The following is a 72,089-nucleotide window of genomic DNA, read 5'->3' as shown; positions in this document are numbered from 1 at the left end:
ATATAAAATATAATAAAAAAATATCAATAATTTTTTTTATTCTAAATTTATTAATTAATAATTTTATTAAATTTATTTTTTAGTATTTTTAATTAAGATATAATAAATATAAGAATTTCCTATTTATTTCTATTAACAATAATAACATTTAAATTTCCTCTGTGATATGTAAACACAAAAACCAAAAAATCATACGATTCAACCTAGCTTCATAAAGTGTGTGTTGTTGTACACACATTTTATACAACCAGCCAAACTAGCCAGTCGTACTATTCAGTCGAGCTAGCAGTTTTTGTTACGCTGCGTAGTACGAAAAACAAAACTCGAAACTGACAATGCGTAAGCAGCACACACAGAAATGTTTTTGCTGCTGAAGTCGTGTAATCAGTTCGGTAGAGTTGAAAACTGAAACATGGCGGCTGCTGATTCGTTTGGCTGCTGAAAAAAAACAAAATCTATTGCTGCTTGCTGTTGTAATGTGTGTGCACAGTCAACTGTTTTCAGTAACCATGTGATCAAAAACTGAAACTAGTTACTTTTTTTTAAGCATGAGACTGTAAAAAGTCAACTATTCAGTAAAATGCGACTGCTTTTAGTAGTTCTTCGAAACCCTGGTTTTGTGTCTGTACATGGACGTATGATTGATATTAATTAGATTTATATGCAACAATATTACGTATACGTTTTTTTTTCCAAAAATTTTGTATTTCTGATTAGATGTGTGTGCCTAGTTCATGAATAATATAATAAAATTAAATGTTATAAAGAAATTCATGTTATTTTGCCACTCAATAAAGGTATAATTCTTGTAACTATTTTTTCAACATTTTTATTTTATTGACTCCTTTTTTTTGACTACAAATTTTTTAGCATTCATTTGATTTAAATGTTTATGTCATTTTACAATCTTTTGGTTTGAGTATTTATTTTTTCCATTACTTATTTATTTCTTTTTCATTTGCATATTTAAATCATCTACAAACTGCTCACAAATATAAAGAAGCTAAACATTATTAATTTATTTGTTTATGGTCATTCTAGCATTAAATAATTAATTGCAACATTAAGAATTTTTTCAATATTTTGAATTTTCTGTACAAAATTTATCGAATTTTTTAAATATTTTGAATCAATATTAAAGTTTTCTATAGAAAATAAATCGGTATTTTAAATTTTCTATAGAAAGGTTATCGATATTTTAAATTTTCTATTGAAAATTTATCGATATTTCGAATTTTCTATAAAAAGTTTATCGATTTTTTGAATTTTTTATAAATTTCCTTTCAATATTTAGAGTTTTCTAAGAAAATTTTTTTATGTTTTAATTTTTTTTTTTTAAAATTAATCGATATTTGAAATTTTCTATAGAAAATTTATGAATATTTGGATTTTTCTATTGAAATTTTTTTTAGATATTTTGAATTTTCTATAGAAAATTTACCGATGTTTCAAATTTTTTACAAAAAATTTATCGGTAAATATTTTGAAATATAAATTTTTTCACAATTTTTTGTAGAAAATTCATCTATATTTAGAATTTTCTATTTTTTTTCGATATTTTAAATTTTTTTAAAAAAAATTATCGATATTCTGAAATTTATATTGATTTTTTTGTAAATTTTCTGTAAAAATTGTTTCGATATTTAATTTTCTATAGATTTATCCACATTTTGAATTTTCTATTGAATTTTTTTCGAAATTTTAAATTTTTTAAAAAAAATTTATTTTATATTTTTTTTTCGATATTTTGAAATTTCTGTAAAAATTGTTTAGATATTTTGAATTTTCTATAGAAATTATTTGGATTTTTTGATTTTGCTATATAAAATTTATCGGTATTTTGAATTTTGTATAGAAAAATTATCGATGTTCTAAATTTTTTATAAAAAATTTATTGATATTTAGAATTTTCTATAAAAAATTTTCGATAAAAAATGTTTGAAATATACATTTTTTCAAAATTTTTTATAGAAAATTCATCTATATTTAGAATTTTCTATTTTTTTCGATATTTAAAATTTGTTTAAAAAAACTTATCGATATTCTGAATTTTATATTAAATTTTTTGTAAATTTTCTGCAAAAATTGTTTCGATATTTAATTTTCTATAGATTTATACATATTTAGAATTTTCTAAAATTTCGAAATTTAAAATTTTTTTTTCGATATTTTTAAATTTCTATAAAAATTGTTTCGATATTTTGAATTTTCTATAGAAATTATTTCGATTTTTTGATTTTTCTATAGAAAATTTATCGATATTTTGAATTTTCTATAGAAAAATTATCGATGTTCTAAATTTTTTATAAAAAATTTATTGATAATTAGAATTTTCTATAAAAAATTTTCGAAATTATGAATTTCTATCGGTACATATTTTGAAATATAAGTTTTTTCAAAATTTTTTTGTAGAAAATTCATCTATGTATACTTAGCATTTTCTATTTTTTTTTCGATATTTTAAATTTTTTAAAAAAAAATTATCGATATTATGAATTTTATATTAAATTTGTTGTAAATTTTCTGTAAAGATTATTTCGATATTTAATTTTCTATAGATTTATCGATATTTTGAATTTTCTATTGAAATTTTTTCGAAATTTAAAATTTTTTTTAAAAAAAAATATTAATTTTTTTTTCGATATTTTAAAATTCCTTTGAAAATTGTTTCGATATTTCGAATTTTCTATAGAAATTATTTCGATTTTTTGAATTTTCTATAGAAATTATTTCGATTTTTTGATTTTTCTATAGAAAATTTATCGATATTTTGAATTTTCTATAGAAAAGTTATCGATGTTCTAAATTTTTTATAAAAAATTTATTGATATTTTGAATTTTCTATAGAAACTTTTCGATATTTTGAATTTTATATATTGCATTTTTCGTATAAAAATCATAGATATTTTGAATTTTCTATTGAAATATTTTTTAAAAAATTTATCGATACATATTTAGAATTTTCTATTTTTTTCCGAATTTTAAATTTGTTTAAAAAAAATTATCGATATTCTGAATTTTATATTAAATTTTTTGTAAATTTTCTGAAAAAATTATTTCGATATTTAATTTTCTATAGATTTATTGATATTTTGAATTTTCTATTGAAATTTTTTTGAAATTATAAAATTTTTTAAAAAAAAAAATATTAATTTTTTTTTCGATATTTTGAAATTTCTGTAAAAATTGTTTCGATATTTTGAATTTTCTATAGAAATTATTTAGATTTTTTTGATTTTTCTATAGAAAATTTATCGATATTTTGAATTTTGTATAGAATAATTATCGATGTTCTAAATTTTTTATAAAAAAATTATTGATATTTAGAATTTTCTATAAAAAGTTTTCGATATTTTGAATTTTTTGTAGGAAATTCATCGATATTTTTAATTTTCTGTATAAAAATCATCGATATTTTGAATTTTCTATAGAAATATTTTTTAAAAAATTTATCGATATTTTCAATTTTATATTAAATTTTTTTCGATATTTTGAATTTTATGTAAAAATTGTTTAGATATTTGAAATTTTCTATAGAAATTATTTCGATATTTTGATTTTTCTATAGAAAATTTATGGATATTTGGAAATTTTTATAAAAAATTTATCGATATTTTGAATTTTCTGTAGAAATTGTTTAATATTTTGAAATTTCTATCGAAATTTTATCAATATTTTAAATTTTCAACAAAAAGTTTTGCATTTTCTATAGCAAATTTATCGATATTTTGAATTTTCTATATGATGCGGTTAGTCTCCACCAGCTTTCATGGTTTTCTTTTATTTTGTCCTCCTTTTTAATGAGACCTTTAAATGATTATGCTTTAATAATGACCCAATAATTTACACTGGTGCATGACAATAATTGTGTAATTACTTGTTAATCGATCGTCTATAATTACCTTAACAAAATGAGATTTTATGGCATAAAATTACGGGAGAAACCCAAGACAAAAATGCAAAAAGTAATAAATTAGACAAAGCAATAAAAAATTAACAAATATTAACACTTGTGTGTACAACACCAAGAAATATTTAAACAACTTTTAACACACCCTTAAATGTGAGGTCAAAGATAAAGAGAAAATATAAACAAGAAAATAAGTTCTTGAAGAAATTTTACTTTATAAATTTAGGGAAATATTTATGAGGTTATTGCTCATCATTAAGGGAAATATATAGTTTAAGGTGGAAGTTTATGACTCATTAGTTATTATTCTTTCCTTTATGAATTACAGATTTATATAATATTTAAATTATTACATTTCTTGTCTTTATTCTCTTTTTTATTTTGTTAAAAAATCTCAGTTAGAACCAGAGTTATATGGATTTTGCTGAGACAACCTCTAAATTAATAACACTCATACGCCACGTGTGATAAATTATTAAAACTTGAATAAAACCGGTAACTTTTGAAATATATCAATGCAATTTTGGCATTATTTTGCTATTAATAAGATTAATTGAAAGTATATGGTTATGAGTATGTAGATATTTAACAAATATGTCAAAATTGCTAAAATTTAAAAGAGATAATTTATTTTTTTAATTAAATTTTTTGAGGTTTTAATAAAATTTTGGATGTTCTTTTAGTTATTTATGAAATATGCATTAAATTTTGTTATATAAAGTTTTATATTAGCTGTTGATTTGTTTAACAGCTTGAAAAACTTTTTTTATTTTCCATTTATTGGAATTTTAAGAACTTATTTTCTTACTAATTTAAATTTTTATTGCTATTTGTTTCTTAAATTTAGTTCTAATTCAAGTTATTTTTGTGTTTTACAAAAATATTCCCAATCAATCAAATTTTCTTAATTAATGTAATAAAAATTCAGTTTCAATCCCTTTTTATTCTAGAAAAGTTTTATTTTTATCTGCTACATAATTGGAAATTCTTTGTAGAATAAAATTTATTTGTTTTCTAGGACGTAAGAATTTTCGTCTGCAGATTGTTTTATTATATTGATAAAATATCACAAAAAGTCAAGTTTATTTAAATTCAGAGAAAAATAATTTTATCTCTATTGATTTTTCAATCGTTTCAATCTATGTTTCAAACAAAATATTTAAGGCTATGATATGATTTTTGCACAAATATATGAACTTGAAGGCAAGAGAAAATAAATATAAAAAAGACAAACTAAAAACTTTTTTTATCAACCAAAAATTCTTTTTCTTTTATGATATTAAGTTTTAAAAGAATTTTCCTAAATTCTACTTACTTTTACTCATATGTATGTTAGAAGCTGTAAATAGTCTGTGTTACCAAATAAATAAGGTTTTATGGTTACAAGTTTTTGAGCACATGACTTCTTGTTAATAGTAGATAAAGTTATCAATACCAATTACCAGAGTTACAGCAATTTATTTAAAACAACACAAAACTTTACATATAAATCGATTGGTTATTTTCAATCTAAGTTATCAAGTTGTGTGTTTGTAAGTCTATGCCCTTAAAATAAATTGTAAAGTAAACTTCTATATTATTTGTAATACATATCAAAGAATTAGTTACAAGACTAAATAAATAATTTACACATTTGTAAAAAAAAAAAAAAAAATTGGAAATGAATTCAAAATTTCTACTTTAAATATTTTAAAGTAACTAAAAATTAAGAGGCCAATGTGACGCCTTAATTGTTCTTATTAAACCTCTTTTTGATTTGTTTAAAAATCTCCAACACGTCCCGAGTTATAAAGCATTTTTCAAATTATCACAAAATTAATATTACTCATACGTACAGTTGGACAAAAAAGTTAAAATTTAAATAACTTTAAAACTGTTAAACGAAATGTTATAAAATTTTAGAATTGAAAAGAAGTGAAACCAAGGTTCTATTTGTAATATTAAAACATACATATTACAATATCTAAACGCTTTCAAATAAATATTAAAAAATATTTTTAAAAAATTTTAATTTTCAAATTTTCAAAAAGCTAACTGAAATACTTTAAAATGTTTATTACTTTTATTTCACTCCGGTTTAATTACTTTTCTTTATTTTGGCAACAAATTTATTGCATCTTTGATTAATTTGTTGAATAAAACTTTCATTTATTTGTTAAGTTCTTCAAATAGTTTAACTTTACTTTGTTAAATTCATTTCAGTTTTCTTTATCTTGATTAGAAATATATCAAAGTTTAAAACTGGCACAATGTTTGAGAAAACATGAAAACGAACCTTAAATTTTGCTGGTAACTTTTTGACTTAAACAAATGTTTACTGTCAAAATGTCAAGTCAAACAGAAAGGTCAAAATTTAAAAGAAATAAAAACCCAGGGAAATTCATTAATTTGCTAAAATGTCAAATATGCAAGAACAGTTAAGATTGGTAACAAAAATGTTTAGTTTCATGAACAAATAAATGAACTGCAAATAAATGAAGTGAAAAGAAACAATCAATGCAAGTGGAAGATTCAAAATTTTACAAGAAACAAAAATAAAAATATGCAAAATTTGCAATTACTTTGCTTTCATCAAAGTTAAAGCAATGAGTTTACCAAATGAAATGTTTAAATATCAAACACTTGAGAGGAAAGAAAATAATTAAAACTCAAAATACAGAGACCCCTGACAGAAGAACAATTTATTAATATTAAATTTTAACCCGGTAAATGTGCAAAATTCTGGCTATTTTTGGGATTTATAATATTGATTGTCTACACATCCTTGATTGTCTCTTCTTCGCAATATTTGTTCCCAACATTAATTGACAATTAAAAAAAGAACCATTGCTGTAATTATATTTCCTTCTTGGTCCCCCTTAAGCACTTGAAAATCACCCAAGTCTAATAAGCTAAAAAAGAAATACAAACCAGAAAATCTCTTAAAATCCCCAAATAAAAACAAGAAATATTCACCAACATTCAAAAGCCAATTAAAACAGCAGAAAACAAGGATTTCAAAAACCCAACAAAACAGAGACCAAACAAAACACCAAAATATAATTGTCTAAAACCTCGTATTTAGCTCATAAAAACAGCTTAACAATGCAACAAATACCACTTGTGAAAAAAACCTTTTTTTGTGGAAAAAGGAACCAATAATATTAAAGAAATATAAAGCAAAAAAAGACAAAAAAGCAACCAAAAACAAATATATACAAAAACTAGTAAGAGAGCTATATTCGGCTGTGCCGAATCTTATATACCCTTTACCAAATTATACTTCAAAATAAAAATATTAAATTAAAAAAAAAAAATTAAATTTTTAAAAAAAAAAAATTTTTTTCAAAATAGTTTTTCCAAATTTTTTCAAATTTCTTTTTTTGGAAAATTATTTGAGAAAAAATTTTATGACAAACAAATTTTTTTGGTGAAAAAAATAATTCAGGTTAAAATTTTTTTTTTTTCAAAATTGTTTTTCCAAATTTTTTATAATTTCTTTTTTTGGAAAATTATTTGAGAAAAAATTTTATTGGAAAAAAATTTTTTTATGAAAAAATTTAAAAAAATTTTTTTTTCAAAATTTCTTTTTTTTTGAAAATTATTTGTGAAAAAATAATTCAGGTTAACAATTTTTTTCCCGATTTTGAGCCATTGTGGGTCCATACTATACTTCAAGGTACCAAATTATACTTCAAAATACAAATTTTAAATAAAATTTCCAAAATTTTTCAAAATTGTTTTTCCAAATTTTTTAAAATTTCTTTTTTTGGAAAATTATTTGAGAAAAAATTTTATGACAAAAAAATTTTTTTGGTCAAAAAATAATTCAGGTTAAAAAATATTTTTCCCGATTTTGACCCATTGTAGGTCCATACTATGGCCTTAAATTCGCCGATGCAAATCTTTGCAATATCTATCATTAGATATCCATATTATCTATATTAATGACTTTATAATCCAGATATACTTTAAAATACAAATTTTAAATAAAAAAAAAACTCAATTTTTTTTCAAAATTGTTTTTCAAAATTTTTAAATTTATTTGAGAAAAAAAAAATTTTAAAAAAAAAATTTTTAAAAAAAAAATTTTTAAAAAAAAAATTTTTGGTGAAAAAAAATCCGGATTAAAAAATATTTTTCCCGATTTTGTCCGACTTATATTCGCCGTTGCAAAGGTCTTTGAAATATCTATCATTAGATATCCATATTGTCTATATTAATGACTTTATAATCCAAATATACTTTAAAATACAAATTTTAAATTGAAAAAATAAAAAATTCAAATTTTTTCAAAATTGTTTTTCAAAATTTTTAAATTTATTTGAGAAAAAAATTTTATAACAAAAAAATTTTTTGGTGAAAAAAAATCCGAATTAAAAAATATTTTTTCCCGATTTTGACCCATTATAGGTCCGACTTACTATGGCCTTATATTCACCGTTGCAAAGGTATTTGAAATATCTATCATGAGATATCCATATTGTCTATATTAATGACTTTAAAATACAAATTAGAAATTAAAAAAAAAATTCAAATTTTTTAAAAAAAAAAAAATTCAAAATTTTTAAATTTATTTGAGAAAAAAAATTATATGAAAAAAAATTTTTTTTGGTGAAAAAAAAACTTCCATATTGTCTATATTAATGACTTTAAAATCCAGATCCAAATCAAAACTATGTAAAAAATCGAGGTTGTCCTGGTTTTTTCCTTATATCTCAGCCATTTGTGGGCCGATTTTCACGATTCTAAATAGCAACCCAACCAGCTCTATGGCGGTTATATCGATGTATGAATCATGTCTGTAAGTTATTTGAAGGCTACGGAAAGGTGATTTCAACATACAGACGGACATCGCTATCTATGACAATCCAGAATATATATATTTTGTGGGGTCGCAAATGAAAAACGTAGAAATTACAAACGGAATGACAAATGAAGGTTATAAAAATGGATTAAAAAAATGTTTTAATAAAAATACATACTTAAAAATTCTATAGATTTCCTGCATAAATTCCGTCTTTCTTTAAAAATTATTATCCTCTCCACCATATTCACCTTCAAATCTAGGTCAGTACTAGCAAAACCAGGAAGTAATTTACTATATTTTCTAAACAGTTTAAACATCATCTTCACCAGCATTGAATTTTTGTATGAAAATAACAAGTGTTATATATTAAAAACCTCACAGTTTTTCATTAAAGAATTCTATTCAATAGAAACTTTAACTAAATGAACACAGCATCAATAGAAATATTACAGCCATGACATTATAAAATATAAAATTGTCAACAACGTTTTATATAAAGCTTTGTTGGCTGGCTGGACATCGTTATGTTGTATGGCACACATCTACATTAAATTTCAGTGCCAAAGGGCAAAATAGAATTTCTATTCATACGGTTTTTTTTAAGTTTAGAAAGTGACAAATTTAATAAAGGGTAAGTAGCTAACACAGAAAACTATACAAACCAGGAAGTAAATAGTAATTATTTGAAGCTATACTAAAAAAGGATAAAAAAACGAATTAATAAAACTTAAAAAACAAAATACGAAAAGGCAATGTGCTAAACTGAAATTACTTTTATTATATCAATACATTTTGTATAGAAAAAAACTAACTGTTATGCTAATTTAAAAATATTTCATAAATGAATTTTATTAAATTACTATCAAAACAATGGTTTGGATAACCATTTTATAGAAAAACTGAATTTTTAATTTTTTTACTCTAGAGCGTATGATTAATATTAATTTATATATAATTTTACTAAAAATTAAATAATTACTATTAGACAACAGCTTTTTAAATTTTGCTTTATAAATTTAATAAACAACACCTTTTATTATATTTTTAAAGAAGTTGGCAATCTAATAATGTATTCCAAAAGAAAATATTATAAAATATGTGGGTAAATTTTTTAATTTTTTTTTTAAAAAAATTTCTAAATTTAGTTATAATATCTATAAAATAAGGTTGTGATTCAGAAACACGAAAGGAAATCTATTTTAAAATTTTTGTATGAAAAACACTTAAAAAAATTTGAAAAACTAAAAGATTTTCATACAAAATTTTTTTATCTTTCGTGTTTCTAATAAGTAATACTCAAAAAATATAAGTCAGAATAACATTTTGAAAAATTTTTAACAAATTCTGGAATTTTTTTTATTCTATTTGGATCAAATATGTAAACCTGTTTAAAATGCTATACTTAAGAATAGATTTAACATTTACTTCCATTTTTATTTTTTATAAACAAAAAAATCAAATTTTTTTTTCATGAAATAAATAAAATCTAAATAATTTTTGCACTTTTCCTGTTAAACATACCAATAAGATTTATAGTATTTTAAATACATGTAATAATAATCTATCGCTTCTATAGTTTAGTTCTGCTTAAATCTTACTATTTCGTAAGAAAATCAAAATTTTTATTTTTTTTCCACCACAACGTATGATTAATATTAATTTGTATATAATTTTACTAAAAATTAAATAATTAATTATAGACCACAGATTTTTATATTATGTCACCTTAATTAAATAAACAACATATTCTACTATATTTCTGAATAATTTGCCAAGCTAATACTGCGATTCACAGACAAATATTTTCATTTAAATAGTGGTATGTCAAAGTAATATTTTCATATTTCTTATAAAATTTCCCAAAAATTTATTTTTTTTTTATTTAAATTGTTATTAAAAGGGATTTAAATAACAATTTAAATAAAAGGAAAGGAATAAATTTTAAATATTTATAAAAAGAATTTATTTTTTGTTTGTAACAATAAAGGCAAACTTTAAAACAATGTATCGTATTTGCTTATATTTAATTGTTCTTATTTGGGCCACAATATTTCTCAAACTAGCTTAATAATCATAATCTTAATTATATTTTTACAAGGACAAGACATAAGAAAAACCCTTAATAAACTTTTAATACAAAACACTTTATTATCAGTTTATGCAAAACTATTTAAATAAGAAAATATGTAGACTGTCCTAGTATGTAGTCTATGGAAGCTATACAAAGCCTACCAGTATTTAATAGTCTATGATGATCTATTTAAAAAGTATTTTTGTGTTAAAATGGATTACTTTGATATTTTTGTTTTGTTATATTCTAAGACTTTGTTCTCATTTAAACGCGTTTTATTCAAGTAACTTTCAACTTAGTTACAAAAAAAGAATTATCACAATTTAATGCAGATTTACCTTGAAAAACAAGCTATAAAATATATTTAGTACAAAGGGGTTCTAACAAGAAAATGTTACAGTTATTAAAAACCCAAAGAAAACAGGTCAAGACATAACAACATTCAAGCAAATTAAGATAATAACTTTAATAAAATTAACATAAAAAGAAAAGCCAAAGATAATTAATTGTAATATAGAACAGTATTTAAATATAAACTCATGTTATTGGAAATATATTCATATAATTAAGTTGATTTAAAGGCAATTTCTTTTTATTTCCCTCAACATTTAAAACATTATCCAGCATTTCACCTATTTTACCAAGGAGGCGTATGATTAATATTGAATTAGAGTAGATTTTAAATCAACTTTACAATTATTTTCAGTTTAAAGCAATTGAATTAATGTAAATGGCCTTTTGTTTACTGGACTTTTAGCTATAGTTTTGTATATTTTTTGAATTTAATATGATGTTGAAAACCTATGAAAACTTAAAGCATTTGGAGCTATGGAATTTTAGTTTTTAACAAATTAATGAATTAACCATTTTAAATGATATATATATTAATAAATATTTAACAAATGATTTCGTCTTTCTCCTTGAGAAAACAACATTTAATAATATTTTATGTTTTCCTTGAAATTCAAAAGATTTTCTAAAATCTTGTTTTTAGCCCAGGGTGCGTATGATTAATATTAATTAGATTGAATTTTAAATAAACTTTAATAACTTTTTTCCCATACAAGCTAGTGAAATAATGTTAACAGTTCTAGATTAACAAGATGTTGGGCTATGATTTTAAATTTATATTATGTTTACATTTATTTTTAAAATTATATATAAGCCTTATGTTTTTGTATATTTTTTTATTTTTAAATATTTATATTTGAAAGCCAGATTATAATTTCAATGTTAATATCCTTAGGAATTTTTATCACTTTTACTACTTGACTCTTTACTCATGCTTAACAATTTGTATATATTTGTTTAATATTATAAAAATTCTTAGAAAAACTAACTATCATGACAGTACGGCATGGGAAGGAATTTTCTTTATTACTTTGAAAAAACATTTACAAATTTTAAATGAAAAATGCAGAAAAAAAGGAAAACAAATAAAAAGTTCACAAAACTAAAAACTCCAAACACTCCCCCTCTTCATACTAAACATCCTCTAAAGCCATACTTAAATAAATTTTTGTTTCCTCACACATGATATTTGCTGAAACAATTTTCATATTTTTTCAATATTTACTTTTTATTAAAAAAAAAAAAATGTTTGCAAAAAAAATTACCAAAGAATTTCAGTAAAAAATTTTATTTCTCAAAAATATTTTTATATATTTTTAGATATATTTGTTATTATTGTTACAGTATGATTTGTTAAAATATAAATATATAAAAATATCCATATTTGCATACTTACAGGTTGATGAACAATAAAAATAGTTACAGATAATACAGTACATATCAAATATTGTGAATATAAAAAAAAAATAAATGTATTCCTAGAAGCTGCTGCTTTTTATCTGCGATAACTTTTAGTTATCATAGGTAAATAAAAGTGCATGCGTTTTTTAATAATTTTAAGTTTTTAAAATTTCGTAACAGGTGGCGTATGATTATTTTTAATTGAGGTTACTTGAGATAAACTGTTGTAGCTTCTTTAAAAAGAAAAGGATTTCAATTCTGTAAATGCAGATCTAAAGCCAATAATTAGGACTTTGTTTCAGAAGTAACAATAAGGGCTAAGAATTAAATAAAATACATAATTTTAACTTTCTAAAATTTTGTACCAGGTGACGTATGATTATTTTTTACTGTAAATACTTGAGATAAATTGTTGTAGCTTCTTTAAAAATGGAGGTATTTTAATACTGTAAATACAGATTGAAAGTCAATAATTCAGAAGTAAACATTAGTGGCTTAAATATTAAATAAAATAAGTTAGTTTACATTTTAAAAATTTTGTAACAGGTGGCGTATGATTATTTTTTAATTGAGGCTACTGGAGATAAACTGTTGTAAAATCTTCAAAAACAAAGGTATTTCAATTCTGTAAATGCAGATCTAAAGCCAATAATTAGGACTTTGATTCTGAAGTAACAGTAAGGGCTTAACAATTTAAAAAAATACATAATTTTAAGTTTCTAAAATTTTGTACCAGGTGGCGTATGATTATTTTTTAATTGAGATTACTTGAGATAAATTGTTGTAGCTTCTTTAAAAATGGAGGTATTTTAATACTGTAAATGCAGTTCAAATGCCAATAATTCGCACTTTAATTGATAAATAATTATTAGGGGCTTAAAAATTAAATAAAACAAGACGTAGTCAAAAAATCCTGTATTTTACTTAATAAAGTTATAACATAATTTCTTTTATTTCTCGCACTGTAAGGGAGTGCAAATATTTGCATACACTGCCATATTATTCTACAATTGAAAATATTTATTTGAAATATTTTGCAGTATTCTAAGCTTTTATTTACTCTTTCCTTCATACAAATAAATATTTCAAAAATGTTTTTTCTATTATTTAGAAAATTCTTCATTTTTTTGTAGCTGGCATTGTTACTCCAACTTAAATATAAACTTAAACTACACAATGATATGCAGCATGAAACTTTGAATCTAGCATATGTTGTACACAAAAATATTTAAAATAATGTAAATGATAGTTTGTTATTTATTTAACGAAACTTTTTTCATAATAAAGGAATAGATTACGTGCCTTAAATAATATTGTTCTTGGTAAATGCAAAAAAGCAAACAAATATTTTCCATAAAATAATAACTAAAGCTGGTAGTTTTTGTACAATGATATAGTTTTACAAAGCAATTACTTAAAAATATGGAAACAAAATATAAAATAATTATACAAAAAAAATAGTTCAAATGTTAAAATAAAATCATGTAAATTTAATAAGTTGCTTTATATTTGAACTAAGGGAAACATTAGTTAACAATATTTTCCATTTTCTTTTTAATATAAGAGATATTCTCAATTTTGTATTTTTAGCTAAGGGTGCGTATGATTAATATTTAATTCATTAATTTTTATATAAACCTTAATAATTTGTTTCACATAAATGCAATTTAAACAATATAAAATGCCTTTGATTGCTTGGACTTACAGCTATAGTTCTGCCTATTGGTTTAATTTAAAATGACCTTGGAAACCTGCTGAAACTTAAGCCTTTTGGAATTTTAGTTTATAAAAAAATTTTGAGTTGAAATAACAAAATGTTTATTAAAGTAATTTAAATACAATAAAAACTTTTATAACTGCCTTTACATTCAAATCAGTTCAAATCTATTATATCTTATATATATTTTTCTTATATGTTATTTTCATTTCAAAAGCTTTGCCTAATTTTCCTACAAAATTTTTCTAGAGTTAGAAAATTAATGTCTTAAGCTTTTTTATATTATTACAGACATGTTTATGCTAAAGTGTCCTACTTCAGGGCCATCAACTTAAAGCAGATAATATACATAATTTTAGTAACAAAAAACTTAAACAAATCTCATTTCTTGTACATGTTAAAATATGCAAATTAACAAATAATATATAACTAAAAGTCTAGACTGGTCAGAAAAATAATCTGTTGTTAATTTTATAAAACTGAATTTTATTATAATTTACAATTCGTTTGTAAATATGATAAGCTACAAAAAAATACAAAATTTAAATGATTTTCATGGTTTTTTCAACATTTTAAAATTGTGTGCATGGTGGCGTATGATTATTTTTAATTTAAGAGAAATTTACTAAAATTTATATGGTTTGCAAACGAAATAAAATATTTTAGTTTTGTAAATGCTATTTTGAAGCCAAGAGATTAGAGCACAAGTTTAATATAAAACATATAGATAAAATTAAAAACAAATACAATAAAATATTTACTTTAAGTCACAAATAATAAAGATAATAAATTATAAGATAAAATTATAAGTTAGTACGTCCTTCCAAATAAATTGTATTTGTTGTGTAAATACGATAGGCCAGAAAAATATTGAATTTTTCAGTTATTCCTTGATTTTCCAGCATTTAAAAAATTTATTTACGGTGGCGTATGATTATTATTTATTTCGTTTAAATTTACTTAAAGTGTAATAATTTTTAAACGAAATAAAATATTTTTGTTCTGCAAAAGCTGATTTAAAGCAAAAATATTACACTATTTACTACATAATCGAACGAAGAAATTTTAGCAAATATATCTAATTTATAGTTAAATTTCAATTATTTTTTTTTAGAAAATTTTTTTTTAATCCAAATAAAATTGAATAGCTAAATTACTCAGGCATGTTTATTGAAACACTCACACTTATAGCTATTTATTTTTAATTATATCACTCACTTTCTTTATGTATTATGTAAAAATCCCTCCATCTGTCTCATTTTTTTCATTTAAGTTATAAAGAATGTTCTTTTTTAATATTATTTTTTTTAATAAATTATAACTGTTCATCACAATTTTATTTTAATATATTTTAAATCTGTCCTTAAAGGCTGCTTGTATATTAAATCCTTTTCTTTTAACTTTTTTTATTATTTCCTTTTTTCCCTCTAGTAAAGACAAACTTTTTTAAATAAGTTTTATTATTTGTTTTGTAATGAAGACATTTCTTCAAAAAGATTTTTATCATATAACAGCAGCCTGGTTTTGGGGTTAAATATTTAATTAATATTATTTGCATAATAACAATTTTGACTCAGCTACAATAAGGCAAATAAAGATAATTGTTTAACGGAAATGACCGCAGATTGTGGTGAATTAAAGGAAACTGCTCTTCTTATAATTGGGTTAAACTAAAAAGATGTCATAAAAATTAATTTAAAGGCAATTTTTTTAAACAAAAAGAATATAAATATACAAAACATCTCATGAAATTGAAGATAATGTTTTGATAGCTTGAAAGCATGTTAAGATAAGTGTGTAATACATGTAATTGCCGAAAAGAAAATTATTCATTCTGTTATTTAATTTTATGAAATTTGTTTCAATCTATTTCAACATTTTCTAATAATATTTTCAATACATGTTTCTAGCCATACATACAAAAATCCAACTGAGTTGTTTATGATTTTGTTAAGCCAATTTATTTTGTCACAAATATGTTGAACTTTTTATAATGTTGTTTTTTTCATTTTGACCATTTCAAAACAAATTTACAATAAAGTGTTGCAGTATTTTTTTTTTTGTATATCTGTGGCAAATTATAGATACTCTGCTGCAATATTTGTTATTATTCTGTATGCGAATATCAACAATAATATTTTGCAAATATGTAAAAACATATGCATTTGTGTATGCAAATATGAGGGCTTGTTAACTTAAGGATGTAGGAGTTAAGGTCTCACTGCATGCTAGTAATTATTATGCAAAATAATATCAAAATTATACACAGCACGCTTCGAATATTGTTGATTATAGCAACAGTAAAAATAAAATAATTCCTGCGGTCACAACAACCGCAATCATTTAAATTTACTGCAGTGTTTTATGGAGAAAAATTCTAGAGTTTTTGCTGTTTTGTAATATTTTATTAAAAAATATTAACGAGTAAATTTTTATTTTCAAAAGCAGGAAATATGAATGGAATATGACATGGTAGAATTTCGTAGAATCTGAACTAGAACAGAACTAGAACAGAACTAGAACAGAACTAGAACAGAACTAGAACAGAACTAGAACAGAACTAGAACAGAACTAGAACAGAACTAGAACAGAACTAGAACAGAATTAGAACAGAACTAGAACAGAACTAGAACAGAACTAGAACAGAACTAGAACAGAACTAGAACAGAACTAGAACAGAACTAGAACAGAACTAGAACAGAACTAGAACAGAACTAGAACAGAACTAGAACAGAACTAGAACAGAACTAGAACAGAACTAGAACAGAACTAGAACAGAACTAGAACAGAACTAGAACAGAACTAGAACAGAACTAGAACAGAACTAGAACAGAACTAGAACAGAACTAGAACAGAACTAGAACAGAACTAGAACAGAACTAGAACAGAACAGAACTAGAACAGAACTAGAACAGAACTAGAACAGAACTAGAACAGAACTAGAACAGAACTAGAACAGAACTAGAACAGAACAGAACTAGAACAGAACTAGAACAGAACTAGAACAGAACTAGAACAGAACTAGAACAGAACTAGAACAGAACTAGAACAGAACTAGAACAGAACTAGAACAGAACTAGAACAGAACTAGAACAGAACTAGAACAGAACTAGAACAGAACTAGAACAGAACTAGAACAGAACTAGAACAGAACTAGAACAGAACTAGAACAGAACTAGAACAGAACTAGAACAGAACTAGAACAGAACTAGAACAGAACTAGAACAGAACTAGAACAGAACTAGAACAGAACTAGAACAGAACTAGAACAGAACTAGAACAGAACTAGAACAGAACTAGAACAGAACTAGAACAGAACTAGAACAGAACTAGAACAGAACTAGAACAGAACTAGAACAGAACTAGAACAGAACTAGAACAGAACTAGAACAGAACTAGAACAGAACTAGAACAGAACTAGAACAGAACTAGAACAGAACTAGAACAGAACTAGAACAGAACTAGAACAGAACTAGAACAGAACTAGAACAGAACTAGAACAGAACTAGAACAGAACTAGAACAGAACTAGAACAGAACTAGAACAGAACTAGAACAGAACTAGAACAGAACTAGAACAGAACTAGAACAGAACTAGAACAGAACTAGAACAGAACTAGAACAGAACTAGAACAGAACTAGAACAGAACTAGAACAGAACTAGAACAGAACTAGAACAGAACTAGAACAGAACTAGAACAGAACTAGAACAGAACTAGAACAGAACTAGAACAGAACTAGAACAGAACTAGAACAGAACTAGAACAGAACTAGAACAGAACTAGAACAGAACTAGAACAGAACTAGAACAGAACTAGAACAGAACTAGAACAGAACTAGAACAGAACTAGAACAGAACTAGAACAGAACTAGAACAGAACTAGAACAGAACTAGAACAGAACTAGAACAGAACTAGAACAGAACTAGAACAGAACTAGAACAGAACTAGAACAGAACTAGAACAGAACTAGAACAGAACTAGAACAGAACTAGAACAGAACTAGAACAGAACTAGAACAGAACTAGAACAGAACTAGAACAGAACTAGAACAGAACTAGAACAGAACTAGAACAGAACTAGAACAGAACTAGAACAGAACTAGAACAGAACTAGAACAGAACTAGAACAGAACTAGAACAGAACTAGAACAGAACTAGAACAGAACTAGAACAGAACTAGAACAGAACTAGAACAGAACTAGAACAGAACTAGAACAGAACAGAACTTGAACTAGAACTAAATATCTTCAATCGTTTATATTACCAACATGATGTCAGCAATCGTTTAAACAGAAAACATATAAATGTTATAATTATTGCGCTGTAATAATGTAAATAGTCTTAGTAATAGACATTTGAAAAAATTACATATGTATGAAAACCCACACTTTTTTATATATGTCGTTATCAACAAATTAATTTCTGAATTAAGGAATATTCTGTGCTTTATTGAAGCGGCTTAATAGAATTTTTTTCTAAAATGTATTAAAAAATTTTATTTTATGTGGATTAATGTATACTTAAACTTGATTACTTTCAAAACTCCAAAGAACTGTGATAATAATCCCTGAAAAAACTAATTTAGATTATAAAACTTCTCTATCAATCACTTTTTAAGATATATCAGTAATCAATCAATAGTGTTAACCATAAACTTTATATTTATTGTGTCTCCTTTAGAAAGACTTTTTAAGCAGTATTTGTTTTTGTTTCTACTCGTATTTTTTCATTTACTTTACTACTATTTGTTCACTTAGCTAATCGATTTATTGTCTTTACCTAAGACTCTAGCAAGTGTTAGGGTGGGAAAACTTATCACAGGAAGTCTTTGTTTAGCTGGAAATGTCTGTCTGCAGGTTTGCTGGAGTGTCTCTGCACTAATAAAAAAACACGTAAAGGAGCTATATTCAGCGTACAAACTCCTTATTGCAAAGGAATTTTTTTGTTTTGTTTTCCATAACAAACAAATAGTGAAGAAATACTATACAAAACCTTCTACAGGTAAACAGCAATATGAAGTAATAGGAGCCATAACAAAAAGATAGATGGAGGAAAGAAAAAAAGCTATGAACTTAAGCAAAAAATTAGGGATAGACATAAATTTCACGAACTAAATAGAATAAAGAAGAAAATCCATTTTTTTCGAAAACAGCTACTAACAGTTTTTTTTTGGACTTTTCTTAGTTGATAAATAGTTCTTAATTAGTAAATTTTTAATGAATTTTTGTTCGGCAGTCTAATTTTTCAAAACCCCTTACAGTTTTAATCAAGTCTTTTGTTTGAAAGAAATAAAAGTACAATTGTCAACATCAAACACAATAGAGAAGTGAGTTTCCTTTAACTAACAATCACACTTAAGCCATAAATGACAACAATTCCTCTTCCACTTACTTTTTTTTGCTTAAGATTTTGTTTTTATAGTAGTCCTTTCATAATTTCTTCCATTTAATCAATTCTCAAAAGGCAATTTAATTCAATATGCTAAGTTAAATTAAGCATTTAAATACATAGTAAATTTGTTGGATTAAAATGGGAATTTGGGGGAAAAATTATAAAAGAGAAATAAATGTTGTGAAAGATATGTCTGGATCAGTATCAGTTAAAAATATAGAAATATATTCTAAGAAGTTGCTGTTTTTATCTGCTTTAACTTTTAGCTATAAAAATGTATGAGTTTCTGATAATTTTAAGTTTTTAAAATTTTGTAACAGGTGGCGTATGATTATTATTTAATTGAGGTTACTTAAGATAAACTATTGTAACTTCTTTAAAAACAGAGGTATTTCAATTTCGTAAATGCAGTTCGAAAGCCAATAATTAGCACTTTAATTAAGGGCTTAAAAATTAAATAACATAAGATTGTTTAAGTTTTTAAAATTTTGTAACAGGTGGCGTATGATTATTTTTTAATTGAGGTTACTTGAGATAAACTGTTGTAGCTTCTATAAAAACAATGGTATTTCAATTCTGTGAATGCAGTTCGAAAGCCAATAATTAGCACTTTAATTAAGGACTCACAAATGAAATAAAATAAGTTAGTTTAAGATTTAAAAATTTTGTAACAGGTGGCGTATGATTATTTTTTAATTGAGGTTACTGGTTATATAAACCATTCTAGATTTTTGAAGTACTGAGGTATTTCAACTCTGTAAATGCAGTTAGAAAGCCAATAATTCGCACTTTAATAAAGGACTTAAAAATTGAATAACATAAGTTAGTTTAAGTTTTTAAAATTTTGTAACAGGTGGCGTATGATTATTATTTAATTGAGGTAACTTTAGATAAACTATTGTAGTTTCTATAAAAACAATGGTATTTGAAATCTGCAAATGCAGTGCGAAAGCCAATAATTAGCACTTTAATTAAGGACTTAAAAATTAAATAACATAAGTTAGTTTAAGTTTTAAAAATTTTGTAACAAGTGGCGTATGATTATTTTTTAATTGAGGTAACTTGAGATAAACTGTTAAAGCTTTTTTAAAAACAGAGGTATTTAAATCTGTAAATACAGTTCAAAAGCTAATACTAAACAATTTATTTAAGGGCTTAACAATTGAATAACATAAGTTAGTTTAAGTTTTTAAAATGTTGTAACAAGCGACGTATGATTAATATTTAATTGAGGTTACTTGAGATAAACTATTGTAGCTTCTATAAAAACAATGGTATTTCAAATCTGTAAATGCAGTTCGAAAGCCAATAACTAACACTTTAATTAAGAGCTTATAAATAAAATAACATAAGTTAGTTTAAAATTTTAAAATTTTGTAGCAGGTGGCGTATGATTTTTTTTTTAATTGAGGTAACTTGAGATAAACTGTTGTAGCTTCTTTAAAAATAGAGCCATTTCCATTCTGTAAATGCAGTTTGAAAGTCAATAATTAGCACTTCAATTAATGAAAAACAATTAGGAGCTTAAAGTGAAATAAAATAAGTAAGTTTAAGTTTTTAAAATTTTGTACCAGGTGGCGTATGATTATTTTTTAATTGAGGTTTCATGAGATAAACCGTTGTAGCTTTTTTAAAAATAGAGGTATTTCAATTCTGTAAATGCAGCTGGAAAGCCAATAATTGGCAGCTTAACGGAGAACTATCAAAGTATGGCCTAAAGTCTCAAAAATGTATTGAGCAACTTTTTAATTTTTATTTCGTGAATTTATTTTTAATTTTACTTACTGCATTATTATATGGCATTAATTGTAACTTGTCTATATTTTATTATTCTCTCATTAATTATATACCACGTACAGAGAATTACTATAACACAAGTAATTTACAAAATTTATAGAAAGCTGTCTTCTAAAACAATTAAAACACAATTTAGTTTATGCTGATTCAACAAGGAAATAAGAAAAATAAATTATAAAACAGCCATTAACAGGAAGCGGAATTGAAAACAAAATGAAAATCAGATTAAATTACTATAAAAAATACTTCTCTAATATAGATATAATATTTCTACAGACACCAAAGAGTTAAAAACAGAAAACCGATAATCACAATCTAACACATTTATTGAAACAACTAACTGTTTCATGGAAAAAAGTTATCAGCACAAGTTTTGCAAAGAATTTGTCACAGAGATTTTACACAGTTAAAGTAATTTGATTTTGTTTTACAAGCCTGAGATACCAGCAAAAATCAGAAACCAAAAAAAAAACTACTAAATCAAACTGTCAATTAAACAAGACAGACAGAAGGGTTGCAAGCTGATAGCAATTGTCTTAGTAGTTAAAGGCAAATTCTTTTTTTATCTTCTTTTTATCAACAGACATAATGAAATTTTCCAAATTTGTGGTTGTTCATTATATTTCATTAATTTATAGATGTTTGCAATGAGGAAATGATGAAAAGGGAAGGAAAATTTGTGTGTAGATTGGCAGAATTTTAATGAAAAATTTGTATTTAAAAAAGGAAAGATAACAGAGATAAAACCAATAAGAAATATTGGCAAGAAAAACTACAAAAATTGTTATTATTTAAGAGAATTTAAAAGATTTTGTAAAATCTTGTTTTTAGCCCAGGGTGCGTATGATTAATATTTAATTGGAGTGAAATTTAAATAAACTTTAATAACTTTTTTCACAAAAAAGCTATTGAAATAATGTTAATGGTTCTAGATTAACAATATGTTAGTCTATTATTTCCAATTAACATTATGATTACATTTATCTTTAAAATCAATATATAATTGTTAAATTTTTTATATTGTACTTTTTGTTTACATAGCTAAGTTTGAAAGCCATCCTTGCAATAATAATTTCAATGTTATTATCCTTAGGAATTTTTGTCACTTTTACTACTTGACTTTTAACTTATAGATGCTCAGCAAATTTGTATTTATTTGTTTAATATTACAAAAATTCCTAAAAATAACTAACATAACACTAACATTATTGACAGTAGCATGGGAAGGAATTTTCTCCATTACTTTGAAAAAAAACATGTACAAATTTTAAATGAATTGCTGAAAAAAGAAAACAGACCTAAAAACTCCAAATACTCCTCCTCTTCGTCCTTAAAATCCACTAAACTAAAACTTAAATAGATTTTTATTTCCACACACATACTTTTGTTTAGTTATTGCAACAATTTTCATATTTTTTCAATAACATTTTTCCAGTTTTATTTACTTTTTATTTCAAAAATATTTGTAGAAAAATAACAGAGCATTTTTGGAATATATTTTATTTATCAAAAATATGTTTATATATTTAGATATATGTATTTCCTATTATTGTTACAGTATGTTTTATTTAAATAAAAATATATAAAAATGTTTATATTTGCATAGTTACAGGTTGATGAACAATAAAAATAGTTACCGACAATACAGTACAGTTACTGCGAAGATCAAAATATAGAAATGTATTCTAAGAAACTGCTGCTTTTTATCAGCTTTAAATTCTAGTTATCATATGTATATAAAACTCAATGAGTTTTTCATAATTTAAAGTTTTTAAAATTTTGTAGCAGGTGACGTATCATTATTTTTTAATTGAGTATACTTGAGCTAAACTGTTGTAGCTTTTTTAAAAACAGAGATATTTCAATTCTGTAAATGCAATTCGAAAGCCAATTATGAGCGTTATAATAGGGAAATATCAATAAGTAAGGGCTAGGGTCATAAAAAAAAGTTATTTTAAGATTTTTAAAATTTTGTAGCAGGTGACGTATGATTATTTTTTAATTGAGTATACTTGAGATAAACTGTTGTAGCTTTTTTAAAAACAGAGATATTTCAATTCTGTAAATGCAATTCGAAGGCCAATTATGAGCGTTATAATAGGGAAATATCAATAAGAAAGGACTAGGGTCCTAAAAAAGATACTTTAAGATTTTTAAAATTTTGTAGCAGGTGGCGTATGATTATTTTTTAATTGAGGTTACTTGAGATAAACTGTTGTAGCTTCTTTAAAAACAAAGGCATTTCAATTCTGTAAATGCAATTCGGAAGCCAATTATGAGCGTTATATTAGGAAAATATCAATAAGTAAGGATTAGGGTCCTAAAAAAAGTTAGTTTAAGATTTTTAAAATTTTGTAAGAGGTGGCGTATGATTATTTTTTAATTGAGGTTACTTGAGATAAACTGTTGTAGCTTCTTTAAAAACAAAGGCATTTCAATTCTGTAAATGCAATTCCGAAGCCAATTATACGCGCTATAATATAGAAATAACAATAAGGAAGGATTAGGGTATTAAAAATTAAATAAAATTAATTTACATTATTAAAATTTTGTACCAGGTGACGTATGATTATTTTTTAATTGATCTTACTTGAGATAAATTGTTGTAGCTTCTTTAAAAATGGAGGTATTTTAATACTGTAAATACAGTTTGAAAGCCAATAATTAGAGCTTCAATTCAGAAGTAAAGATTAGTGGCTTAAATATTAAATAAAATGAGTTAGTTTATGTTTTAAAAATTTTGTAACAGGTGACGTATGATTAATTTTTAATTGAGGTTACTTGAGATAAACTGTTGTAGCTTCTTTAAAAACAGAGATATTTCAATTCTGTAAATGCAGTTTGAAAGCCAATAATTAACAATTTAATTAAGAAGTAAGAATAAAAGGCTTAGGCCGGGTAACTTATCAAAATTTTAAACATAGTTAAGCTTAATCAATGTTTAATTAATTTTTTTTGTATGAAAAAAAATATATTTAAACATTGATTTTGCCTTAACTATGTTTAAAATTTTGACAAGTTACCCTGCCTTACAAATGAAATAAAATAAATTAGTTTAAGTTTTTAAAATTGATATCAATGAAATTCCTTTAAAGTATATTACTACTGTTTCACCTGAAAGAATTTTTTTAATTTTTTTCAATATTTCCATATCATAGTTATATTCCATTTACTATCCCCTTAATAACATTTCCATAATGTGACACAGTAGTTCTCTAAAAACCATCAACATTTTACATGTTTATCTTTAATATTTAAAAAAATTGTATAATTTATGACCAATATAATCTCATTATTATACATGTTAGGCAACTTTCAATAGTGATATTATTTCCCACCATTTACAATAAATTATGCTAAAATTTTATGAATTTTGTTTTCCATTTCAAACAAAATCTGTAGAAAGTAATGCGGTCATAGTAACATAATAACTAATAATTGCCAGTTATAAATTGTAAATAATATTTAGTGTTTAAAATGTTTGCTTAATAAGCCGTAAAGTATGCAATTATATTTGTTGCCCCACCAACTACGGCACAGTGGGGCAGCATAGAAATATAAGAATAGTTGGTTTTTGAAGAATCAAAAAAGATTCACCAGTGTTTAATACCCCACAGCTCCACTGTTGTAAGGACTTTAAGGTCCATTGAAAAACCATACACTAGAATATTCCTCTGCTACTACCCGAATACAATTTCTTGTCCATCAAATCAGCTATTTAGAAAAAAAATTGATTCTGTCCCATTGTGCACTTTTCATTAAATGGACTTTAGTAAATTGTGTAACTATAACAATGTAAATTAATACATTTTAGGTGAAAAAAAAAATAAAAATAAACTGTGAAACAAATGATGAAATTTCCACGAAATAGAACTGATATTTGTAAAATTAAAACTAATAAAAATTTAATATTTTTATGAAGAAAATTTTGAAATAATGAGAATAAATTCGTAATAATTTGTAATGCATTTATCAGCATTTATTTATAATTTACTATAATTTTAGAAAATGGTTTAAAAATCTTTAATATTTTCTATAACAAATGCCTGTTCAATTTAGCATCATTGTGCTTTTATTTAATTTAATTGATGTTCTGATTTCACATTATTTTATGCGTTTCAAAATAAATGTATTGGAACTAATTTAATAAAGAAAGAATCATTAATCATACACCTTTTCCGTATAACTGAACTGGAAATGGAAGAAACATTAAGACTTTCCTTATAAACTAATAATGACACCTTTGTTGCATTGCTATTTAGTAGAATATATATAAGTGCAACATAAATTTCTTTTTAAATTAATATTATTCTAGCTCAATGATAATGAATAAATGATAATAATGCCTTTAGACAGTTGGCCAGCAGAGATTGCTGGCAATATTTATTGCAAGGAAACAAAGAAAATTATAAAGAGAAATGAAGGCAAATTAAATTAGCAAAAATAAAAATGTTTATAACTAAACCTTTTTTTTAATTTTAGGAAAGAAATAATATTTTAAAAATAATACTTTTTTAACAAACTTGATTGAACACTCAAGCGTATGATTATTTTTTTTAAAAACTCTATTATATAACACTCATACGCCTCAGTTGTATCAACAAATTCACAAAATCTATCGAATCTTAAATTTTTTTATAAAAATTTTATATCGATAACTTTAGTTTTCTATAGAAAAGTTATCGATAACTTTACTTTTCTATAGAAAAGTTATCGATAACTTTACTTTTCTATAGAAAAGTTATCGATAACTTTACTTTTCTATAGAAAAGTTATCGATAACTTTACTTTTCTATAGAAAAGTTATCGATAACTTTACTTTTCTATAGAAAAAAAAATTTTATTTACCTAAAAATATTTAAAATTTTTATTTTGAAGTATAATTTGGTGAAGGCTATATAAGATTTGGCACAATCGAACGTAACGCTCTTACTTGTTTTTGTATAGAAAATTTATTGATAACTTTGTTATGAAAATACTTTAGAGTTTATATGACCAACGGTCATATATTGAAATTTCTAAAGCTGTTAGTATATTTCCATAAAAATAGTTAAAAAGAGCCTTTATATATAAGTATGTTTTATTATATTGATTGTAAATGTATTCTTTTATATATCCACTTAGCTGTCCTCATCTGCTTACTTTTTAGACTATGTGTGAAAAGGATTTTGTAATAACATCCGTTAGTATTTGGTTTTGACTAAACTGAAAGACAAACTTTTACTGTAGAAGCATAAAGATTCGAAAACAGAAACACAGTTAAAAAAAAGTATGTTTTATAAGAAGTACAAAGTTTTCAATGAAAAAAATTATCAAACTCTTAAATAAAACACAAAAGGTTGGAAACAAACATCAATGCAATATTGGGTGAGAAACGTAAAATCACGAGATGTGTTTTTTATTTGGAAAAAAATAATGGTCTAGCGTCTAAAAGTCTATCGAAATCCATTCTTAATATAAAAATTTATAACTTTTAGAAATTTGTTTAGTTAAATTTTCTTTCAGTGCCTTGGTCAAGACAATTTAAGTTTTCTTTCTGTGTCTTTGACTCGGTCAAGACATGTATATATTTTAGCTGTTTGTATGAACCGAATTATTTATGACATGCGTGTGTCAGTAAACATTGTGCAGCAACATCAATGTACATTAGAGTGACCCGTTGGTTATATTTTTATGTGAGGGTTATTCCAACAATGCAGTTGCGAAAAAGCTGTACACTCTAACATTTATCTATGTAAGTAGTCAACCGGAAGTCGATAGCTGTTTGACAACTGTGTCTTGTTTGCTTATATGTCCATGTATCCTGCTTTAGTTGTGTAGATGAAGGCGAAAATGTTATGCTATGTGTGATTATTGGATTGTTAGCAAGACAATTTAATTGTAGTATTGCTACTTATAGTGGCTATATAATCTAACACCTAATTGTGTGTAAGTTACAGCATTTGAAACTGCATCTGCAGAATAAGTAACTATGTGGAAGTAAATTTTTAAGTCGATTGGAAAATAAAGTTGCTTAATCTCTATAAATGATTCCAAAGGAAAATAAACTTTACAATCAAATAAAAAAATGTTCACAAAAAATTTACAATTTTTAAATTATACTTCTTTTGAAATGGTAATACTTTTAAGTAAAATGTCCTAAACATAACATTGATGCAATTTTTTATTTAAAAAAAATAAATTTTTAAAAATTTTAATTTTTTTTCGCCAACATATTTTTCTTATAAATTTTACTAGTTTCTGCATTAAAGTTGTACAAAAACTAAAACCCTATTTTCTTAGCTAAAAGCTGTATTTAAATTTGTTATTTTACCTCTAAAATTGTTGAAGTTATACAAGATTATCCTAAATTACCTTCTAATTAATAACCCTCATACGTATAGTAGGTCAAATTATTAAAGTGTAATAAAATCTAAAATATCCTAACTATTTTAATAAAATTTGGCTATTTTAAAGAACATAGTAATCTTAATAAAACTGCATGTTATTGATTGTTAGATATCCTTTAAACATTTAAATTAATTTCAAAAGTAGGTGTAGGTAAAAGGTAAGGTGTTCTTATAAATATAGAATATATAATAAAATAAACATCCTGGAGTCCTATTAATTTGTAATAATGGATAAACATTTTATTTTTAATTACAAACATTTTTAAGAAAAATAAATCTTGATATTTAATTTTTTAAAAAAAATTAATTTTAAAATTATGAATTTTTTCAATGTTTTACTATGTTTCACAAAATTAATTTGGTCATTTGAAAAGCTGAATCTCTTAGCTTTAATAACCAATTTAATTTGTTTGTTTACATCTAAAATTTTTTAAGTTATACAAGATTTTCCTAAATTACCTCCTAATTAATAACACTCATACGTATAGTAGGCCAGATTATTGAAAGTGTAATAAAATCTAATATATTCAACATATTTCAATGAAATTTTAATATTGTAAAGAACACAAAATATTTAAATAAAATAAAGGATTAGTGAATCTTAGGTACAATTGTTTTGGTATTTGTATAGAATAAATTAAAAAATTTATGGAAAAAAATAAATTAAAATAAGTATAAAAAGGTATGGCCTATTCGATAACTAATTTTAATTTCTTATTAGAAAAAAATAAATTCTTTAAATATTGTTTTAGTTTTAATTAAATACAAATTTAGAAAATATTTTTTTTCTTATTTTACTTTCTCAGGCATAAATGTTTCCAATAAAGTAGGCAATTTTAAAAGCAAGGTTAGTATTTTAAAACCGTGAAGCTTAAGCTTTAATTAGACCTTTAAATTTTGCCATTACCTCTTTTAGTTTTGAAACTATTAAGGATTTCCAATTGTTGCCTCCTAATTAATAATACTCATACGCAAAGTATGCTAATTTTTTTAAATTTGAATAAAACCCAAACTACTCAAACGAATTTAACCAAATTTTTATTATTTTTATTATAAAATGGCAAACAAAAATCAGTTATTATCAAGGCAATTTTGCCTACCATTCTTTATCCAGTTAAAAAATGATTTTTTGAATTTAAAATTTAATTAAATATTTTTAAAGTTTCTTCTGTAATAACCTTTATGCTAGCTATAAGCCTTTCATTTTAATAATATTAAAAGCTTTATGTATTATTGCTATTCCATTTCTGTATAAAAAATTACATTCTCTTTTATTGGTCTTCACATAAACATAATTATTTCACCACATGCTCATTTTTTCTTTGCGTAATCATCATTGGCCTAGAAAAAACTTTTTTTTATGAATTATAAATGGTAAAATATACAAGTTACCTAATAAATTGTGGAACATAAATCAATCAAATTATTATAATAAATAAATATTTTAATACATTTATAAAGGGATTTAGTGGTGGTCAATATAAAAAATATATACATATGTGACTTATTTGTGTGAGTTTGTTTATCATGGAAAGTGCGGAAATAGTTTTAGTATTATGTTTGTTTTACTATAAATAATAAACTTATTTCAAACTTGTGTAGAATTAAAACTATTCATCTGATTAAGATAATAAGCTACAATTAACTGTCATTATACTTAAAGTTCCTTAATTTCTTTCGGATTATAATATTGAAATTTAAATTTAACGAATATTTTTTTTATTTCTACAATTTCAAACACAATTGTCAGATTGGTATATAAATTACGCAGAAAGCCTTGGGTCTTAGCTTTATTTATGTATTTTAATTTTTGTATTAGTCCTAGAATTATCAAAGTTATTGGTATTTTCCCCCATCTACCTCAAATTAAATATTACTCATACGTCTAGTAGCAAAAATTTTTAAAATTTGTACAAAATCCAAACTATTCATATGATTTAGACAAAAGTCAGGATCTTGAAAGACTCTTCCATAAGCAATAATTAACTGTCGTTTTACTTAAAGTTTCTTAATTATTTTGGAAAAATTAAGAAATTAATTTTGAAATTAATTTTTTTTGGAGAATTTTCATAAGTTTTAGTTTTAATTATCACCTTTACTGAAATTTTACCCCAACAACCTTGACTAACAATTCCTTTAAATTTTTAAAAGTGTTATAAAAATTGTTCATTGTTATTATTTTGTTTCCTCTTTATTGAAGCTTATTCATCCTCTTTATGGTTCTCATTATTATTGTAATAAATACAAACTTTATCTGCAGGCATTTGAATTCTAATTATGCATGCAGCAGACAGCAATATTAAAATACTTCCACGAAGAAGAATCTTATAGATAAGCCACTATTGCAGCACCTTCATCAAGTAACCATGATTGCAACTGCCCTGGTAACCAAGAGTCAAGCCATCGTTGTTAGCCGCCATTAAGTTTAAAGAGGAACAAATTAGCTATTTGTGTTAATAAATTCATATAACCCAATATCCACAGAGAGCAATGATTAAAGCTGGAAGCAAAGGACAAACCAACTGACAATCTGCTTAAATATATGTTTAGCGATAATTATCATGGTGCTGCAAAGTTTAAGATTTTTGTTTCCCATCTTTAAATGGAGATTTTGCTGCAATCGCTGTCGTAATATTGTAAAGCTGTATTTTGCATATTGTTGGAATTTTCATTGCTATTCTTGACGCCTTTACTAACTACTTTGTACTCAGCCAACTGTTAAAAATATGAAGATAAACATACAAACAATATTTTGAAATCCCTATTTTAAACACCCAAACACACTCTTATATTTACACCCCAGTCATTACTAATCCCTTTAAATTATTCGTCTAGACCTGTTTGCTTATGTTTCTTTGTTCTCCTTTCTCTCCCTCTAATCTGCTCTTTATATATAACTTATCGACCACTGGACACAATTCCGTTATATAGAGAAATTAATTAAATTCTCACAAACAAAACACACTAACCAAACAAACAACCAAAGAGCATTATAGTTATTGAGAAATTGATTGTTTAGCTGTTACTCCCCCTCACTCTCTCTCTCTCCCTTTGTTACTCTCATGCATACTAAACATAAACACAAACATGTTTTGTTTTGATTAAAACCCACTTCAAAGCCTTTTGAAGGAAAACAAATACACCGAATCATTTTAACTTACTCATTGACTCTTCGAACAATGGCGTTTAAAAACAAGGACAACAACACAATAATGGCGGTAGTAATGCAGTCTGGATTAGACAAGTAAATAATTCTATCGCTGCTTAATCATTTATCTAAATGCAGATTTGATTTTTAATTAAATAGTTAATTAAAAATGTGTTTATTTTTTATTAAACTGATTTTTTATAGAGGAGTTCAATAGAAGTGCAATGGACATAGGACTATTTAAATGCATTTAATGTCAAATAGATAAATAAAATATCAGTGATTCTCGGCAGACATAACAATACGAAACACTAAACAGTAGAAAACAAACAAAAACAATTTTAGAATGCAGGATAATAAAATCACATTGGGTCATTATAATTTATAACAAACTCTGTTCTGGTTCTCTTCTAGTTCTGTTCTAGTTCTGTTCTAGTTCTGTTCTAGTTCTGTTCTAGTTCTGTTCTAGTTCTGTTCTAGTTCTGTTCTAGTTCTGTTCTAGTTCTGTTCTAGTTCTGTTCTAGTTCTGTTCTAGTTCTGTTCTAGTTCTGTTCTAGTTCTGTTCTAGTTCTGTTCTAGTTCTGTTCTAGTTCTGTTCTAGTTCTGTTCTAGTTCTGTTCTAGTTCTGTTCTAGTTCTGTTCTAGTTCTGTTCTAGTTCTGTTCTAGTTCTGTTCTAGTTCTGTTCTAGTTCTGTTCTAGTTCTGTTCTAGTTCTAGTTCTGTTCTAGTTCTGTTCTAGTTCTGTTCTAGTTATGTTCTAGTTCTGTTCTAGTTCTGTTCTAGTTCTGTTCTAGTTCTGTTCTAGTTCTGTTCTAGTTCTGTTCTAGTTCTGTTCTAGTTCTGTTCTAGTTCTGTTCTAGTTCTGTTCTAGTTCTGTTCTAGTTCTGTTCTAGTTCTGTTCTAGTTCTGTTCTAGTTCTGTTCTAGTTCTGTTCTAGTTCTGTTCTAGTTCTGTTCTAGTTCTGTTCTAGTTCTGTTCTAGTTCTGTTCTAGTTCTGTTCTAGTTCTGTTCTAGTTCTGTTCTAGTTCTGTTCTAGTTCTGTTCTAGTTCTGTTCTAGTTCTGTTCTAGTTCTGTTCTAGTTCTGTTCTAGTTCTGTTCTAGTTCTGTTCTAGTTCTGTTCTAGTTCTGTTCTAGTTCTGTTCTAGTTCTGTTCTAGTTCTGTTCTAGTTCTGTTCTAGTTCTGTTCTAGTTCTGTTCTAGTTCTGTTCTAGTTCTGTTCTAGTTCTGTTCTAGTTCTGTTCTAGTTCTGTTCTAGTTCTGTTCTAGTTCTGTTCTAGTTCTGTTCTAGTTCTGTTCTAGTTCTGTTCTAGTTCTGTTCTAGTTCTGTTCTAGTTCTGTTCTAGTTCTGTTCTAGTTCTGTTCTAGTTCTGTTTTAAACAAAAATAAAGTTCATACTTCTAAAATCTATTTTCTCAAAACTTTCTTTTTTAGTTTCAAAAGTGAAAAGTTTCCCTTAACCACCTTTTAATTGCACACAATACACAATAGCAATTTCTACTGAAATCATTTGAACTAATTATTTCATTCTTTTGCAGTTTAATAACCCTCAAAACATATAAGAAACATACAAACTAATACAATCCCCATGTGTTTGAAATTGGTTTACCAAATTTCAATTACTATTTGCCCACAGTTTGCTGTTGCCATTTTTTCGGGGAATTTTTGTCTGTAGTTGTGGCAAAAGTAAAACTTCCTGTTTCCTGTTTACTTAACAACAAAGTATGTTTGCAATTTGAGGGTGTGTATTTGAGTGGTAACTAGTTACGATTGCATGTTAAAGTGCAGTTAATTTACAATTGTTGCTGAGTTCTTTTTTTTTCTAACATTTGCTCAGGAACTCCTGCTAGTCCTTCTAGTTTTACCCACAAACAAACTCGCTTATATACATTTAGTTTAGCAAGTTTTCCTAGGATTCTATACATGCATTTCAACAATATTATTTGGCTGCATACATTTTGTTAACATTTGTTGGAATGTTGTTTGTTTTTGCAACTAAGTTGTTTTAGAATTTCTGATTGCAAGTTGTAGCTTGTTAGTTGTTGGTGTTTTCTTAAGGAAACCAAAATCAAAACTTAGTTGCACTCAAACCGACAAAATATTTCACCACCTATGGGATATTTAATGAGAATTCTGGATGTGGTAAAAGGAAAATGAATGTAAGTGGAAATAGAAAAATTTATAAATAAATAATTAAATAAATAAGCAATGAAATAGTTGGTTAGTTAGTTTAATTAATATGAATAAAATCATAATGAAAATGTTGTGAAAATTTAACAAATAAAGCTTAAAAATCTGTTGCTGTGCTAAAAAGAAATATTTTGTTTCAAAAGTTTGTAAAACCAATTTATTTCAAATCCCCCCCTATTAATTTATTTGTCTGCTTAAATAAAACCATTATTCCCTGGTTTCTCTGCACTTGTCCTCTTAACCGCCAGCCCAACATGCTGCTGACCACAAAATGTTGTGCTTCTATGATGATGATTGTATTTTGTCATTTTCAGCAATTAAATCTATAAACATCAACTAGGATTAAGGCCATGTGCCATAAAAGTGGCAAACATTTAACTCGCAATACATACAGACATATTAACCAAAAACAAAACGAAAAAAAAACTAAAAATTCCATTTAGAAACATGTTGATGGTTTTATGTTAAAATTGGAAAATGATGTTTGAGTGTGGTGGCACAAAAAAAAACTCAATTGAAAATAAAATTGTGATAAAATCAATTTTGAATGAAAAATTAATTAGAGTTTGAAAATATAGAAAGAGAATGTTAAAACTATTGTAACAATTGTATTTTGTGTTACAAACAATAATGGAAAATTTGAAAGTTTTCAGGCAGAAATTAAACTAAAAACTAGAATATTTTCTGAAACAGAACTGTTTAAAAGGATATGTATAGATATTTATCTAAGACCCCCAAAACAATGAGCCTCCTTTCTATATACAACACATTTTAGATTCTTATGAAATTGTTGGCCAGTTTGGCTTTTGATTCTGTGTGTGTAAATCATGCTCACGTCCATAATACAAAATCAAAATGGATCAAAATCACTCAGAGTTATTATTACTCTCTTGAACAGCCTCGTATTACAAATCAGCAAAATCTGTTTAAAATAAAAAAAGTTATTATTGAAAATGTAAGACAACCTCAAAAAATAAAATCTTAAATTTTTTCTGTGTGTGTAAATTACGCTCACGTAAGCAATACAAAACCAAAATGAATCGAAATCACTCACAATATTTATTACTGTCTTAGGCAGTCTCGTATTAAAAATCAGCATAATCTGTTCAAAAGCAAAAAAGTTATTAACGAAAATGTAAGACAACCTCAAAAAATAAAAAAAATAAAAAAATTTAAATTTTGCTACTGAGGAATAAGAATTAATATAAGTGATCAAGATTGTTGTTGTATTTTAAAATGTTGTTCTGTTTTCATATTAATGAAAATGTAAGACAACCTCAAAATATAAAATTTTAAATTTTTTCTGTGTGTGTAAATCACGCTCACGTAACCAATACCAAACCAAAATGAATAAAAATCACTCAGAATATTTACTGCTCTATTAAGCAGTTTCGTATTGAAAATCAGCAAAATCTGTTCAAAAGCAAAAAAGTTCTTAATGAAAATATAAGACAACCTCAAAAAATAAAAAAAATAAAAATTTTTAAATTTTGTTACTGAGGAATAAGAATTGATATATGTGATCAAGCTTGTTGTTGTAATTTAAAATGTTGTTGTAATTTTATATTTTTTTGATTATCATGAAATTGTTAGCCGATTTGGCCAAGATCGCTATTATGTGTGTGTAAATCTCGCTAAAGTCCATAATACCAAACCAAAATAAATAAAACTCACTCAGAATATTAACTACTCTATTAAGCAGCTTCGTATTGAAAATCAGCAAAATCTGTTCAAAAGCAAAAAAGTTATTAATGAAAATGTAAGACAACCTCAACAAATAAAAAAAAAAAAAAATTAATTTTGCTACTGAGGAATATTAATTGATGTGTGTGATCAAGCTTGTTGTTGTAATTTAAAATGTTGTTGTAATTTTATATATTTTTTATAATGGCTATCACAACTGATGGGTGTTTAAAATAATTCAGCTATTACTCCAAAAGAAAGAACATTTTTTTGGAAAGTATGTCTGATTGGGCAACAATAATGATTCGAGTATGACTTGTAAAAAGCTTTAAGAGGACGGTATTCAAGGATTCCTCACAGACAAATATTTTATTTGATTAAATTTAACATTCAGCTCCTTTCAATCTCATTAGTTTTCTTGTCATCATTTCGTAATGCCTCTCCAATTCATTCAGCATTCACATAAGCATTTAATGAATATAAAATCAGTTTTATTAAAACATAGCCCACTCACTCAATTTCACAGCAAAGTGCTGACTTGATAAAATTGTAAGCAAAAAGGTTTTCAATGCTTTTGAAAAAAAACGGAGAGAAAATAAAATATTGTCTTTTGAAATTCTGAAACCAAGCAGAAAAATCACAAGTGTTTTAGATTGAACAGAAGAATAAAATAAATGTTTGTAGTAAATAAAGTTAGTACTTAAAATACACATTAAGAATATGCAGACTATTTAATAAAATTTCGAAAAAGAAAAGTGTTTTAACAGCAATAATAGATTACTTGAGGGTTTTCAAATGGAAAGACAAGTGGTTAAAGTGCTAAAAGAAAAACCTGTTGAGAAAATAACAATAAAGAGGTTAATCAATAGAACAAAATTAAATTAAATAAAAATAGCTTATTTTAAAATACTGAGATAAGTTGTTCGATAAGCAAGAAAATTAAAGTGTAAGTAAAGTTTAAAAAAAAAAATTTTCAGGCTAGCATTCAAAAGTATTTATATTGTTGAAAACTATTCTAAATTGTACCACTTTATTAACAAAACTCATTAGACATGCAAATAATAAAAAAATTAAAAATTATTTTTTAGGTTTATGTTAAAAATTTTCTATTTAAATGTAAATTTGATTGGTAATATTACCAAGCTTTATATTACATGATAAGTTTTCTTTTTAAAACTTTTAAAATTTTCAAAATCCTATTATTAGAACCAGAATTATAAACCATTTTCTAAATATACCCAATAATTAATATTAATCATACGCTACCATAACAAAATTTTAAATGTTTTTTTATTAATACAGCTAAAGCAAAAACTAAGATATTTTTATCATTTAAACTAAATAATCACATGATAAATATAATCAAATGCCTTCTCTGTAAACAAAACATCAATTTAAAATAGTATAAATGTTTAGAAAAATTTTAACAATTTATCATTTTAACATTAATTTATTTTGGTTTCCCTCTTAGATTCTTAAGCATATATATTTAAATAAATTCACTCAATTGTAAAATTCAATTGTTTCTGTTATTTATTTACTGACTCATCTTTGTTTTTCCCTTGAAAAGAACATTTTTCTAAACATTAACTAAATAAATTCAGCAATAAAATGCTTATAATAAATCATAATAAAAACTGCTTTTTATAGTGGCAGGGGGAGACACATATGATATATTGAAAAGGAAAATGCTTTCCTGTTTCCTTATATATTTCACACTTACATATTTAAACATATATTAGTATTACTATAATTTAAAATATTATTTTTCTTTCGTTACACATGCATTTTCTTTCAAAACGATGAAACTGTTTGCATATTTGTCAATGCAGTTCCGTTTTGAAGGCAATAGCACTTGTAGTAGAGTGCAGAAACTGCAGCATGGTACTTCATATTTACTTTACTTTGTAACTTTAGAGTACATGTAAATATGGCAACAGATCTACAGCTTTTACTGCATAAGTAAAGAGGATGATAAGAAAAATAAGAAAATCTTCTTCAACAGACATTTAGGTTTTTCTGCTGTAAACTTTTTTAGTTAATAGTTTTTGAAGATTTTAGTTTTTCTTTTGTAGAACATACATTTTCATAATTTTAAATTATATACAAAATATATGAAAAAAGAAATCATGATTTATTTTTATATAAGTTTTATTTAATATGATTTCTTTCCCTATTGTAAATATTTAATTTAAACCTCTTTAGAGTTATTGTTTCATTTAAATGTCTACTTTTGTATACAATTTAAACTGTTGCAATTGGTTTTATGGTTAAAAAGTTATGAAGGTTTTATCAGTTTATATCAAAATTAATATTAATCATACGTCCTGTTATGAAAAAAATTAAATTTGAATTTATAACGAAATCTTATATAAAATAAAGAAATTCATTTCTTTATATCGTTTTTTAATGACAATTTTATACATATTCACATGATTTCTATAAAATTTTCAAAATTTTGAAAAAAAAAATTATAAAAAAAAAATAAAAATTTGTTTAATCCTAAATTCTATAAAACTTCATTAAGTTTGTCAATAATTTTTCCGGTAATATAAAAACTAGAGATATTTTTTTTATTTTAAGCCATTCATTTGTACTCTCTATCTCTGTTTTCAAATCTAGTTATTAGCAATCTTAGCTAGTAACCCACAATTAATAATAATCATACGCTCTAGAGAACTTTTTTTTAAAACACTTAAAAAAATGTGTAATAAACTGAAACAAGTTTAGTTTTTTCTGAAATAAATACAAAATTAAATAAAAATCTATCAAACAAGTTGCTTAGTTCCCATTTTTTACACAAAACAAGCAACAAATGTTAAGTATTGCATGCTTAAGTTTTGTTTGCTTTTAGTTATAATTTTGCTGCACCCTATTTTTATTACATTTTAAGCTTAAAACTCTATAACAAACAAAGTTTAAAATTTTTCGTTGCTTCAGAGCTTTTTTTGTGGCTTAAAAAGCAATAAAATGTTGGGTTTTTATTTTTAGTTTTCCAAGAAAACTTAAAGTAAAAATCATGCATTTTGCAGGACCTTTTTGTTGGTTTGAGCAAGAAAATTGTGCAATAATTGTGAAGTTATGACATAATTGGCTAAATTTTTAGCTTTTTAACCAAAACAATAGGCAGCAGCAAGGCCTGCAAAGTCATGTAAGTCATTATCCATTACCCAAACTGCAAATTCAAAATTTCTAAAGGCTTAACAACATACAAAAATTAAAATTAACTTAAAACTGGTTGAAGTATAGTTGGGACAAGAAAAACAATATAAAAAACAAAATATTTTTCAAGCTTTCTAATGAGATGCTAAGCTAACCATACAGACCACAATATAGCCTGCTCCAACAAACCCCAAAGAAAATATAAATTACATAGACCTCTTCATATTCTAACATGAACATGAAAATTTTATGCATTCTAATTGACTTTTATAATTTCAAAAATGTGTGTATGTTTCCTAAACTTATTTGGTTTCCTTTACAGCAAACGAACTTTAACAAGAAAAGTCCTTTTAAATCTCATGTGTATGTGCCATAGCAAAGAGAAAAGAAAAAAATCCCCTTTGTAAGTCATTAAATCTTTAACAGTCTTTTATTAACAATATTTTATAAATGTTTAAGACCTGGTTATTGTACTCTCACTGCTACTTGTGCAGCTAAAGGACTTTCGAAATATCCTACCCACAGCCTTGTGGTTGTAGTATATATTCCTCAAGTTTTATGGACTTATGGCTTTCATATATTTTTATAATGGTAAGCAAAGTCGGAAAATGTTGGTCATATTTTGTTTAAAGCAAGGTTTTTAGTGTTCTACAAGCACAAAAACTAAAAGGCCATCATTATTTATGCATATTTAATACCAATGTCGTTGTTAAGCATGAGAAATTATGGAGCAAAGGAAATGTAAAATGAGCATATACAGCAAAGTTATGAAACTTATAATATGAAAATATTTTGAGAAATTTTAAGCCAGGATATAAATAAATATTTAATTAAATGTTTATCAAACGCTTTATTACTAAAAATAGGTGCACTAAGCTTACTATTTAGATAAATATTTCATTTAAAATCCTTTAATTTAAATTCCTAACAAAATACTAAGAATTTTTTTTTTTAATTTTTTGTTTAAAATCTTTAGTCTTTAAATTTTTGATAAAGTTCGCTAATTAATTTCCTTTAGATTTTAAAGCCTAAAGTCTTTTCTATCCACTGCTTTTTATTTCAACTCTCTAGCCCATTTTGTCATTAACTTATGTCAATTTTGGTAAAATATTAAAGAATTAATAATAATCATACGCTCTAGGTTAAAAATTTATTGAAACTTAAAAATATTAGATTTCCAATTGATTTTTCATAATTTTTTTTTAAAGCAGTGCTTAGATATCTTTTCAATCTTGACAAAGTTCTTAAAACGTTTATGTAACTGAAACTGTTTTTTTAAAAATGAAACAAAATTTTAAATAATTTTTATAAAAAATTATTTTTATTAAATATTTTTTAAAAATTCAAAATAGTATCGAAAGCAAATTAAAACTATAAATCTTCTCTATAATACAGTTTTTATATGAGCCCTCTGCGACCTTCCTATGTGGAGATATTTCAAATATAAAATTTTTTGTTAAAATTAATAATACTCATACGCCCCAGGGAACCAACATTTTTAAACATCGTAAAACTGAAGATTTAAAGGACAAGTTCAAATTTTTCTTAGCAAAATTTATAGATATTGTCATAATAGTTCCAATAAAATTAAAAATATTCCCTTACGAAAATATTTCTTCAATAAATAAGGCTCTATACTTATGAACACTGAAATTTTTTCATCAAAAACTATACCTTATACCAATATGTCTTTGCCTTAAATTAAATTTTACTTAAATTTATGTCAATATAATACCATTCAAAATACTCACAAAATTCAGCCTCATCATCTACTCTCAAACACTGTTGCTACTTTTGGTATTCTGCATATAGCTATTACAACAACACCACAGTCATCAGCATTTTTTTCACTCATAACCTGGTGTCCTGCCTAAAACAGCTCTAGGAAAATGATGATGTCACACAAAAAAGGACAAACCAAACTATGTATAAAATAATATTATAATATCTTAACAAAACCAAAAGAAATAGAAAAATGTAAAGGAATAGAAAATGTAAGAAAAACCATTGACTAGAGCAACTCAATTTATTTAAAAGGCTTTAGCATTAAACTTATTGCAAAGCAATTTTCGTTATAGTATTTTAAAAGCACTGCTATAACAAGGACACTAAACAAATATCCAAAGAGTTGAATACTCTCTAAATGTTATAATATCTCTCTTGTCTAATGGAGATTGTAGTTTTATATTGAAATACAATGTAAAGTGATCAAATGAATTTACAGTTTTCCTTTCATTTTTTTCATTTATTCTTCAAATTTCAGGTTTAAATCCTCACGTTTTTTTTGGAAACAACTAGACAAAATAAACCCTAGAACACTTTATAACTACAAAACTACACCTATGGTTTGGGATGTGTTATATACAACACATTTTCTTTTCGCTTACACCTGTGCATCAAGTGTGGTGACAGTTTAATACAGGTGGTTTTCTTGTACATACAATTTGACATTTACTGACAACTAGATAATACAAGTTGTGGTTAAAGCAGCACAGCTGTTGTTACGGAATTGAATTGTTACTATGTATAATGAAATTATTTTTGGAAAGTTTATCTTTTTTTTGGGAGCGAGATAAGTAATGTTATTAAAATTTAAAGCACACTTTTGGGGGTTTTAGAAAAAAGGATATAAGAAGAAATATTTATTTTTTGGATAAATTTAAAATATTTTTAGATATTTTTTAATTATACATAAAACTACATATTGTGCAGAGAAAAAAATTTTAAAATTTCAAATAAGCTAAAAAAGGATATGTGAAAAGATCCTACAATTTTTAATAAATTTCAAAGATATTTTGATATATTGAAACTATGTAATATTTTACATATTGTAAAGAGAAAAAAGTTGTAAAATGTTGAATTCTCAGAAAAGGATATATGAAGACATTCTTATTTTATTAAAAATTTTTATTTATCTTTAGATATTTTTAAAATCTGTAATATATTACATATTGTAAAGTGATAAAAGTGAAAAAATTTTTAATTACCTAGAAAAGGATATATAAAGAAAACCTTATTTTGTTAATAATGTTCACACATTTTTTGATATTTTTAAACTATGCAATATTTTACGTATTGTAAAATAAAAAAAGGTAAAAAATATTGAATTACTCAGAAAAGGATATATGAAGTTAACCTTATTTGACTAAAATTTTGTATTTATTTCTTGATATTTTTAAACTATGTAATATTTTACGTATTGTAAAATAAAAACTTTACAAAATTTTTAATTATTTTAGAAAGGATATATGAAGAATTTCTTATTTTATTAAAAAAGTTCATGAATTTTTAGATATTTTTAAACTATGTAATATTTAACGTATGGTAAAGTAAATAAAGTTAAAAATTTTGAATTTTTCAGAAAAGGATATATGAACACAACCTTATTTTATTAATTTTTTTTATTCATTTCTAGATATTATTAAACTATGTAATGTTTAACATATGGTAAAGTAAAGAAAGTTGAAAAATTTTGAATTACATAGAAAAGGATATATGAACACAACCTTATTTTATTAAAAATTTTCATTTATTTCTAGATATGTTTAAAGTATGTAATATTTTACGTATTGTAAAGTAAAAAAAAGTTAAAAAAAAATTCAATTACTGAAGAAAACCTTATTTTAATAAAAATGTTCATTGCTTTTTAGATATTTTTAAACTATGTAATATTTTACGTATTGTAAAATAAAAAAGTTAAAAAATTTGGAACTTCTCAAAAAAGGATATATTAAATCAACCTTATTTTATTAAAAATTTTCATTTATTTTTAGATATTTTTAAACTCTGTATTATTTTTCGTATTGTAAAGTAAAAAAAGTTACAAAATTTTGAATTGCTCAAAAAAGGATATATTAACACAACCTTATTTTATTAAAAATTTTCATTTATTTCTAGATATGTTTAAAGTATTTAATATTTTACGTATTGTAAAGTAAAAAAAGTTAAAAAATTTAATTACTCAAAAGAGGATATATGAAGTCAACCTTATTTTAATAAAAATGTTCATGGCTTTACAGATATTTTTAAACTATGTAATATATTACGTATTGTAAAATAAAAAAAGGTAAAAAATATTGAATTACTCAGAAAAGGATATATGAAGTCAACCTTATTTTATTAAAAATTTTCATTTATTTTTAGATATTTTTAAACTCTATATTATTTTTCGTATTGTAAAGTAAAGAAAGTTAAAAAATTTTGAATTGCTCAGAAAAGGATATATGAACACAACCTTATTTTATTAAAAATTCTCATTTATTTCTAGATATGTTTAAAGTATGTAATATTTTACGTATTGTAAAGTAAAAAAAGTAAAAAAAAATTGAATTACTCAAAAAAGGATATATGAAGTCAACCTTATTTTAATAAAAATGTTCATGGCTTTTTAGATATTTTTAAACTATGTAATATTTTACGTATTGTAAAATAAAAAAGTTAAAAAATTTGGAACTTTTCAAAAAAGGATATATGAAATCAACCTTATTTTATTAAAATTTTTCCTTTATTTTTAGATATTTTTAAACTCTGTATTATTTTTCGCATTGTAAAGTAAAAAAAGTTACAAAATTTTGAATTGCTCAAAAAAGGATATATGAAGCCAACCTTATTTTATTAATAATTTTCATTTATTTCTAAATATGTTTAAACTATGTAATATTTTACGTATTGTAAAGTAAAAAAAAGTTAAAAAAATTAAATTACTCAGAAAAGGATATATGAAGAAAACCTTATTTTAATAAAAATGTTCATGGCTTTTTAGATACCTTTAAACTATGTAATATTTTACGTATTGTAAAATAAAAAAAGGTAAAAAAATGTTGAATTACTCAAGAAAGGATATATGAAGAGTTCATTAATTTATTGATGCATTTCAAAGATTTTTAGTTATGTTTTTATGGTACAATAATTTATATGGTGTTAAGGGAAAATATTCCCAAAATGGCTATTAAGCTATAAAAGGATACTTGAAAGGACTATAAAATAATTGATAATTGTCTACAATACAGATATATTTCAGAACAATATAAACATTTATATGTTGCAATGTGGAAAAATCTAAAAAACGTTGTATTTTTTAAAAAGGATATGTGAAAGAACCTCAGTATTCGTAATAAATATTAAAAATTTATAAATCGTATTTAACTTTAACACGCTTTACATATCATAAAGTGAAAAAAATTACAAAATCATGAATAAGTTAGAAAAAGGATATATGAAGAGATTCTTAGTATAATAAAAAATTTCATAAATTTATAGATATTTTTAAACTATGTTGAATTTTACATGTTGCAAACGGGAAAAAATCTCAAAATATTCAATTTTTCTCAAAGCATATACATACATATGTATGAAGAGCTCCATATTTTAGTTTAAAAAATCATGAACTTTTAGATATTTTTAAAGACAACTATCATCTACCTATTGTGAATAGAAAAATTCTCAAAATTTCAATAAAGCAGAAAAAGGATATATGAAAGGACTTTAAAATAATTGATAGTTATCAACAAATTTTATATATTTTTAAACTATATAAACATTTACAAGTTGCAATGTGGAAAAATCCCAAAAATTGGAAAAAATTTTAGAAGGATAAATGAAAGAACCTTTGTATTATTGTTAAATATTAAACTTTTTTATATCGTATTTAACTTTAACGCACTTTGCATATCAAAAAGTGAAAAAAATTACAAAATCATGAATAAATCAAAAAAGGATATATGAAGAGATCCTTAAAATGATAAAAAATTTTATAAATTTTTAAATATTTTTAATGAGCACAATCATTAAACTATTGTTAACAGAAAAATTCTCAAAATTTGAATAAAGCAGAAAAAGGATATATGAAAGGATCTTAAAATATTTGATAAATTTAAAAAAGTTTTTATATATTTTTAAATTATGGCTAAATTTACATATTGTAGAGTTGAAAAAATCTAATAAAATGTATTATAAAAAAAGGATATATTAAGAAACCTTACAATTATTGAGGAATATCAAAAGCTTTTATATATTATTTAACTATATAAATATTAACATGTTTTAAAGATGAAAAACTTAAAAATTTATGATTTTTTAAAAAAGGATATATGAAATGACTTAAAACTAATTAACCAATAATCATGTATTTAACATTAATTTAAAATTTGTAATATTTTACTAGTTGTTACATAAAAATTTTCATTATTTCTAATAGTAAACATATAAAAAAAAATCTGTTCTAAAATTGTATGCATTTCTGTGTTTTGTTTTAATTTTGAACTGGTCACTCTTTAAGATTTGTATTATTTTTATAGCATACTTTAAGGTATAGTGTTTAAAATCTCTCATGTTTGATTAAATTTCCTTTTTCATCTCAAGAAATCCTGAACAATACCTACTTAAACCCTTACCATTGTTTAGCTCCATTCACACATGCTTATTATATAAAATCCTTGGCATCATAAACAATATCTAAGGTTTTGTATTTTTTATTATATTTCGTATATTATATATATAGCATACTTATATGGTTTATCTTATATAATTGTGAAAACATGTTTTGGTTTGACATAAAAACTGAAACATTTATAACAAAGAGGCTACTCACCACAAAAAGGATACTCAAAGGAAATGTGAATGTGTGAGAGTAAAAGTGACTGAGTGTTTTTAATATGAAGGTCATTTATTGTCAAATATTGTTGTGAATGTGTTGGCAAATGTTTTATACTAAAAAAAAATATATTTTTAAGACTTTTCGTTTACGAGTAAGGTTTTCATGTGCCAGACACTTAAGGGACCAAAACTGTAAACGGACAACAATATGTGCTTACTTAGAAGTAAAATGGTCATGTGGAAAGGGTGCTCTTGATAGAAATTTGTTGGTTAAATTCTAAATAAAGCCAAGCAACTAAATAGTACATATTTAATGTAGTAGAAATTAAATTTTCTATGTCTTGAACAAGGATATATGGGAGCCCATACAAAATAATTAACAAAAGATAAAAAAATTATATAAAACACTTACTAGACTTATTAGTACATCCTTTTATAAGCAAAAACTCTGAAATATGTAGTTTTTACTTTTTGCCGTAACACCCTAAAGCAACCATTTAAAAATTTAATTTTTATTTTTTTTTTAATTTCCTTAAATTTTTCATTCATTTTGTTTACAACTCTACCAGCCTTCATTTACTATTTTAAAATTATTCCAAAATTTGTGCATTGTTACACAAATATGTAAAGAATAAAGGTTGTAGTAATTATAATTACAAGCTATTCTCCTATAACAATACAAGCTTTCAAGCAAGGACAAAATGTTGAAGTACGTATACAAATGCGAATTTTTAGTTTTCAATAACTTTTAATGCAGACATATACAACAATGCTCAATATCCCACATCAATATTCATCTATTGCATATGCAAATGTAATGTACATGGCTTATATGGCAAATAGACTAACTACAGTTTTTGATTTTAATGGAAAAGCAAAAAATTATACCTCTTATTGTAACTCACAAACAAAATTAAACTTTTTTAGAAAAAGGATATATGGAAGGACATAATAAACAGTTGAGATATTTTAAATAAGATACGAAATTCGTAAAGTAGATGAAATAGTAAGTATTGTGTGTTATAATAATATAGAAAAAGTCGTATAGCTTTAGTTTAAATGTAAGTAGAAAAAACGTTCTTAAGATTTTCTTAAATTTCTTTGTTGTGGTTGTGATATCTTTACTAGTTTGAGTAAAATGTGACTTTTTTAGAAAAAGGATATATGGAAGGACATATTAACCAGTTGATATATTTTAAATATTATACTAAATTCTTAAAGTAGTTACAGTTTTACATATTGTGTGCTATAAAATTATAGAAAAAGTCTTATAGATTAAGTTTAAATATAAGTGGAAAAAAAGTTCTGTAGATTTTTTCTATATGTCTCAATTAATTCAAAAGTAAGGTCTGGGGTATGCGCTAGTAATATTTTAAAACGAAATTTTTAGCAAAATTAGAGTTTTTAGAAAAAGGATATATGGAAGGACATAATAAACAGTTGAGATATTTTGAATATGATACTAAATTCGGAAAGTCGATGATAGATTATGTATTGTGTGTTATAATATTATAGAAAAAGTCTTATAGCTTTACTTTAAATGTAAGTAGAAAAAATTTTCTTAAGATTTTTTTTAAACTTCTTAATTAATTAAAATGCGAGGTTTGTTTTAAAGCATTTAGCATAAATTTTGCGCTAGTAATAATAATTTTAATGTTTTATAAGGAAATTTTTGGGCAAAATTCGACTTTTTCAGAAAAAGGATATATGGAAGGACATATGAAATAGTTTAAATATTTAAAACTTTTTAACAAATTTGTAAACTACATAGAATATTACATATTGTGAGCTATAGTAATATAGAAAAAGTCTTATAGCTTTACTTTAAATGTAACAGCATAAATATTTTTGGAATTTTTTTTTTAAATTTCTTATGAATTTTGCGCTTGTTAAAAATAATTTTAATATTTTAAAAGGAAATTTTGGGCAAAATAAGACTTTTTTTGTAAAAGGATATATGGAAGGACATGTGATATAGTTGAGATATTTTAAATTTTATAGTTAATTCGGAAAGTAGTTAGAATTTTAAATATTGTTTGCTATAATTATATAGAAAAAGTATTGTAGCTTTAATTTAAATGTAAGACAAAAAATGTTCTAACAAAGTAGTTAATTAGTTACAGAGTTAGTGTATGTGAAAAATAAGGTATATTTTTACTGGGAAAAATATATATGTATATGAATTATATATGTATATGAAAATTGAATAATTGTCTCTAGTTATAATGCATGCATGAACTAAACATGAACTATTGAATATCGATTATTTGAATAATAAATAAATGAATAGTAAATGACAATAAAAGTGTGATTATCATTGGCATTTGTACTTTTAATTATATCATTGTGTAAACATTTGTTTGTTATAGTTAAAAATAAAGAAAATTTTATAACTTTTGCTAAGATTTGCAGCAATTTACCTTTGTTACATGTTGTTCCTTATTTACCTCTCTCTCTCACTTACTCTCAAAAACAAAATGCCGCTTATATTTACAACCTGTCCATGCGATTGTTACAAACCCATTAAACACAATATTTATTTCATTCTTAAATTATCAAAGTCCTTTCAGCATTCATGTTCAACATTTCAATGCAAAACTACAGCCACAATAAAATCATAATAGAGAGAGACTATGCAATATTCTAGCAAAAAAAGAGAACTTAATTAAGAGCTTAAGAGTAAAAAAAGAGAATAAATTTCACAGGAGTTTATAAACAAAACAGCGCCCTTTTGTAAATAACAGCAATTGTTGTTAGTCTTGCCATGAATGTTGGTCACAGTTCACTTGTAAACATAGAAAACGGTTAAAGAAAATAATAAAAAGGCGAAATAATATGAATTATTAAAGATTATTTAACAGAGAAATAAAATTTTGAAACAAATTCAGTTAAAATAACCTAAAAAGTGGAATGTCCAAAAAAAGGATATATGGTAGGTTATAAGAAAAATAAAGAAATTGTAAAATTTTTGTATATATTAATAAGCTGCAACTAAAATTACTTCCTTAATGGATACAAAATTAAACAAAAAAAATTTTAAAACCAAAAATTTAAAAAAATTTTTTTTTTTTGCATTTAAATGAAAACTATAAGACTTTTTTTATATTATTATAGCACACAATATGTAGAATTCCATCTAGTTTACAAATTTCTTAAAAAAATTTAAATATCTGAACTATTTCATATGTCCTTCCATATATCCTTTTTCCAAAAAATTCTTATTATGCCCAAACTTTCGTTTAAAAATGTTAAAACTTTTACTGCTATTTCAAAACTCATGCCAAATGCTTAAATACAAACTACTCATTTGAATTAATTAAAAAATCTAAAGCACATTTTTTATTCATACATTTAAATTATAGCTATAAGACTTTTTCTATATTATTATAGCACACAACATGTAAAACTTTATCTAGTTTACAAATATGTTAAAAAATTTAAAATATCTCAACTATTTCATATGTCCTTCCATATATCCTTTTTCTATCAAAGTCTTATTTTGCCCAAAATTAATTTTTAAAATATTAAAATTATCGCTACTAACGTAAAACTCAGGGAAAATGCTATAACAGAAACCACACATTTTAATTAATTAAGACATAAAAAAAATCTTAAGAATATTTGTTCTTCTTACATTTAAATTATAGTTTTAAGGCTTTTTCTATATTATTATAGCACAAAATATGTAAAATTCCATCTAGTTTACGAATTTGTTATCAAAGTCAGAATATCTCAACTATTTCATATGTTCTTCCATATATCCTTTTTCTAAAAAAATCTAATTTTGCCCAAAAATTTGCTTTCAAAATATTAAAATTATCAGTACTAGTGCAAAACTCAAGGTAAATGCTTTGACACAAACTAGACATATAAATTAATAAACAAATTTAAAAAAAAATTGCAAGAACATTTTTGTTTCTTGCATTTCAATTAAAACTATAAGACTTTTTCTATATTAATATAGCACACAATATGTAAAATTCTATCTAGTTAACAAATTTGTTATAAAATTTAAAATATCTCAATTATTTCATATATCCTTCCATATATCCTTTTTCCAAAAATGACTAATTTTGCCCAAAATTAACATTTAAAATATTAAATTGATCATAACTAGCGCAAAATTCATGCTAAATGCTTTAACACAAGCTAGTTATTATCATTAATTATGAAAATTAATATTTTTGTAGCCTTAAGTTATATCTATGATGAAATTTTAATATGTTTTGCTTATCAAACTAAAGTCCAACCATCTACTATGTAGATATGTGTAAATATTCATTACATTTTGTAAATTATTTTAATTTTGTAGAGAATATTTATATTAATCAAATTAGGAAATGTGTTGACAAGGATATTTGTCTAAAATTCTAAAATGTAATATTGTAAAAAAAAATTATATGTAATTATATTTTGTAATATTGAAAATTTGCTGCCAGCAGCATAAATTTGCAGCATCACTTGTTCATAATTAAAAAAGTATTACCAACATTTATTTGCCCATAACATTAACAGTCTCGCCAATAATCATGTATAAGAACTTTGTTATAAAATTTAATATTCTTAAATAAAGTTGTTCATAAAATAACACCCTTTAATATAATTTCATATAAATTAACACTCTTAGCATCAGAATAAATGACTGACTACTTTCAGAGCGGAATTAGCAACAGATGTACATGATTAAAAAAGATTGTTAATGCAATGTAGCCAGTAAAATGAAGTATAATTCCAAAACTTTTTGCATTCATTTTACATAATGAAGGAATTAAGAGGAAATGTTTTAATAATGTTTATGGAATCCATTAGAAATGAAACGACTATAGTTTTATTAAGCTTCAAAAGAAATGTTTTAAATATATTCGGTAATATGCTGTCTATTCATTTTTGTGGCAACACTATATTTAATTATTTTTCATTAAAATTTGTAATTATTTTTGAATATTAACAAATACCCTTGTCAACACATTACCTAACTACTTTCATTAATATACATAGATTTTCGCTACAAAATTTTAAATAATTTACATCATGTAATATGTTGTCATGCATTCAAACTAATTAATTAAACTGTTGATAAGTAAAACATATTAAAATTTCATCTTAGGCTACAAAAATATATATAATTTTCTTAATTAATGAAAATGTGCAACATGTGTTAAAGTATTTATGTTGAGTTATGTGATAGAAATGAAGTTTAATACTTTAAAAGGGAATTTTTGGGGAAAATAAGACATGTCTTGAAAAAGGATATATGGAAGGACATATGCAATTGTTAAAATATTCTTAGTTTGATGCAGAATTATAAAACTACATGGAATTTTATGTATTGTAAGCAATAATAATATTGAAAAAGTATTATAGCTTTAATTTAAAAGAAAATCAAAAACAATTTTTAAGATTTTTGTAAAATTTCCTAATTAGAATCAATAAGTAACTGAGTTATATGTTATTAAAGATGCTTTTTTATATCTTAATAGGAAATTTTAAGGAAAATAAAAAATTTTCGGAAAAAGGATATATGAAAGGATGTAAGTAAATGTTGAGATATTCACAATTTCGTGATAAATGTATGAACTAGATGGAATTTTACTTATTGCAAGCAATAATTATATAACAAAAGTCTTATAGTTTTATTTTAAAAAAAAGAGGAAAAATTTATTTTTTTTAATTTCTTAATTAATGTTTACTAGTAACTAATTTTAAAGCACTTATCTTTAATCATGTATTACTAAAGATATTTTTATTATTTTAATAGGGAATTTTAAGGAAAATTAGACAATTTTATAAAAAGGATATATAGAGGGACACATGCAATTGTTGAATTTTCCTAAGTTTGATACAGAATTCTGAAACTGGATAGAATTTTACATATTGTAAGCAATAATTATATGACAAAAAGGTTACAGCTTTAAATTAAATAAAAAAGACAAAAATTTGCTAACGTTTTTTTTTTAATTTTATAGTTTATGATAATAAGTAGCTTATTTGAAAGCATTTATCTTGAGGTATGTGTTAGTAAAGCCAATTTTAAAATTTTGATAGCTAATTTTAGGGAAAAATAGTAATTTTAAGAAAAAGGATATATGAAAGGATGTACCTAAATGTTGAGATATTCAAAATCTCATTATAAATTCTTGAATTGAATAGAATTCTACATATTGTAAGCAATAATTATATGTAAAAAGTCGTATAGCTTTAATTTAAATAAAAGAAGACAAAACTTTACTAAAAGTATTTTGAAATTTTTTTCTTATTTTAAAGTTATTATCTTGAGTAATTATAATTTTAATATTTGTATTGGATATTTAAAGCAAAATTAGTAATTTTTATAAAAAGGATATATGGAAGGACACATGTAATTGTTGAATTTTATTAAGTTTGATGCAGAATTCTGAAACTGGATAGAATTTTTCATATTGTAAGCAATATTTATATGGCAAAAAGGTTGTAGCTTTAATTTAAATTAAAAGAAAGCAAAAATTTTTTAGCTGATGATAATAAATAGCTTATTTTAAAGCATTTATCTTGAGGCATTTGTTAGTAAAGCCAATTTTAAAATTTTAATAGCTAATTATAGGGAAATATAGTAATTTTAAGAAAAAGGATATATGAAAGGATGTACCTTAATGTTGAGATATTCAAAATTTCATTACAAATTCTTGAATTGAATAGAATTCCACATATTGTAAGCAATATTTATATGGAAAAAGTCGTATACCTTTAATTTAAATAAAAGAAGACAAAATATTACTAAAAGTATCTTGAAATTTTTTTCTTATTTAAAGTTATCTTGAGTAATTATAATTTTAATATTTTTATTGGAAATTTAAAGCAAAATAAGACATTTTTATAAAAAGGATATATGGAAGGACACATGTAATTGTTGAATTTTATTAAGTTTGATGCAGAATTCTGAAACTGTATTGAATTTTACATATTGTAAGCAATATTTATATGACAAAAAGGTTGTAGCTTTAATTTAAATTAAAGGAAAGCAAAAATTTGCTAAATTTATTTTGAAATTTTTTAGCTGATGATAATAAATAACTTATTTTAAAGCATTTATCTTGAGGTATGTGTTAGTAAAGCTAATTTTAATATTTTAATATCAAGTGTTAAGCAAAACTAGACATTTTTAGAAAAAGGATATATGGAAGGACACATGTAATTGCTGAAATATTCTCCATTTGATGCAGAATTCTGAAACTGGATAGAATTTTACATATTGTAAGCAATAATTATAGGACAAAGGCTTTAATTTAAATAAAAAAAGACAAAAATTAACTAAAACTATTTTGAAATTTTTTAGCTGTTGATAATAAATAGCTTATTTTAAAGGATTTATCTTGAGTAATGATAATTTTAATATTCTTGGATGAAATTTAAAGGGAAGTAATACATTTTTAGAAAAAGGATATATGGAAAGATATACCCAAATGTTGAAATATTCTTAGTAAAATGAAAAATTCTTAAGCTACATGGATTTTTACGTATTGTAAGCAATAATAATATCGAAAAAGCCTTATAATTCTTATATTATAATTCTTCTTACATTGAAGTTAAAAATCTTCAATGTAAGAAGAATTATGTTTCTTAAAGGTTTCCAACCTGTATATTATTTAATGTATAATGTTTCTTGTAGAAATATTTCAATATTAAAGAAAAGAGTGGAAAATCCAATGTATAATGTTTCTTGTAGAAATATTTCAATATTAAAGAAAAGAGTGGAAAATCCAAAGAAAAATGTAAAGACACGAAATAATACACATAATTGTTCATAAAATGTAAACTATACAATGTTAAGTTTCTAGATTTGATTTCGTTTAGAGTTTAAATAGAGAATATTCAAGAATGGCCAGTACAGTGGCTCCAATCAAACCACAATCATTTGTTGAAAACTTTTCATACAAACTTTTCATTAAAATAGTAGATAACAAATCCGAAAATATAAAATTTCTGTCCATTTTGGTATAGACATCTTAATAGTTCTTAATAGAAATGTAACTATGAATCTTAAGATTAATTTTCAATTAGAAGTTTAATTACTTTTAGACAAATTCCAAATTTACAGCGAAATATGTGAAAATATCTTGATTTAATATTAATCATACGCCATGTGATATCTAAATTAAAAATTATATTTTTTAAGGTTTCCATAGATTTTTTTAAAACTTCTATAGTAAATATTTTCAACATGGTAATAAGGATAAATTTAAAATTCTTTTTTAAGCCCTAAATTATTAACATAGTAAACAATTTGGCTTGTTTTCATATTTTTCCAACCATTTATGAAGTTCACTTTGACTACTTGTTATTATTTTATTAATTTTCTCTATTTTAAGGTGATCTTCAGATTTTACTTTTTAAAACCTTAATTTTCAAATTTGTATGACATATTTAACTCCTAAAGTATTATAAAATTACAGCGCTTAGCTTTGTCACTTTTCCATAATAAAAGATTTAGGTTTAAATAATTTATTATTTAAACATATTTTTAGGATTAAACATACAATTACTTATATGTACATGAAAATAATAAAAACCATCATAAAAACCACAAATATTTTTTTTCAATTTTACGTCTACAAACATTTCATGTGAGTTTGAAATTATGAAATTCTCTTGATTTTAATACCCTTCACCATGAGTGGCAAGGGTATATAATAGTTTGTCTTTCCGTTTGTAATTTCTATAATTTTCCATTTGTGACCCCATAAAGTATATATTTTTCAAAATATCGGAATCTCTATAGCCATGTCCGTCTGTCCATCATGTATGTTGAAATGAACTTACCGAAGCCACCAAATAACTTTCATACATTATTGATACATCGATTTATCCGCTATAGACCAACATAGGCAACTAATTAAAATCGAGAAAATCGGCCCACAAATGGCAGAGATATGGACAAAAAATCGACACTATATAAAATTTTTTTTCACCAAAATTTTTTTTTTCACAAAAATTTTTTTTTTCCCCATTTTTTTTATTAAAAATATTTTTGAATATTTTTCTTAAAATATACTTAGATGCAGAGTATATTAGATTCGTCTTAGCCGTCTATATTTACATTACTTGTTTATATTAATAATAATATTTTATGACAACAAATAAACCACAAAAACAAAACGGTAATTAATATATTTGTTTGTATTTATAAAGTTTTTTTTCTATAAATTTCTGTTTTGATTGTACAATAAAACATTCTCAAACAAGCATACATTTATATTTGACACTTAATTATGGCTGATTTATATAATTGAGTTATGGTTTTTTGTTTAAAATTCAAATGCAACATGACACACAAATTTATAGTTTTATTATTGATGATAATATAATGACAAGAGAAAGTGTTAAATAAATAGAATTTATGTCTAATATACATGATTTAAAATTTATAATAATAAATTTTTAAATATTAAATAGATTTAAACCCAGTTAATAAAGCACAATTTAGTTTAAATAATAATTGAAACCAAATTTTTGAAAAAACATATAAATGAGCTTTATACATTTTTCTCTTAAATTTAAAGCCTTATATTTCAGCTTTCATTTAACATATTAAATTTAGAATTCTTTTTAAAACTATAAAAGTTATAGGCAAATTTGTATTAATTTTTGTATTAAATTTGTATTAAAGAGGAAAGATGGTCTATACTAGACAACTTTCCTCTGAGGAAAGATGGTCTATACTAGACAACTTTCCTCTAAGGAAATATGGTCTATACTAGACAACTTTCATCTGAGGAAAGATGGTCTATACTAGACAACTTTCTTCTGAGGAAAGATGGCCTATATTAGACAACTTTCCTCTGAGGAAAGATGGTCTATAATAGACAACTTTCCTCTTAGGAAAGATGGTCTATATTAGACAACTTTCCTCTGAGGAAAGATGGTCTATATTAGACAATTTTCCTCTGAGGAAAGATGGTCTATATTAGACAATTTTGCTCTGAGGAAGGATGGTCTATATTAGACAACTTTTCTCTGAGGAAAGATGGTCTATATTAGACAACTTTCCTCTGAGGAAAGATGGTCTATTCTCGGTGGAATGATAGTCTATTCTAGGCAGCTTTCCTCGGCGGATGGATAGTCTATACTAGCCAGGTTTCCTAGGTGGAAACTTTGTCTATACAAGAAAACTTTCCTTATCAAACATATGTACATATATTAGACAACTTTCCTCTGAGGAAAGGTGGTCTATACTAGACAACTTTCCTCTGAGGAAAGATGGTCTATACTAGACAACTTTCCTCTGAGGAAAGATGGTCTATACTAGACAACTTTCCTCTGAGGAAAGATGGTCTATACTAGACAACTTTCCTCTGAGGAAAGATGGTCTATACTAGACAACTTTCCTCTGAGGACAGCTTTCCTCTGAGGAGAGATGGTCTATTCTACGCAGCTTTCCTCGGTGGAAGGATAGTCTATTCTAGGCAGCTTTTCTCGGCCAGGTTTCCTAGGTGGAAACTTTGTCTATACTAGAAAACTTTCCTTATCAAACATATGTACACTTTTGTAGAACTGCATCAATACTAATTCAATGCGCATTGAATAAGTGAAAGTTTAAACAAAATGAGAAGGAGGGGTTTAAAAATTCAAACAAAATTCTCCATTACTCAATACCCCATTATTAAAAACAAAAACTGGAAGTTTACTATAGGAATATAATTTCAATCTCACATGACTACTGCTAAGTAGATGTAAGTGTAAATTTGTAAAAGTAGTTTTCATTCGTTCGTTTCCAGCTGTTCTGGGAACTAGTGACATTATCTATCAATTATGGTCGCGATTGATAACAGTAGGACACACATGTTTGTGTCCTAGAGGATAGTAAATACATTTCAAAGGACAGTTTGTGACAATTGAAACTCCTAAGGCCAGTATAATTTAATTACAGACAATAATATGTGATATATATAGTGTCCAATTGGCATCTCAATTACCCACAAGTTTGTGAAAATTATTGCCTAAAAAGGATATATTTGACTGCTTTAAGAACTGCAAGGTTACAATGAATTTTGCTGAAAACTAGTTTCATGTTTTTTGTTGGTTTGTTTATGAAAACCTACAAACATCAAAAAACAACAATTACAGTCACTTCAATAACAACTACAGTTTTCAAATTTAGTCATAAATTAAGATTTTCTGATTTCCCAAATGCATGTACAAACGTAAAACTCTACAAAATTTATGTTTCTGATGCACAAACACTAAACAGAAATATTTGCAAAACAAAAATACATACGTACTTGCATTCATTGTGTAGTATTTGTGTGTGTGTATGTATGATGATTTGAAGGAAGTGATTCATTGTGGTTGTGTTGCCTACTTTTAGGGATATGCTGTTACACACAGCTATTGTTAGTCTTCATGTTAAAAGTTATGGAATCATGCGAGTGTGCCTGCTATGGTTTAGAGCTGCTAAATTCTGTAAAAAAGTTTGATACAACTAGACTGTTTTCAAAGATTTTAACTTAAACTTAAATTTTTGCAATTATTGGAACAAATTTAACAATGCTTGTTGAGGCTGCTATATGACTAACTAGGGAACAGAGGAAAGTCAGTCTATACTAGACAACTTTCCTCAGAGGAAAGTCAGTCTATACTAGACAACTTTCCTCTGAGGAAAGTTAGTCTATACTAGACAACTTTCCTCTGAGGAAAGTTAGTCTATACTAGACAACTTTCCTCTGAGGAAAGTCAGTCTATACTAGACAATTTTCCTCAGAGGAAACTCAGTCTATACTAGACAATTTTCCTCAGAGGAAAGTCAGTCTATACTAGACAACTTTCCTCAGAGGAAAGTCAGTCTATACTAGATAACTTTCTTCAGAGGTAAGTCAGTCTATACTAGATAACTTTCTACAGAGGTAAGTCAGTCTATACTAGATAACTTTCTACAGAGGTAAGTCAGTCTATACTAGACAACTTTCCTCTGAGGAAAGTTAGTCTATACTAGATAACTTTCTACAGAGGTAAGTCAGTCTATACTAGACAACTTTCCTCTGAGGAAAGTTAGTCTATACTAGACAACTTTCCTCTGAGGAAAGTTAGTCTATACTAGACAACTTTCCTCTGAGGAAAGTTAGTCTATACTAGACAACTTTCCTCTGAGGAAAGTCAGTCTATACTAGACAACTTTCCTCTGAGGAAAGTCAGTCTATACTAGACAACTTTCCTCTGAGGAAAGTCAGTCTATACTAGACAACTTTCCTCTGAGGAAAGTCAGTCTATACTAGACAACTTTCCTCTGAGGAAAGTCAGTCTATACTAGACAACTTTCCTCTGAGGAAAGTCAGTCTATACTAGACAACTTTCCTCTGAGGAAAGTCAGTCTATACTAGACAACTTTCCTCTGAGGAAAGTCAGTCTATACTAGACAACTTTCCTCTGAGGAAAGTCAGTCTATACTAGACAACTTTCCTCTGAGGAAAGTCAGTCTATACTAGACAACTTTCCTCTGAGGAAAGTCAGTCTATACTAGACAACTTTCCTCTGAGGAAAGTCAGTCTATACTAGACAACTTTCCTCTGAGGAAAGTCAGTCTATACTAGACAACTTTCCTCTGAGGAAAGTTAGTCTATACTAGACAACTTTCCTCTGAGGAAAGTTAGTCTATACTAGACAACTTTCCTCTGAGGAAAGTCAGTCTATACTAGACAACTTTCCTCTGAGGAAAGTCAGTCTATACTAGACAACTTTCCTCTGAGGAAAGTCAGTCTATACTAGACAAGTCAGTCTATACTAGACAACTTTCCTCTGAGGAAAGTCAGTCTATACTAGACAACTTTCCTCTGAGGAAAGTCAGTCTATACTAGACAACTTTCCTCTGAGGAAAGTCAGTCTATACTAGACAACTTTCCTCTGAGGAAAGTCAGTCTATACTAGACAACTTTCCTCTGAGGAAAGTCAGTCTATACTAGACAACTTTCCTCTGAGGAAAGTCAGTCTATACTAGACAACTTTCCTCTGAGGAAAGTCAGTCTATACTAGACAAGTCAGTCTATACTAGACAACTTTCCTCTGAGGAAAGTCAGTCTATACTAGACAACTTTCCTCTGAGGAAAGTCAGTCTATACTAGACAACTTTCCTCTGAGGAAAGTCAGTCTATACTAGACAACTTTCCTCTGAGGAAAGTCAGTCTATACTAGACAACTTTCCTCTGAGGAAAGTCAGTCTATACTAGACAACTTTCCTCTGAGGAAAGTTAGTCTATACTAGACAACTTTCCTCTGAGGAAAGTTAGTCTATACTAGACAACTTTCCTCTGAGGAAAGTCAGTCTATACTAGACAATTTTCCTCAGAGGAAACTCAGTCTATACTAGACAATTTTCCTCAGAGGAAAGTCAGTCTATACTAGACAACTTTCCTCAGAGGAAAGTCAGTCTATACTAGATAACTTTCTTCAGAGGTAAGTCAGTCTATACTAGATAACTTTCTACAGAGGTAAGTCAGTCTATACTAGATAACTTTCTACAGAGGTAAGTCAGTCTATACTAGACAACTTTCCTCTGAGGAAAGTTAGTCTATACTAGATAACTTTCTACAGAGGTAAGTCAGTCTATACTAGACAACTTTCCTCTGAGGAAAGTTAGTCTATACTAGACAACTTTCCTCTGAGGAAAGTTAGTCTATACTAGACAACTTTCCTCTGAGGAAAGTTAGTCTATACTAGACAACTTTCCTCTGAGGAAAGTCAGTCTATACTAGACAACTTTCCTCTGAGGAAAGTCAGTCTATACTAGACAACTTTCCTCTGAGGAAAGTCAGTCTATACTAGACAACTTTCCTCTGAGGAAAGTCAGTCTATACTAGACAACTTTCCTCTGAGGAAAGTCAGTCTATACTAGACAACTTTCCTCTGAGGAAAGTCAGTCTATACTAGACAACTTTCCTCTGAGGAAAGTCAGTCTATACTAGACAACTTTCCTCTGAGGAAAGTCAGTCTATACTAGACAACTTTCCTCTGAGGAAAGTCAGTCTATACTAGACAACTTTCCTCTGAGGAAAGTCAGTCTATACTAGACAACTTTCCTCTGAGGAAAGTCAGTCTATACTAGACAACTTTCCTCTGAGGAAAGTCAGTCTATACTAGACAACTTTCCTCTGAGGAAAGTCAGTCTATACTAGACAACTTTCCTCTGAGGAAAGTTAGTCTATACTAGACAACTTTCCTCTGAGGAAAGTTAGTCTATACTAGACAACTTTCCTCTGAGGAAAGTCAGTCTATACTAGACAACTTTCCTCTGAGGAAAGTCAGTCTATACTAGACAACTTTCCTCTGAGGAAAGTCAGTCTATACTAGACAAGTCAGTCTATACTAGACAACTTTCCTCTGAGGAAAGTCAGTCTATACTAGACAACTTTCCTCTGAGGAAAGTCAGTCTATACTAGACAACTTTCCTCTGAGGAAAGTCAGTCTATACTAGACAACTTTCCTCTGAGGAAAGTCAGTCTATACTAGACAACTTTCCTCTGAGGAAAGTCAGTCTATACTAGACAACTTTCCTCTGAGGAAAGTCAGTCTATACTAGACAACTTTCCTCTGAGGAAAGTCAGTCTATACTAGACAAGTCAGTCTATACTAGACAACTTTCCTCTGAGGAAAGTCAGTCTATACTAGACAACTTTCCTCTGAGGAAAGTCAGTCTATACTAGACAACTTTCCTCTGAGGAAAGTCAGTCTATACTAGACAACTTTCCTCTGAGGAAAGTCAGTCTATACTAGACAACTTTCCTCTGAGGAAAGTCAGTCTATACTAGACAACTTTCCTCTGAGGAAAGTCAGTCTATACTAGACAACTTTCCTCTGAGGAAAGTCAGTCTATACTAGACAACTTTCCTCTGAGGAAAGTCAGTCTATACTAGACAACTTTCCTCTGAGGAAAGTCAGTCTATACTAGACAACTTTCCTCTGAGGAAAGTCAGTCTATACTAGACAACTTTCCTCTGAGGAAAGTCAGTCTATACTAGACAACTTTCCTCTGAGGAAAGTCAGTCTATACTAGACAACTTTCCTCTGAGGAAAGTTAGTCTATACTAGACAACTTTCCTCTGAGGAAAGTTAGTCTATACTAGACAACTTTCCTCTGAGGAAAGTCAGTCTATACTAGACAACTTTCCTCTGAGGAAAGTCAGTCTATACTAGACAACTTTCCTCTGAGGAAAGTCAGTCTATACTAGACAACTTTCCTCTGAGGAAAGTCAGTCTATACTAGACAACTTTCCTCTGAGGAAAGTCAGTCTATACTAGACAACTTTCCTCTGAGGAAAGTCAGTCTATACTAGACAACTTTCCTCTGAGGAAAGTCAGTCTATACTAGACAACTTTCCTCTGAGGAAAGTCAGTCTATACTAGACAACTTTCCTCTGAGGAAAGTCAGTCTATACTAGACAAGTCAGTCTATACTAGACAACTTTCCTCTGAGGAAAGTCAGTCTATACTAGACAACTTTCCTCTGAGGAAAGTCAGTCTATACTAGACAACTTTCCTCTGAGGAAAGTCAGTCTATACTAGACAACTTTCCTCTGAGGAAAGTCAGTCTATACTAGACAACTTTCCTCTGAGGAAAGTCAGTCTATACTAGACAACTTTCCTCTGAGGAAAGTCAGTCTATACTAGACAAGTCAGTCTATACTAGACAACTTTCCTCTGAGGAAAGTCAGTCTATACTAGACAACTTTCCTCTGAGGAAAGTCAGTCTATACTAGACAAGTCAGTCTATACTAGACAACTTTCCTCTGAGGAAAGTCAGTCTATACTAGACAACTTTCCTCTGAGGAAAGTCAGTCTATACTAGACAACTTTCCTCTGAGGAAAGTCAGTCTATACTAGACAACTTTCCTCTGAGGAAAGTCAGTCTATACTAGACAACTTTCCTCTGAGGAAAGTCAGTCTATGCTAGACAACTTTCCTCATAAGAATATTTATTGATACTTTTTTATGTTAAATAAATGTTGGCCATTTCATATTCTAACAACAAACGAAATATTTTTAGTTTCACTTTAATTTGAAAAGCCATTTTAGCCTCCAGTTTTATATTTTCAATTAAAAGGCCATTTCTTAATTAAACAAAATAAATGAAATTACGAATGATACTTAAGTAAAGCCTTTGGAAGAACCTTAGGCAGTTTCTTACTCAAATTTTAATTAAATTTAGTTCTTTTGCCGTTTCAGTATATAACAAATAAACTATGCAAATATTGACAGGCTAGCTATAAAAGAATTGTGTAGAAGAGTTTTAAATTTAGAAAGTAAGATCTCTGTTTAACATTACACTACCCCATATATTATTTCATTACTCTTGTCGTATGATTAATATTGATTTTTAATTTTCTGTAAATAAATATTAATCATACGCAACCATTTTTAGTTATTGATACTGATTGGTCATTTATGAGACAAAAATCCATGAATTTTTGGTTGTTCAGTTTTATCAATGATTCTTTTTGTATGTTTCATTGCAGGTTCTTTGGAGTGAAGATTTCTGCGAAATATCCTAAAATGTGCAAAAACAATGAAGTAAATGGCAAACTGATGAACAAACATCCTCCTTGAGTTGCGGAATGAAGGAACACGATAGAGTAAAGGCGACAATAGTTACATTCATCAACGTTAAAGTACCGTCAACATAATTTGAAATACAGCGGTCCCATCTTCCTCAACAGCATGATTTTTTCCATTGTTAGGAAGCAAGATGTTTTTGGGAATGAACTTGACAAAATCCAATTTATACTTTACCCTAAAAGGCTAAAACAAGAAATTTTGTAACTCATGATTGATCATGCATATAACTACACACATTTAGGGGATTGAAGAAAAATGACTAGTAAACTAAAGGAAAGATGTGACAAAATTGTAATCAAACTAAATGTTTTTAAATATAACTAATTTTATGACTAATAACACATAAATTTTACAAATGAAAAAGAAAAATGTTGTTTTTTTAAATAAACTTTAAATACAAAGATAAGTATTCATTGCGAAATCCCACATGAAGATATGTTTTTAACACAAGGCAGAGAGACAAACATAAATATACATTGACTCCCCTATCTGTAAAGTTTCAGAACATATGTACATAAAGGGACTTTCATTAAGCAGTTAGCTCCTTTAGTTTGAGCCCCTAACGTGTTTTAAACAGACAGACAGACGGACGGACATTATAAGATCGTCTTAGAAACTTCTGAAGACCCAGGATATATATAAATTTGTGATGATTATTTAAATTTGTTACAAACAAAATGACAAAATTAATATACCAATAATCTTTGGTATCAAGGGTATAAAAATTCGAACAATATTTTTCTAAAAAAAAGCATATGTTCTGGCTTCCTTTCTACTTTGTAAAATATTTATATTCAAATGTTTTCATTGCAATTTCATTCATATTATTCAATTACTGGAGCTTTTTATATTTTTTTTTAATTTTTTAAAATTTTTTATTGTTTTTGATTTGTTATTTACTAATAAAATTTCTATTAACATTCATGTTTATAAACAATTACAAATATTTAGTTCCAAGAATTTGTATTTTCTGTGTGTTCATTTTAGTACTTAAAAAACAAATAAATACTTTATAGTTTTTCAAATATATATTTCAAACAAAATGCTACTTAATGTGCCTACATATCGAAAAGCTAGAAATTTATGAACAATACAAACATCCAATTTTATATTTAAAGTACTTATAAGTTGTGATTATAGAATTTTATATATTAAACGTATTCTATGCACAATGATTTAAATTTATGAATTTTTAAATATCAGCCTAGTAGCTCTAAGTACGCCCTCACTTACATCAGTCAATTTAAATTGCAGCACTATGATTGTATAACAAAATACAACCAAAATTGTCTGAAAACAAATGAATGAAAAGTTCCAATATCTCTGCAGAGCTTTTTAAAATTCAATCTTACCTTTCCAAAATAACCAAGATCAATATCCATATAACCATTACAAGTATATTTTATGCGTTGATGCATCAATTGCAAGGAATATTCCCTAACGATCATTCTCATTTGCACATCATGGGGGTAGAGTTTAAAGTTGAGCAGTAAATGGGAAAATTTTTGATACTAAAATTAGGAGAATTTTTAGTAGTTTATTGCAAAAGATAAACGTTACAAATACTCACCTCATTTATGCACTTTTGGGTTAAATAGCATAACAGCAACATGTTGAACAAAATCATACAGATATATACTAAACGTACTAGGAAAGGGAAGAAAGATAAAACGAATAATTGGTTATGCTATTTTTATAGTAAATCTTTTCCGATTCATGCTATTTTATTGGAATCCCTTCCTAATTCATGCTATTCTATAGGAATCGGTTCCTATTTCATGCCATTCTATAGAAAACGGTTTCTACTTCATGCTATTCTATAGAAAATGGTTCTTTTTTCATGGTATTCTATAGAAAATGGTTCCTATTTCATGCTATTCTATAGAAACCGGTTCCTATTTCATGCTATTCTATAGAAACCGGTTTCTATTTCATGCTATTCTATAGAAACCGGTTTCTATTTCATGCTATTCTATAGAAACCGGTTTCTATTTCATGCTATTCTATAGAAACCGGTTTCTATTTCATGCTATTCCATAGAAACCGGTTTCTATTTCATGCTATTCTATAGGATCCGGTTCTTATTTCATGCTACTCTATAGGAACCGCTTCCTATTTCATGCTATTCTATAGGAACCGGTTCCTATTTCATGCTATTCGATATGAACCGGTTCCTATTTCATGCTATTCGATATGAACCGGTTCCTATTTCATGCTATTCGATATGAACCGGTTCCTATTTCATGCTATTCTATAGGAACTGGTTGCTATTTCATGCTATAGGAACCGGTTCCTATTCCATGCTATTCTATAGGAACCGGTTCCTATTCCATGCTATTCTATAGGAACCGGTTCCTATTTCATGCTATTCTATAGGAACCGGTTCCTATTTCATGCTATTCTATAGGAACCGGTTCCTATTTCATGCTATTCTATAGGAACTGGTTGCTATTCCATGCTATTCTCTAGGAACCGGTTCCTATTTCATTCTATTCTATAGGAACCGGTTCCTATTTCATGATATTCTATAGAAAATGGTTCCTATTTCATGCTATTCTATAGGAACCGGTTCCTATTTCATGCTATTCTATAGGAACTGGTTGCTATTCCATGCTATTCTATAGGAACCGGTTCCTATTTCATGGTATTCTATAGGAACCGGTTCCTATTTCATGATATTCTATAGAAAATGGTTCCTATTTCATGATATTCTATAGAAAATGGTTCCTATTTCATGCTATTCTATAGGAACTGGTTGCTATTCCATGCTATTCTATAGGAACCGGTTCCTATTTCATTCTATTCTGTAGGAACCGTTTCCTATTTCATTCTATTCTATAGGAGCCGCTTCCTATTTCATGCTATTCGATAGGAACTTGTTGCTATTTCATGTTATTCTATAGAAAATGGTTCCTTTTTCATGCTATTCTGTAGGAACCGGTTGCTATTTCATGTTATTCTATAGAAAATGGTTCCTTTTTCATGCTATTCTGTAGGAACCGGTTATTTCATGCTATTCTGTAGGAACCGGTTATTTCATGCTATTCTATAGGAACCGGTTGCTATTTCATGCTATTCTATAGGAACCGGTTGCTATTTCATGCTATTCTATACGAACCGGTTTCTATTTCATGCTATTCTATAGGAACCGGTTCCTATTTCATGCTATTCTATAGGAACCGGTTGCTATTTCATGCTATACTATAGGAACCGGTTGCTATTTCATGCTATTCTATACGAACCGGTTTCTATTTCATGCTATTCTATAGGAACCGGTTCCTATTTCATGCTATTCTATAGGAACCGGTTCCTATTTCATGCTATTCTATAGGAACCGGTTCCTATTTCATTCTATTCTATAGGAACCGGTTCCTATTTCATACTATTCCACAGGAACTGCATTATTTTTCATTCCATTACACTTACTTATTTGATATACTGAGTCGGTTTCGTATAAACAGTGTACATAGGCCCAGCTCACCGTACACAAAATGACAATACCATTATGAAAAAAGAGTAGCAAAATGGGCCAGGCAAAATATTGTTCCAGTTTATAAACCAAAAACCAAACTTCCAATAAAGACACTTGATTTTTCCTCAGAGTTTGCTGATAATAACCAGCTAAAGGCTCCTGCCTATCTTCATTTTCCACCTTTCCCTTGAGACACTCTAAGCTCTTCATTAGCATTAGCAAATACTCAAATATCAGTTGCACATATATTCCATATTCTAGAAACTTCATTTGCACGGTCATCGAAAAGAACACAACAAGTAATTTATGTATTTGCGGCAAGTCGGTAGCCACAAGAATATAATGCAAATAGATTAAGAAAGAAACCATAATAAATAAACATAGACCAGTTGTTAGCATTAAGCGTTTCCTTAGCTTTTGATCCTTAAACATGACAGGGCATATCTCGAGCATATTTTGTTCCAATTTGTTGATCAACTGCATAATCTCCAAAAGTTTGTGATGGCAACAGCAGCTTTTATATTCCATTAATATTTGCAAGGCAGCCATACCAATGTTTTGCATATAAGTATTAATTTCGGTCAGAAAATCTAAACGGTCTCTGAGGGTAGATCTTCTAATAATGAGATTGTGTATATAAGAACACCAAATAGCACCCACTAGGAGTACTAAGGAGTACAGTAGATATATGATGAGTAGTGAATAGTATTTGATATCTTTATGTGCACGATAAGTTAAAAATGGTGGAAGATTCAAACCAAAAATGGAAAATATCCATTGATAAATCTTTAGTTCTTTAAGTAAAATACTATTGCTCAAGTTTCCGGCCATTAGAACACTATTTTTGTGTAGAAATTTAAAAACAAACTGTTTAAATATTTTTAAAGCAATTAGCTTTAAAGTGTTAAAAAGTCAAAAGATATAAAAGATATCTAATTTGATAAACAGTAACCGATTAAGCAAGTTGTCACTACGTATTAGTAATATTAATTATGTACAGAGTGCTTTGAGAATTAGATAATTGTTTATTTAAAGCGAATTCAAATCTACTAATTTTTAATCAAATTGAAACAAAACTTTATTTATGTTCTTATTGCAAAGTTAGTCTATACTAGACAACTTTCTTCAGAGGAAATTTAGACGTTTTTCTTCAGAGAAAATTTAGTCTTTACTAGACAACATTCCTTTGAGGAAAGTAAATCTATAGTAGACCACTTTCCTCAGTGGAAAGCTAGTCTATAGTAGAGAACTTTCTTCAGAGGAAAGTTAACCTATAGTAGACAACTATTAAAAGGTTTTTATAACAAATTTTTATTTATAGTTTTGTGTAGTTTATTTTTTATGATTTTTTAGTATTTTTGATTTGGTATTTTTACTAATAAAATTTCTATTAACATTCATGTTTATAAACAAATACAAATATTTAGTTATAAAAAGAATTTGTATTTTCTGTGCATTCAGTTTAGCACTTACATATAAATATTTTTAGGTTTTCAAATTTATATTTCAAACAAAATGATATTTATTGTGCATACATATTGAAAAGCTAGAAATTTATGAACAAAACAAACATCCAATTTTATGTTTAAGGTAGTTATAAGTTGTGATTATAGAATTTTCTATATTAAAATTATTTTATGCAAAATGATTTAAATTTATAACTTTTTAAATATTTCCTTAGTAGCTCTAATAACACCCTCACTTACATCAGTCAATTTAAATTGCAGCACTATGATTGTATAACCCAATATGACCAATATTGTCTAAAAACAAATGAATGAAAAGTTAAAGAATATCTGCATAGCTCTTTAAAATATATACTTACCTTTCCGAAATACCCCAGATCTATATCCATATAACCATTACAAGTAAACTTTATAGGTTGATGCATCAATTGCAAGGAATATTCTCGAATGGTCATTCTCATTTGCACATCATGGGGATAGAGTTTAAAGTTGAGCAGTAAATGGGAAAATTGTTGATACTAAAATTATGAGAATTTTTAGAGGTTTTTAACATAAGGCAAACCTTAGAAAAATTCACCTCATTTATGCACTTTTGGGTTAAATAGCATAATAGCAACATGTTGAACAAAATCATAGAGATATAGGCCAAACGTACTACAGAAAAAAGGTAAAACAGTTAACAAGCAATAAATTTGACAGGTTATTAATGATAAACTGGATAATTTGTCATGATATTCTATAGGAAACATTTTCTACCGGTTTCTATTTCATGCTATTCTATAGCAACCGCTTTCTATTTCAAGCTATTCTATAGAAACCGCTTTCTATTTCATGCTATTCTATAGAAACCGATTTCTATTTCATGCTATTCCATAGAAACCGGTTTCTATTTCATGCTATTCTATAGAAACCAGTTTCTATTTCATGCTATTCCATAGAAACCGGTTTCTATTTCAGGCTATTGCATCGAAACCGGTTTCTATTTCATGCTATTCCATAGAAACCGGTTTCTATTTCATGCTATTCCATAGAAACCGGTTTCTATTTCATGCTATTCCATAGAAACCAGTTTATATTTCATGCTATTCTATAGAAACCGGTTTCTGTTTCATGCTATTCTATATTCTATGCTATTCCATAGAAACCAGTTTATATTTCATGCTATTCTATAGAAACCGGTTTGTGTTTCATGCTATTCTATAGAAACTGGTTTATATTTCATGCTATTCAATAAAAACCGGTTCCTATTTCATGCTATTCTATAAAAACCGGTTCCTATTTCATCCTATTCTATAAAAACCGGTTCCTATTTCATGCTATTCTATAAAAACCGGTTCCTATTTCATGCTATTCTATAAAAACCGGTTCCTATTTCATGTTATTCTATAATAACCGGTTCCTAATTCATGCTATTCTATAAAAACCTGTTCCTATTTCATGCTATTCTATAATAACCGGTTCCCTTTTTCATGCTATTCTATAGAAACCGGTTTCTATTTCATGCTATTCTATAGAAACCGGTTTCTATTTCATGCTATTCTATAGAAACCGGTTTCTATTTCATGCTATTCTATAGAAACCGGTTTCTATTTCATGCTATTCTATAGAAACCGGTTTCTATTTCATGCTATTCTATAGAAACCGGTTTCTATTTCATGCTATTCTATAGAAACCGGTTTCTATTTCATGCTATTCTATAGAAACCGGTTTCTATTTCATGGTATTCTATAGAAACCGCTTTCTATTTCATGCTATTCTATAGAAACCGCTTTCTATTTCATGTTATCTAATTATTCTCCTTAAATAAAAGTTTGTGTTTAAGAAACTTACTCATTTGATATACAGGGTCGGTATCATATTGATAGTGCACATATGCCCAGCTCACCGTGCACAAGATTATAATACCATTATGAAAAAAGAGTAGCAAAATGGGCCAGGCAAAATATTGTTCCAGTTTATAAACCAATAACCAAACCTCCAATAAAGACACTTGATTTTTCCTCAGAGTTTGCTGATAATAAACGGCTAATGGATGTTTCCTTTCCATTTCATTTTCCACCTTCCCCTGGAGATACTTTAAGCTCTTCAGCAATATTAGCAAATATTCAAATATCAGTTGCACGTATATTCCATATTCTAGGAATTTCAATTGCACGGTCATCAAGAAGAACACAACAAGTAATTTACTTATTAAGGGCATGATCCTAGCTACAAGGACGTAATTAAAATAGATTAAGAAAGAAACCAAAATAATTAAACATAGACCAGTTGTTATCAATAAGCGTCTCCTTAACATTTGATTCTTAAACATATCAGGGCATATTTTCAGCATATTCTGTTCCAAATTGTTGATCAAATGCATAATTTCCAAAAGTCTGTGATGGCAACAGCAGCTTTTATATTCCATTAATATTTGTAAGACAGCCATGCCAATGTTTTGCATATAAGTAGTAATTTCGGTCAGAAAATCTAATTGATCTCTAAGGGTGAATCCTCTAACAAAAATATTGTGTATATAAGAACACCAAATAGCAGCTAGTAGGAGCAGTAAGGAGTACAGTAAATAAATAATGAGCACTGAATAGTATTTAACATCTTTATTTGCACGATAAGTTAAAAACGGTGGAAAATTCAAGCCAAAAATTGAAAATATCCATTGATATATTTTTAGTTCTTTAAGTAAACTACTATTCTGCAAGTTTCCGGCCATTAGAACACTATTATTTAATAGAAATTTAAAAACAAACTGTTTAAATGTTATTAAAGCAATTAGCTTTAAAGTGTTTAAAGTGAAACGATATAGATTTTTATCTAGTTTAATAAAGAGCAACCAATTAACCAAGTTGTCACTACGTATGAGTAATATTAATTATATACAAAGAGCTTTGATAATTTGGTAATCATTTATTTAAAGCGAATTCAAAGCAAAAAATTTGTAATCAAATAAAAATAAAACAATTTTTATGTTTTTATTTAATTTATTGGAAATTAATATTAATCATACGCCCTCATAACATATATAAAAATATACAGAGAAAATTTGATCCATACCAGACAACTTTCCTCCGAGGAAATTTAGTCTATACTAGAGAACTTTCCTTAGAGGAAAATTAGTCTATACTAGACAACATTTCTCAGAGGAAAGTTAATCCGTACTAGACATCTTTCCTCATAGGAAAGTTAGTATATTCTAGACAATTTTCTTCAGAGGAAAGTTAGTCTATACTAGACATCTTTCCTCAGTGAAAAGTTAGTCTTGGTATTTTCACTAATAAAATTTCAATTAACATTCATGTTTATAAACAAATACATATTTTTATTTATAAAAAGAATTGCATTCAAACAAAATGATATTTATGATTCGTACATATCAAATAGCTATGATATCAAAAACTCAAAAATTCAATTTAAGTTTACAGTTGTTACAAGTTCTGATTATAGACATTTATATATTAAACGTATTTTATGCAAAATGATTTATATTTATAACTTTTTAAATATTTCCTTAGTAGCTCTAATAACACCCTCACTTACATCAGTCAATTTAAATTGCAGCACTATGATTGTATATGCTAAAATTACCAAAATTGTCTAAAACCAAAGAAATGAAAATTTAAACAATCTCTGCAGAGCTTTTTAAAATTCAATCTTACCTTTCCGAAATACCCCAGATCTATATCCATATAACCATTACAAGTAAATTTTATGCGTTGATGCATCAATTGCAAAGAATATTCCTTAATGGTCATTCTCATTTGAACATCATGGGGATAAAGTTTAAAGTTGAGCAGTATATGGGAAAATTTTTGATACTAAAATTAAGATATATTTTAATGGTTTTGTAACAAAAGAGAAGCCTGAAACAAATTCACCTCATTTATGCACTTTTGGGTTAAATAGCATAACAGCAACATGTTGAACAAAATCATAGAGATATAGGCCAAACGTACTATAGAAAAAAGGGAAAACAATTAACAAGCAATAAATTTGGCAGTTTATTAATGATAAACCAGATAATTTGTCATGCTATTCTATAGGAACCGGTTCCTATTTCATGTTATTCTATAGAAACCGGTTCCTATTTCATGTTATTCTATAGAAACTAGTTTCTTTTTCATGCTATTCCATAGAAACTAGTTTCTTTTTCATGCTATTCCATAGAAACTAGTTTCTTTTTCATGCTATTCCATAGAAACTAGTTTCTTTTTCATGCTATTCCATAGAAACCGGTTTCTATTTCATGCTATTCTATAGAAACCGGTTTCTATTTCATGCTATTCTATAGGAACCGGTTCCTATTTCATGTTATTCTATAGAAACCGGTTCCTATTTCATGTTATTCTATAGAAACTAGTTTCTTTTTCATGCTATTCCATAGAAACTAGTTTCTTTTTCATGCTATTCCATAGAAACTAGTTTCTTTTTCATGCTATTCCATACAAACTAGTTTCTTTTTCATGCTATTCCATAGAAACTAGTTTCTTTTTCATGCTATTCCATAGAAACCGGTTTCTATTTCATGCTATTCTATAGAAACCGGTTTCTATTTCATGCTATTCTATAGAAACCGGTTTCTATTTCATGCTATTCTATAGAAACCGGTTTCTTTTTCAAGCTATTCCATAGAAATCAGTTTCTTTTTCATGCTATTCTATAGGAACCGGTTCCTATTTCATGCTATTCTATAGGAACCGGTTCCTATTTCATGCTATTCCATAGAAACCAATCTATTTTTCATGCTATTCTATAGAAACCAGTCTATTTTTCATGCTATTCAATAGAAACCGGTTTCTATTTCATGCTATTCTATAGAAACCGGTTTTTATTTCATGCTATTCTATAGAAACCGGTTTCTATTTCATGTTATTCTATAGAAACTAGTTTCTTTTTCATGCTATTCCATAGAAACTAGTTTCTTTTTCATGCTATTCCATACAAACTAGTTTCTTTTTCATGCTATTCCATAGAAACTAGTTTCTTTTTCATGCTATTCCATAGAAACCGGTTTCTATTTCATGCTATTCTATAGAAACCGGTTTCTATTTCATGCTATTCTATAGAAACCGGTTTCTATTTCATGCTATTCTATAGAAACCGGTTTCTATTTCATGCTATTCTATAGAAACCGGTTTCTATTTCATGCTATTCTATAGAAACCGGTTTCTATTTCATGCTATTCTATAGAAACCGGTTTCTATTTCATGCTATTCTATAGAAACCGGTTTCTTTTTCAAGCTATTCCATAGAAATCAGTTTCTTTTTCATGCTATTCTATAGGAACCGGTTCCTATTTCATGCTATTCTATAGGAACCGGTTCCTATTTCATGCTATTCTATAGGAACCGGTTCCTATTTCATGCTATTCTATAGGAACCTATTCCTATTTCATGCTATTCTATAGGAACCGGTTCCTATTTCATGCTATTCCATAGAAACCAATCTATTTTTCATGCTATTCTATAGAAACCAGTCTATTTTTCATGCTATTCAATAGAAACCGGTTTCTATTTCATGCTATTCTATAGAAACCGGTTTTTATTTCATGCTATTCTATAGAAACCGGTTTCTATTTCATGCTATTATATAGAAACCGGTTCCTGTTTCATGATATTCTAATGAAGACGGTTCCTATTTCATGCTATTCTGTAGGAACCGGTTCCTATTTCATGATTATTATTTGAATCGCTTCCTATTTTATGTTACTCTCTAAGAACCGGTACATCTTTTAAGCTATTTAATTTGAACAGCATTCGATTACACTTACTCATTTGATATACTGAGTCAGTTTCGTATAAATAGTGCACATATGCCCAGCTCACCGTGCACAAGATGATAATACCATTATGAAAAAACAGTAGCAAGATAGGCCAGGCAAAATATTTTTCCAGTTTATAAACCAAAAACCAAACTTCCATTAAAGACTTTTGATTTTTCCTCAGAGTTTGCTGATAATAACAGGCTAAATGTTGTTGCCTTTCTTTTTCA

General features: G+C 26.2%; 1 protein-coding gene across 1 annotated transcript; it reads right to left on the bottom strand.

The window, feature by feature from the left end:
- Positions 1–30,414: 30,414 nt before the first annotated feature.
- On the bottom strand, positions 30,415–65,187 carry LOC135958738 (putative gustatory receptor 98b). The gene is made up of 4 exons (XM_065509632.1): positions 64,593–65,187; positions 62,737–62,813; positions 62,519–62,677; positions 30,415–30,531 (listed from the first exon to the last, which is right to left on the bottom strand). Exons 1-4 carry the CDS (start codon positions 65,185–65,187, stop codon positions 30,415–30,417), a joined length of 948 nt encoding a protein of 315 aa, XP_065365704.1.
- Positions 65,188–72,089: the final 6,902 nt, after the last annotated feature.

This window comes from Calliphora vicina, chromosome 4 (genome assembly GCF_958450345.1).
Source record: "Calliphora vicina chromosome 4, idCalVici1.1, whole genome shotgun sequence".
Classification (NCBI taxonomy): Eukaryota; Metazoa; Arthropoda; class Insecta; order Diptera; family Calliphoridae; genus Calliphora; species Calliphora vicina.
Note: the sequence above shows the minus strand (reverse complement) of the source record. Positions and strands in the feature narration are given on the sequence as shown.

Excerpts from the sequence above, each read along its gene's own strand:
- LOC135958738 (XM_065509632.1), bottom strand. The coding sequence starts at position 65,187 with ATGGCTGCCTTGCAAATATTAATGGAATATAAAAGCTGCTGTTGCCAT. Across the intron at positions 62,814-64,592 it reads CGACTCAGTATATCAAATAA|TACGTTTAGTATATATCTGT; the intron begins GTAAGTGTAATG and ends TCCCTTTCCTAG. Across the intron at positions 62,678-62,736 it reads CCCAAAAGTGCATAAATGAG|TATCAAAAATTTTCCCATTT; the intron begins GTGAGTATTTGT and ends TCCTAATTTTAG.